Consider the following 57,557-nt stretch of genomic DNA (forward strand, 5'->3'; position numbering starts at 1 on the left):
AGCTGATAGACAGAGATCGTATGTTGATCTTAAGAGGACAGAGATTGAGTTTCAAGTTGGAGATAAAGTATTCTTAAAAGTGTCTCATTGGAAGAAAGTGTTGAGGTTTGGGCGAAAAGAAAAGGTTAGTCCTCGGTTTATTGGGCCCTATGAGATCGTTAAGAGAGTAGGACCAGTGGCATACCAGTTAGCTTTGCCACCGGAAATGGAAAAGATTCATGATGTTTTCCATGTTTCCATGCTTTGAAGATATAGGTCCGATCCCTCCCATATTGTTACACCAGAAGAGATAGAAGTTCAGTCTGACTTGACCTACGAAGAAGAACCGGTACAAATATTGGCATATGAGGTGAAATAATTAAGGAATAAGGTTATACCACTAATCAAGGTTTTATGGAGGAATCACAAAGTAGAGGAAGCAACGTGTGAGCGTGAAGAGGATATGCGGAATCAGTAGCCCCATCTCTTTGTACAATGAAAATTTGAGGATAAATTTTCTTAAGGGGGAGAACTGTAACATCCCAAACACCGGTTAGTGACCAAATAATAAAATTTTAGAGTTTAGTGACTAAAGTAGATAAATTAAAAAAGTTAAGGACTTATATGAAAATTTTGGAGTAGGACTAAATATCAAAGAATGATGAATTGAAAGGTAAAATAGTCATTTAACCAGTAAATGAATTAAAAATTGGTATGGGTTATGATATATACACGTGGAGTTTGAGGAAAAGGGGAAAAGAAAATATCCAGAATTATCTTCATCTTTCTTCCTCCTTCAGCCGTGAACCCCAAATTTTCAAGGTGAGTTTCTTGCTAGTTGATTATTTATTGAATTTAAGCTTGGTTTATATTCTTTAGATAATACATAAGCTTAAGGAAAGCTTAAGCTGTCTTAAAACCAAAAGATGAAGGAGTTATGAAGGATTAAAGATAAGAGGTCTCTAAGTGAAATCTTGGGAGAGCGTTAGTAAGTAAAGTTTGAGACTAAATTTGGCTTGTCATCAGATAAATTAAGAAGTATGAAGTGTTAAATGAAATTAGAACATGTTCTAAATTTATTAAGATTCTTGGTTGAAAGGTATATGATGAGATATTGAAGATAATGATGTTTTATATTGATATAAAATGATTTGAGTAAGTGAAGTTAAGTTTAGTGGCAAGAAGGGATTTCAAAATAGAAGATTTAGGTGAGTGTTGGTAAATTTTCGGGGTTTAAAGAGTAACTTTTGGGCTAGGAGTATCGGTATTGATTCATCCAGTACCGATACTTCAAAGGTAAACAAGTGATATTTGGAGTAGGGGTATCGATACTGGTTGAACAATATCAATACCATAAGCTAAAATTTGATAAGTCATTCAAGTAGTATCGATACCTAAAGGGTAGTATCGATACCAAGGGTACTGATAGCATAAGTCAAGTATCGATACCATTTTGAAATAAGGATTCCAAGAACCGGGAAAGAGTATCAATACCAGGGAGCAGTATCAATACCACAGTGAAGGAAGTATCGGTACCATACCTTGTGTACCGATACTACTCAAAGTGGAAATTTATATTAAGCATTTCTTTTAGCTTGGATTATTAAGGATCGAATTATAATACTTAGAATTCTGATATGCATATCAAATGTACAATTATGTAGATATCGAGCATAAGCAATTTTCGGAATGATCGAAGAGTTAGGAACGATCAAGAGAGAGATAAAGTCATACGAGTTGATTTGGATTAAGTGAGGCTAAGGTGAGTGCATATCATAGTATAGATGTTGTTTTATGGAAATAAAACTTGTGATACGTCTATTTCCTATATTTGATTTCATGGTCCCATAATTATGAACATGCATATGTTATGATCATGATGAGTACATGCATAATTGACATATATTTTATATGTTATCATATATGCTATGTGATCCATGTGAACATAAGAGAACAAAACATAAGCTATATGATATGAGATAAGTGATTATATGTTCATATGAGATGAGAGGGGACATATGCGACTATATGATAAATGATAGGAGATATATGAAAACATGTATATATGATGAATAAGTTGACCATATGAACATATAAAACATATAAATTTTCAAGCACATGTTATGTGATATGTGAGTTGTAGGTATAATTGGCATGCCAATAGTCGAGGGTTCTATATGGTCCTCCGGGACATATATGTAATCCTTTGGAACATATATGCGGTTCTTCGGGACACATTATTTGGTCCTTTGGAATATATAAGTGGTCATTAAGGAGAATTATATGTGGTCCTTCGGGATATATATGTGGTCCTTCAGGACATATATGAGGTCCTTAGAGACAATTTTTATACCCCTCATAGGGAATTTATACGAGCTGTGGTGACAACATATGTTCACAATCTCAATGTACTCGCATACCTTAAGTTCTCAATAATGTACATGGGCATATAAAAGATATAAAAAGAATTAAATACCTTATAAGATGACATGTTATTACTTGTGCAATGCATGTTTATATATGTTATGGTTGAGTAGATATATGATGAGTGTGATTATATATTGGAATTATAGGATTACATGTTTTATGAGTTCGTATTGCATTTTTATATTATGTCTCACTAAGTTTGTGACTTAGTGTTTGAGTGTTTCACACGTAGGTATCAAAAAGCAGGAAGACTAGAATTAGGATTTGCAGAGACAACATACTACCACCAGAAGATCAGATCATAAGTAATTTACACTGTAGGTATTTTGTTGTAATAAGTATGTTGGCATGTAGACAAAGTTGTGAATACATATGCTCTGATTGATTTTGTAATACTTTGGTTATACTAATGTAAATTAAGTAACTTTATCTTAATGAAAGTTTTTAAATTTTCATGATTTGCGTAAGAGTCAAGGTTTTAAAAGTTAAAGTGACACCTCGGATTCGTATTCGAGTCGGATACGAGTTGGGGGTGCTACATTATTGGTTCCATTTGTTTGGTATTCTCATGTGGAGATTCTAGAAGTAGAGGAACAATTTTGTTTTTCAAAGGCAAATTTGGTCAACTCCTGATATGATTAAATCAGCCTGGGTTTGGGCCAAATCAATTAAACATGGCAAAAATAGTGGAACTTGTCTAAGCCGCTATCAATCCCTAAGGCAAAGATGGCAAGCATCGAAGAATAATTTTACTAAGTTGAACGTTGATGGTTCGGTTAATTAGGCAACAATGGAAGCAGCTAGTGGGGGCATTTTACGCGTTGGCAATGGAAGCTGGGTTGCTGGTCAGTGTCGTAAAATCAATCGTTGTTCCGTTTTTCAGGCTGAATTATGGACTGTACTTGATGGTTTGAATGTCGCGTGGAGCCATAGTCTCATAAAGATTATCGTTGAGCTTGATAATAGTGAAGTTGTGAGGAGATTAAACTTACCTGGATAGCCTAATGGCGATGCTATAACACGGCGAATCCGCAGCCTGCTTGAGCGGAGGTGGTGCATCAAAGTCATCCATATAAAACGAGAAGCAAATGAGATAGCTAATGCTTTAGCCAAGATTAGAAAAAATGACCCTCCTGGTCTCTTGTGTTTTCAGAAGCCTCCAAGTGAGATACAAACCTTGCTCAGGAGGGATAAAGTGTATCTGGACAATGGCATAACCCACTGATTTCTTAATGGTTTTATTTGTAACAAAAAAAATGAATCTCTTACCGTAATAATCCGTTAATCAATACTTATAATAAACACACACAATATTAAAGAATAATAAATTATTATTATTATTTATTGATCGTTTAATTTGAATCCAGTATTATAATAATTTATTATGGAAACCGATTCTGTCAACTCAAGTTCTATGTTTACAATGTCAAATTTGAATTAGTTGATTATTGAAAAAACAATTATTCTTTAATACCACTAATTTGGAACTTTTAAAATCATTGTTACGTGGCATTCCACTGTTTGTATCAATAATTATGGTCGATATTGTGCTCAGCCAGCTACCAACTAATCCATTATTGTTCATCACATGCTTTCGATATTTTATATCTTTTTGTTGAGTAATTAAAAATAAATTTTTATATATAAATCGTATAAAAGTATTTTATATAATTACTTTATTTTAATATAATTTATTTTATTTAAAATTATTGATTTAAGATTTAAGATTTTATTATTAGATGAAAATAAACATATTTAATTAATAATATAAATGATATTGCCCCTTTATAGTTTCTTTAGTTGCTCCTCTTTATTTTATGCATCATTATCCTTTGGTTAATGATATATATGTCCTATTTCAAAAAGAAAAATTAATAATATAAATGAAAAAATTTGTTAGCAAATAGGAAATAGGCTAATTTATTAATATTTTTATTAATAATTTATATGACATGGAATTTGAATAAAACGAGATAGAGATGAGAAAAATTCGATTCAACTAAAAAATTGTTTTTTTACTCGATTCATCTTGAAAAAATTTGACTTAGTTGTAATTTTGACAATGAAGATTTATGCCACTGACATACGCAATGTTTGAATCCAAGACATTAAGAGATAACTTAATACATAAATTATCAATTGAAACATCAAAATCTGCATAGTATTGACATACCATTGAGATCACGTGCTTCGTACTAATTTTTTAATATAAATATCAATTTAAATATCAAAATCTGCATAGTATTGACATAATAACTTGAATAATAATATATGCATACTTTATGTTTTCTAGATTTTTATAAAATCTTTATAAATTAAATTAAATTAAATTATTAACATAATACATAAAATAATTCTTTTGATATTAGTATCAATATTCGATTTATTAATCAAATAATTAAAATTAAATATTATAAATTTTGGTATATTACAGACCCTTTAAAATTAAATTACTTCATTCATATAAGTCAAAATTTGAATCTCATAACATAAATAATTATAAAAAATAATAAATAAATTGTTACAGCTTACAGGGAAAATAATAGACAGCAAAATTAGCGGGGAATGAATGGAATTATAGAAATAAGGAAATAGAGAGGTTCAACAAAAATGTAGAAAAAGATATTGTAAAACTAGGCGGCTGATAAGAATTATATTTATTGGCAGACAGTGGCTGAACAATATAACCTGATTAAAACCCAGAAATTTATCATCCACTTCCCAGAACTCAATACAAAACCTAACTCTCTCTCTTCAAATCCCCAGGTTTTACCTTTCTCTGAATTCTGCTGTTAAGGTTTGTTCCTACTTCATTTCTTTTATCTGGGGTCTTGATTCTCGCTCTTAAAAATAGTTTACTTTGATTGGTTGTTCCATCTGATCCCCATTTTGAATGAGGTTTTTGTTTTTGTTGTTGTTTTCTTCATGTACGGTTTGATTCTTTCAGGGATCCATGCAGTAAAATTTGAATTTTTGTATGTTTCAGCTGCATGTTCTGGTTTTGATAAAATCTATAAAAGATAAAGAATCTTAATTTCACGTCCTTATTAGTTGAGTAAAAATGTCATTTTCAGTGAAGCTTTATTATTTCTTTAATTTTGGTTAATCTAATCGTTTCTTTCAATCGCTTAGAGTTGAGGCCAAGCTAAAAACTGACTACCTGTAGTTACTTTAAGTTATGGAAACTCAAACCAGTATCTTTTTTCCTCACAACTTACATATTTTTTTAATACAGATCAGATCACTGAAGGATCAAAGCTTACAAGATGGGATCAGGTGAATGGTGCCTTCAAAAAAGAGACGATCTTAGGACTGATTCGTTTCCAGGCAATGAGAATGTGTCTGAAACTGGGAGCCTCTCAATAATTGTTCTTGGTGCCTCTGGTGATCTTGCCAAGAAAAAGACTTTCCCTGCACTCTTTCATCTTTATCTTCAGGTTAGGTGTTATACACATTGGTTTTCTTTATTAGAACTGACATGAAATTCGGTAAATGTCTCATTTCGGAGATTTTGGTGGGCTCTGCTGAAATGCTGAACATGCTGCAATGGGGTTCTAAGTTCTAACCTTAGATGGGGATGCTTTGTTTGCAGGGATTTTTACCGCCAGATGAAGTGCACATATTTGGCTATGCAAGGACTAAGATTTCAGATGATGAATTGAGGAACCGTATTCGTGGGTGAGACATCTACCGAAAATTCTGTCATTTGCTCCACTTTTATCGTTGTTAACACTTTGGCTGAAAGAATGTTGCTCAGTGTTTGTTTCTCTTTACTGGAAATGGCAGATATCTTGTCAATGATAAAAGTGCTTCACACTTGGAAGATGTATCGAAGTTCTTACAGCTGGTCAGTACATCCCTAGCTATATGTTTACGAAACTAAAATCATTTTTGTTGCTTGTAAGTTTTAATGAGCAATTGCTATTATTTGTAGATTAAATATGTAAGTGGATCATATGATGCCGCTGAGGGATTTCAGTTGTTAGACAAGGAAATTGAAAAGCATGAAATCTCAAAAAGTAGCCAAGAAGGGTCATCTCGAAGACTCTTTTATTTTGCACTTCCACCATCAGTATATCCATCTGTTTGCAGGATGATCAGGAAATATTGCATGAATAAATGTAGGTATTCTGTCCCAAGAATAACCATGTTGGAATATATAATTTAGATGATTTGTAGGCCCTTTGTGAAGGAATAATTTCATGCTATCTGTATTTTAATCGTATTTGTTTCATACTACACCAAAGCTAAATGACATTGACAATCTATTTTCTCTTGGGCTCATCTTACATGATATTTGCATAGATGTAACAACTAGTTTTATGATTTCTTTTCCAGCTGATCTTGGTGGATGGACTCGGATTGTTGTTGAGAAACCATTTGGCAAAGATTTGGACTCTGCAGAGCAACTAAGTTCCCAGATCGGAGAGTTGTTTGATGAACCACAATTTACCGAATTGATCACTATTTGGGAAAGGAATTGGTCCAGAACCTGGTAATGAATGTGTAAAGCGGTTGCTTTTTATTACTTGTTTTCTTTTGTAGATTTGCTGATATTTGGCTTTATGTCATTTGCAGTTGGTTCTTCGTTTTGCTAATCGCTTCTTCCTGCCCCTTTGGAATCGCGACAACATTGATAATGTACAGGTGAGGATCCATCTACTGTGGATGTTCTGCAAACTGTTTTGTTGAGGGTATTGCACTGTTGATTAGTTTAGGCTATGCCTTGTATAGGCTTGCTGGATGGCTATGCCTGTCATATTATTGCCTCAAGTTACATCGAAATATGCTGATAAAGAAAAATGTCATAGCTATTTTTGGTCTGATAGAGCTTTGTTAATTGACAAGTAATACTATTCTTCTGATATTAATCTAGATTTTACTCTGTTTCTTCTGGCAGATAGTGTTCAGAGAGGATTTTGGAACTGAAGGTCGTGGTGGATATTTTGACGAATACGGGTATGCTTTGTAGCACTTATTTCAGATCCCCGTTGTATGGGAAAATTTATGAAGCATCATGTGCTTTCCCCTTATATGTGATTTGAATATTTCTCCTAAAAAGGTGGAGCATCTTGTACACTAAAACGACTTTTTCTGGTTTCTTACAATACCGATCCATAATTCCATCTAACATTGGAGAAGAATACATGTTATCTATCTGCCTTCTCAGTTCTTTTTCCTTCTGTTCTCTTTGTGCAGAATCATCCGTGATATTATCCAAAACCACCTATTGCAGGTATGGCCATTGCCAACCTCAACTAGATATCACATCATTAAGAACGGAACATTATTTGCAATGTGTATAACTGGAGTTTTCAAAGTTAGAATTTTCATTTCCTATGCTTTGTGTAGTTGTCTGCACTTCCGTTGTTTTATTAAGTTATACTCTGCTACTTGTGGCAAAAAGAAGTTCCTTAGAATCATTTGCTCGTTTTGATTTCGAAAGCCTTTATGTTTCTGGATTCCTTTTTCCAAAAAGAAAGAACATGTTATGTACTGGTCCATTAGCCTCGTGCCCTTGTTTATTGAGTTCATACCAATTGCAGGTTCTTTGCCTCGTTGCTATGGAGAAGCCTGTCTCTCTCAAACCCGAGCACATTCGTGATGAGAAAGTGAAGGTGTGCGTCTTTATCTCCATGCTTTACCATACCGATAACAGATTGACTAAGTTTCAATTCATCTATTGGAGTATATTGGTTAATGCAATACTCCCTTATAATTTCTCGTTTTCCTTCTAGTTTACTTGCTTTAAGTTGCTTTCTTTGCTATATTTTTATATTTATATTTATATGACTCCAGGTTCTTCAATCAGTACTTCCGATCAAAGATGAAGAGGTTGTACTCGGACAATATGAAGGTTACAGAGATGACCCAACAGTTCCCTACCACTCAAACACTCCGACATTTGCAACTGTTATTCTCCGTATACATAATGAAAGATGGGAAGGTAGTATGGTTGCCTCATTTGCAGCTGTTTATGTGGTGAAATATGTTATTTTATATTTCCATGCTCGAGTCTGTCAATGATCACCATTGATTGGTTTATGTAATTTTTTATTTGGATTGACCAAAAAATTTGTTCAATTTGAATTTCTGATTAGATTTTCTAATTTCACTAATCGGTTTGTTTCCAGGTGTTCCCTTCATTCTAAAGGCGGGGAAAGCATTGAATTCAAGAAAAGCAGAGATACGTGTTCAATTTAAGGATGTTCCTGGTGACATATTCAAATGTATGACTATGAACCTTTAAGATTCTTTATAACTTTGCTTACATGATTATTTGGTCCCATTTTTTAATAATGCATCGGATTTCCGAGGTTTACTTTGAAAACTAAGATAATGATCTTTTTATATGTAGTGGTGTCTTTAGTGGTTCTCTCTGTATGATATATGGAATAAATGTCATTTATTGATCTGAAAAGACAATGGTGATTGTCTGTAAATCAAAGATAATCCGCCTGAAAGGTTCTTTCCGAAGATCTTAGTTGTACTTATGATTATGGTGTTACACGGCTAGCATAGCTAAAGCACATTTACTGTATTCACTAAAACTCTTTTCGATATTAACACAAAGTATTTTAACCTTTTAATCATCCTTTTCCTTGAATTTTACCGCCTTTATTTAGGTCAAAAGCAAGGGAGAAATGAGTTTGTCATTCGCCTACAACCTTCTGAAGCCATGTACATGAAGCTAATGGTGAGTTTGCTAATCCTATTACATCTAAAAGCTATTAGAACATTATTTCTATGAGTAAGGATCTTCCTGCTTATGGTTTCAGATGATTCGTTTATTCTTCTTGATATACCAAATAGTTATGCTATTTTCAGTCTAAAAACCACCCCATGTATGTTTGTTTGCTAAATTTTGTATACAAGGCATCTTCAAAAGCGACAGTTATTGTTTCACATTATCATTGTGGTGACGACATGTGAGGCTGCTCGTTGTAGTGACTTTTGTGCACTGTTGAGCAGCAATCTTGAATGTTTGATGCCCCTTCTTTGTGTTATTAGATTTTATGGAAATCGATAACCGTACTCTACAAAAGTTACTCATGTAGCCTATAACAAGTGACAAGATCTATATTTTTTAGTTTAAGCTTTGAAAAACTGCTATTGGAATTCACTGCAAGATCTTTGTGCTTGCATACCAACTTACATCTGTGTCTGCTGTCAGGTGAAGCAGCCCGGTCTTGAGATGTCTACTGTCCAAAGCGAACTAGACTTGTCGTACAGGCAGCGCTATCAAGGTGTTACGATCCCGGAGGCTTATGAACGTCTAATCCTCGACACGTATAATCCTTGCCCTTGCTGATCCTTGAAATATTATTGTCCACAGTGCATTCATTTACTGTCAAGTTTTTCCCGTTACACAGGATAAGAGGTGATCAGCAGCATTTTGTTCGCAGAGACGAGTTAAAGGTAAGAATCCATGTGTACATCGGAAAGAAGATAACTTATACGGAAAATATATAAACTAACATTCATATTGCTTAAAATAATCAGGCTGCATGGGAGATTTTCACGCCTCTTCTGCACAGAATTGACAAAGATGAAATGAAGCCAATTCCATACCAGACGGGTAGCCGTGGTCCTGCCGAAGCCGATGAGCTTTTGGCTAAAGCCGGTTATGTTCAAACACATGGTTATATTTGGATTCCTCCCACCTTGTAGAAGAAACTAAAAGAAACTTGAGATATAGATATATATTTGGTTAAGGCCTGTTTGTAGCAAATGCAATAAAAGACATGCTAAAAGCCGAAGAGCTTTTTTAGCCTTTGCTTGGTTTGAAGTATGTAATGTGATTCGATACCCTCTTTAAATCATATTTTGGAACACTTTCTAAAGGCTCTTCCCTTGAAATTTTATATATCCAATATAAAATTAAACAGATCTATTATTTTTAAAATATATACAATTGAATCAAAATTAAAGTTTTATATATACAATTAAATTAAAATTTCATATATATAATTCCACCAAACCAAAATATATACTACATCAGACATAATTTTAATATTTATTTATTTTATCAAATTTAAATTTAATTTCGAATTTAATATTCCAAAATTAAATATTATTATTGGTCATGATATTTTTTATTATAAAACAATCATTTTAATATTAATTAATTATTATTATTGATCACAATGTGTTTTTTTTTGCTTAATACAAAAATAAGTGCTTAAATTTTGCTTCGAAAAATATTTTAGTGCCCAAAGAAATTTTCGTTAAAAATAGGTACCTAACGTTTTCATCGAAGAATTTTAGGTATATAGACCGTGACGACCGTTAAATTTGACCGTTAAGTAACACATGTCACGTTATGATAATTTAAAAAAAAATTATTTAAGAAAAAAAAACAACCCATAGCCCCGCGTCACCCCCTCCCCTTCTCTTTTCCATGGTCGCCGACTGGCCATTGCAACCGTCACAGCCACCTTCATCGGCACCAACGTCAACCCCCGACCAAATCTCTGTTGGCCTTTCCTCGTAAAGTGCCACTGTTTACAGTGAGAAACGTTCAAAGGTTCGTCGGATTTTAGTCACTGTCACTGTTTTTTGTCGATTATGGTTGATCCCGACGTCCATAAGTCACATCGTCACCACCATTCGAATCACTCTGCAATTCCGATCAAAACCCAAGTGTTCGACGATGATGGTGGCCAGAAATGACCGGCGACCGTTATTAACATAGGTTGAAATGAGATATTTTAGTTTTTTAGATTTTTTTAATAATTTTATAAAAAGTTTGGATTTTTTTTATAAAAAAATTAAGTTTTTTTAAATGATATTTTTATTATTAAAAAGTCTTAAAAATTAAAAAATATAACGTTAATCACCTAAAAGTATACATGAAAAAATGTTACGTACTTATTTTTAATAAAAAAAATTTAGACACCAAAATATTTTTCAATTCTGTTACTTATTTTTTTAATTAAATTTTCTTTTAAATTTTTTAAAATATCAAAAAAAAAAAAAAAACTCGGGCTAGTTCCACAATTGGTGAGGAACTTTGTTTCTTCTCCCTTGTTTCTCTCCTCTTTCCCCTCTGTTTTAAGCAAAACTCTGTTTCCCTTCAACTTTTGTTCCTTTCTTTCTATCTGCATTGCTCTTTGCATTAAAAAGCTTGGTCAAAGGCTTTTGATTCTTTATCTTCCCTCAATCAGATTCTCTCATAATAATAATAATAATAATAATCATACAAAAAGACTGTTTCTTTTTCTTTCCTTTTCCTCTTCTCAGATCCCTTGTTTTTCTCTCCAGTTGCCTTTATCTTTCTTTCTCATTGGACCCATTCTTTTCAAGTTCCAGCCTTTACCTTCAATTTCACCTATTTTTAAATAACTTTGTTTTAGTTTAACTTGGCCCTTTTTCATTAGGTTTTTGCAAGAAACCAAAAATCTCTACAGAAATTCAGGTACCTTTGTGTTTATATATATATATATTTTGTCACCTGAAATAATGGGTTATCTTGCATTTTGATTATGCTTCTATTTTGGTTGTTGAATCAGGTCTGAGCTTAGGGTTCTTGATAGAGGGTTGTCTTTTTTCTTGGTTTAGTTGGTGATTGCAGAATAGAAAAAAAAATAATGGCTTTGAATTGGGATGGTTTTGGGAATTCCTGGAGTTGCAATTGGGATACTGAAATCTTATGTGGAATAACTGAATCAAAAGGGTTTTATGAGGCTGTTAATGATGATATCGCTGATAGATTGCCTGAAGATCCATTTGGGATGGAAATTAGGTCTACTTTTGCTGCAGCAGTTACTGGTTTGTTTCAGGATTTCGAGAATGATTTGTGGTCTGATTTCTGTATGTTTGGTATGAAAAATGATGAAGAGAAAAAAATTTCTGATCAGCAACATATGTTTAAGGATTTAAATTGGCTTTGGAATGGCACCATGAGTTTTCAACCTGAAGAAGGTGTCTCTAGTTATGGATTTAGTTCAGAAGAAGTTGACAAAACTATTGGCGATCAATCATCTCACTTTCAAGGTGTGAATTGGGTTTGGAATAACTTAGAAATCAACAAAATATCAGACTCAGATGATGATTTTAATGGAGTCGGGATCGATTTTGGACTTGCCATTGGAGGTTCTTCGACCAATGATGAAGGTAAAGGATTGGAAGATTGCAAAGGAGTTTTTTGTGATACTCTTGATGGAGGTGATCCAAGTGATTCTTTGTTTTTAGCTCTTGGTTATCTTGGTGTTAAGGACCTCCTTGCCGTCGAAAGGGTTTGTAGGTCTTTGAGGGATGCTGTTAGAAGTGATATTCTTCTATGGAGGAGCATCCATATTGAACATTCATTGAGTAGAAGGATTACTAATGATGCTCTTTTGAAATTAACTAATAGAGCACAGGGCACTCTGGAATGCTTGAGTTTGGTCGGGTGCATAAATATTACCGATGATGGCTTGAAGCATGTACTTGAAAGTAATCCCAAGCTTACTAAGGTTAGTCCTTGTAGTGCAAGTAACTATTTTCGAGTTAATATATTTTATTTTTCATACAACAATTGGTTCATTATCTATTTCATAGATAACAAAGTTGTGTTTCAGTCAATTGTTTTGCAGTGTTATTCGAGTGTCGTATTAATGCTTAATTAGCTACTTAGTTATGAATTTATCAAACTGTATCTATTGTTTCTTTTTTATGTATAATTATAACCTTGAAGTTTGGTTAGTCAAATTATAGTTTATTTTTTTAATATCTTAAGTCGTACAAGTTAATTAATTTTTATATATATTATTTTTTCCATGCAGTTAAGTTTACCAGAATGTACAGGGCTTAGTTTTGAGGGTATTTTGTTGAATTTAAAAGCCTTCAAGTCCATTGGGTCTCCAGGAATAAAACACTTAAGAATAGGTGGATGTTTCTGTGTAACCGAGGATCAATTCAAGGAGTTAAAGTTTTTACTCGGTGCGGATAACTCAATACAATCGAGAGAGCAAAAACCGCAATTTTTTCGTCAAGGTCAATTGCATTTCATGTGTGATGATGATAGGGTGATTGATATTGAGATCTGTCCTAGATGCGAGAAACTGAGGTTGGTTTATGATTGCCCGTCAGAGAGTTGTAGAAAAACACATAACACTGCTCAGTTGTGCAGGGCTTGCTTTCTCTGCATTGCTCGCTGTTTCCATTGTGGCAGCTGTTTTAAGCATTGCGACTACGAGGAAACATTTACGTTAGACTTGCTTTGTTTTAATTGTTTGAAGCATATCTTAGGGAGTGAAGAGAATCCGGAAGTAATCGGTACTTCCTATCAGTTTTACTTGTATGGCTAATTTAGAAGTTCGAATTCCCTTGTGCTATTGATTGCAGACAACTTTTTTTCGCACAACTCGAACTTAGCAGGTGGTTATTGAATATGTCCATGGATGCACAGAGGTGAAGGTTAACATAATCCACACGGGCAGTTCTTGGTCATTGAATATGCATGCATGCTGTTCTTTTGTTATCAACCGTGGACGCATGCATTTCCTTGTACTTTTTGGTTCGTTGAATGAAGAACTGAGGTCGGTGTTGGATTATATCGAATAAGCATTTCATAAAGTGGATGGTTTCTTGTTCGGATGTGATAAAAGCCAAGCATTTTTCGGATGCTCCCTCGTTACCATTCGATCCTTGTGCATGAGGAGAATCGATATGGTAAGTAGAAGAGGGGAGACTGGTCTGGTATTTGGTTGGTATGTTTGTTTCGTTTGTTATGATTTGGGAACTTTATATATTTGCTGGACAAAAATTATGCTGAACTGATGTCTTCTTCCCTTTGATAAAGGATCTTTTATGGATCTAAATTGTGATGGTCCATGAATTAATATGAATTAGTTGCATGTTATTGGTACTGAAATTTTTTAGGGATTGTTTTTTTTAAAAAGAAGGATCTATATGTTGGCGGAATAATCATCAACCAATCAACTTGATTGATCCCCGGACTACACAACTCTGATTTTGTATTGTTTACTGGCAGACTATAGAGATGCTATAGCAGAAATCCAAGACATCCTTTATGGCCTTTACTGATGCAATAGTTCACTTGGGCTGAAACCACTATGAGTTATATTTGGGCTGAAAGTCGAAAATACTTTATGACCACCTGTCAAGTTTAGAAGCCTTGTGACAACCTTCATCCCAATGATGAAAAATTAAGGGGACAGTAGTGGCCCCTTGTCTTTACATCTTTTTGCAAGGGTCTAAAATACTACTTATTAATATAAGGTTTAAAAATAGTAAAAATCGTTTGGAATAAAAAAATTTATTGAGAGTATAATTCTTTAGATTAAAATTGAAAATTTTATTTTCTTTGTAACCTTTCCAGTTATAACAAAAATTATTGCAAGTTGTACGATCATTTTTATTTTAAACCCTAAGCCCATCACAATATGTATTTTCAATTATAACAAAAAATATTATAAATTATATAATTTTTTAATTAAAAATAATAATATTTTAAGTTAAAAATCATTATCGAATAACTTTAAGTAAATTATCGTACAACAAAACTATACCCATCATTTATAGCCACCAAAAATTTAGAATTAGGTATACATGCCGTTATCCATTCACAAAACTATTTAGGGAATTTAATCTAAAACTATTTTTTAAATTATAATTGCTTTTAAAAGTATTTTTATAATTTAAGAATAAATTTTAAATTTTCATATACTTTATAAAAATATTTTTAAAAAATTAATTATTATTTTAAAATATTAAAATAAAATTATAATTATAATTAAAAGGTCAAATGAGATATCACCTAATAACTAAATGTAATATCATCTTAAAAAAAAGCTAACATAGAATAGAATGACACGAAGATAATGTTCATTCTATAATAAATTAAAATTTTAATATTTATTTTTATAATTTTTAAAAAATTAATGATTAAAAGAATTATTGTTTTATAATTTAATGATAATTTATATAAATTATAATTTTTTGTAAAGAAACTCATCATTCGATTAATTAAAATTTTAATAATAAAATTAATATATTTATTTTATTTTAATTATAAATTTTTTAAATTTTTATAACATAATCAAATAAACTATTCGGACCCATCTAAACCCATTCCAAATGAAATTGAGCAAAAAGTTGTTCAATTTTTTTGGAAATAAGGAGTGGATTCATGAATGATGGAACCCATGAACTGATTTAATTCCAAATAAAACAAAATTTTGATATCCACAAATCAGCCCATTACCTGAAAAAGGAATAAAAAATCTCGTGAGCAACCCTCGGTTTTCCCACCGCATGTTTGGTGGTCCTACTTCCTTCCTGAACTTTCCGCCATTTCTGCCTCTCCCACTCGTTTTTAATTATAAACCCCTTTTCTCTTTATTTGCTCACCGCAATCATCACTCTCGTTTTTATTTTCCTAACTGTTCTTTTAATTCTTCCTTCGTCACCTTTGTTTTTCCGTGATGGCAAAGATTAAGATCGGAATCAACGGTGAACATATACTTTTTAATCTTTTGTTGTTAATTTTTAATTGTGGATCTGATTTTTTGTTTTCGTGTTTGGCGAAGGATTTGGAAGGATCGGTCGTTTGGTTGCGAGAGTTGCTCTCCAAAGAGACGATGTTGAACTCGTTGCTGTTAACGATCCTTTCATCACCACTGAATACATGGTTCGTAATCGTATTTTGTTTTATTTTCATTCGTATTTTTCTCTTTTTATTTTCTATTGCATTTTCTTTCTTTCTTTCATGTTTTTACTAGAGCTTTGATTTGAATAAATTCGTGTGTTGAAGGTTGTTTTAATAGAAACGAAGCTGATCTTAAAGGAATCATGAACTAGTGATTTGAATTTATTTATCCGGATCTGATTTTTGCACTTGATTACTTGCCTAACGGATGTGTTTGAAGTATTAAATAATTTAATAATATTTCAACTGACTCTGATCTATTAAGATATTGATCTATCAGAGATTTAGGATAAAGTAACTGAATAACTGATACTGCTTGCTTTTCGGTGAGCTGATCTTGTTTTTACGTCGACAGTAGAGAATCTAATTGTTTATTTTGTTTGTTTTATTTAATAATTTGTTTATGGATGTGATATTGACAATTGTATTTGTACAGACCTACATGTTCAAGTACGACAGTGTTCATGGTCAATGGAAACACCATGAGCTTAAGGTGAAGGACTCAAAGACCCTTCTCTTTGGTGAAAAGCCTGTCACTGTTTTTGGCATCAGGTATGATTTTCTTTTCCTTTGAATGAGTGTGTTGAGTTTTTTATTGTTCGAAACATTTTATTTAAGTGCTTTTCTGATTAATGGTAGAAACCCTGAGGAAATTCCATGGGCTGAGGCTGGAGCTGAATATGTTGTTGAGTCTACTGGTGTTTTCACTGACAAGGATAAAGCTGCTGCTCACTTGAAGGTATGTGACATTAGTTTTTTCCCTAAGTTTAACATGCCACTTTGAGTCTGAAGATGGAATATTGTTGTGTGTGTCGGGAACTTAATCGTGTTTGACATCTGTGTCCAATACATATCGGGACTTGTTTATAGGGTATACTTCTCAATATATATGGAAAAATGTCTAACACATCCCATATCCAGCACTCACTGTCAGGGACTTGCAACATAGCTTTTCCATTTCTGGTTTTCTTATCCTTTTTTTCTTTTTCCTCTCTCAGGGTGGTGCAAAGAAGGTGATCATTTCTGCTCCCAGTAAGGATGCCCCCATGTTTGTTGTCGGTGTAAATGAGAAGGAATACAAGCCTGACCTTGATATTGTCTCCAATGCTAGCTGCACCACCAACTGCCTTGCTCCATTGGCTAAGGTAATAATTATTCCTCTATTAGCAACTTAGCATTTTAAAGCATTTGCTAATAGTTTCATCCTCAAAGTAATAATGGACTTGTATGCATGATGGCAGGTTATTCATGACAAATTCGGTATTGTTGAGGGTCTTATGACCACTGTCCACTCGATCACCGGTAAGTACTTTGTGTTTTATTGTGTGCTTTTAATCAAGTTAGTGTATTATTGACTGACTTTGCTTTTTTTTTTTCATTCAGCTACCCAGAAGACTGTTGATGGTCCATCAATGAAGGACTGGAGAGGTGGTAGAGCTGCTTCCTTCAATATCATTCCCAGCAGCACCGGAGCTGCCAAGGTATGTATCCATTTTTGCACTTTCTGGTTAAGTTGTATGATATTTTTGTTTTAATTTTTTTGGCAGGACTTGTTATTTTACTATAATTTATAAATTTTATTTTTTTTATTAAAAATGTAATTCTTTCCAAGAAAATCCAACCTCACGGCCCAATTAACATGTGATTAGTTTCAGATGTTAGAACCTGTATTTTGCATCTTAGCTAATTATGACTAGCATGCTATATGTTGTTGTTAAATGATCGTTAGAAATAAAGTTTAATGGTTGATTATCATCTTTGTAATGACATAGGCTGTTGGCAAAGTGTTGCCAGCATTGAATGGTAAGCTGACAGGAATGGCTTTCCGTGTTCCCACTGTCGATGTCTCAGTGGTTGACCTCACTGTGAGGCTTGAGAAGAAGGCTTCTTACGAGGATATCAAGGCTGCTATCAAGTAAAGATTAAGAATATTGATCTCATAGTGATGTATTTAATACAAAGATGCATGCCTTATTTATGTATCAACACCGTGGATCTTTTTGTGTAGGGAGGCATCCGAGACCACAATGAAGGGAATTCTTGGTTATGTAGATGAAGATTTGGTCTCAACCGACTTTGTTGGAGACAGCAGGTGCGATGCTGCGTTCTTCCAATAATATTTTATTTAATGTTGATTTTGATGGCTTGTGGCTCAGTTTTGTATAGGCTAACTATTTAGATAGGAAATTGTAGCCTTTGGTGATGCGATGTTGTGATTTATTTAACAGGTCAAGCATCTTTGATGCCAAGGCTGGAATTGCTTTGAATGACAACTTCGCTAAGCTTGTTGCCTGGTATGACAATGAGTGGGGTTACAGGTAAATCATATATATCCATCACTTACGTCTGATAATACGTTGTAGTAAACAAAGTTTGTCGGTGGTGGATTTTTGTCTAATGTTGACATTCTTTCGTTGCTGCAGTTCTCGAGTGGTCGACTTGATTCGACACATGGCTTCATGCTAAGTGGGCGACGCTTTAGCCTCTTGCTTCAGCTTTGGCAAGCAATTTAGAATTAGAAGAGAGATGCCTGTTGGCTGCTGGGCATGCGAATAATGGATTTGTACGGAACAAAAATATTTTGTTTTGGTGTGAACCCTTATTTTGCAGGGATTTTTTTTTGGGGGGATGTTCTGTTTGACACCCTTTATCCAATTTATGACATAAAAATAAAAAATAAGTGCAAGATCAATTAAAAAAAATATATTGTCATAAATTGCTATAAATATGACAGGAAATTATACTTTTACAATTATATAGTAAGCATAAAAAAAATTCATCGAGCTGTATAAAACAGTTGAATGAAGAATTATACTGCACTTATTCTGCCATATTGCAATTGTATGTAATCTCGATGATACTGTAATGTCTGATGTCGGACCGATAGTATGATAGATGAATGAAATAAGATAGAAAATTCCAAGTTCTGTCAATTTGTTCTGTATTAATTTTTGAGGTTTCTTCGATATAATTACTGTTATTTTTTTAATCTGTTCTCTTACGTATGATAGCGTGATAAGTTGTGCATTTTGTTTCTATCAACTATTAGTTGTTGATTTTTCGACGTTCACATGGAAAACACAGAAAAATAAATCTAAAGTTTCACGTCTTTCTAACAACAAATTGATTCTTTACGATTTGAATTTTCAAACTAAATTCTCTGTTTATATTATAACAAAATTTGTTTCTATAAACAATATTTAACTAAATTTTATATTTTTATAACTAAATTTAAAATATAATAAAACGTGGATAGGTGTATTCGTAGTGCAACCACCGGAAAAGTCCAAGTTGGACTACAGTAATTTATTACAAGCCCAACAACAAAAGACGTGACGTCCATGAATCATATGATATTCTTCATTAAATCAGACGTGAGGACTGGAAATTGAAGTTTAACTGTTGAATTGAATATTTGTTTCTGTTATATTTTTTCTCAGCAATAATTCACTTTTCATTGTTTATTATTTAGGAGAAAGAGGAGTGTGGTTTCGCCCTTGAATCATGGGTCAATTAATTCAATGAGATGTTAGGATAATGTTAATCAATTTAACCAGATGTTAATTAGGAACTCAGTTAAAAAAATGGTAGAACTCAATTTAGCCATTTAACAGGTGTTAATATCTCATTGAAAATGATGACATACTATTTATTTATTTTGCCAAGCTTGAGGTTTGACCAAAAATTGGATCACTCACCCACGTCTCTAAAAAAATGATTTCAATATCTAAAAGTCCAAGGAAAAACCGGAAAAAGGGTTCCCATAGATCGAATTATGAATACAAAGATGGAATTTCAATTAAATTAAAATATATTGACAAATTTTAATTATTATTAATTCATCATACGAGGACAATATCTGTCGTTATATTGAAGATCAGCTGTTAGCTTAAAGGGAATCTTCTCATACGTCACAGGGTTATAACTATTATATAATAATATTAAGAGTTAATACTTAATAGCACATGAGGTTTCCAAACTATTTTTTTTTTAAATTTATCCCCTAAATTACAAAACATTTTATATCAATTTTCAAACTATTATTATTATTTTATTTTGATCTTTCATTGACATGTTAGCTCTACTAATTTTTTTTAACGTCTTAGTATTAGATATGTAATTAACTGTTAAATAGTTGTTATAGTTACTTGGATTTGTTGAATTGTTGGTTAAATTGTTAGGCCTCATGTTAAGTGCAATGAGCTAGTTGATCCTGGCTTTATAAGTCAAACATTGTACTTCTTCTATACAGTAGAGGTAATGATATATTAACGAAAAGATCAAAATAAAATAATATTAATAGTTTGATGATTGATATAAAACATTTTAATATTGGTGGGCTAATTTAAAATGAGGTTATAGTTTGAGGACTTAAATAAAAATATTTTAAAATTTAGACTAATTTAGAATTAGGGTTATAATTCGAAGACATATTATACAATTATCTTTAATATTAAATTATTTTGGTAATAAACACGAGATCATGTGAAGAATCATGCCAAAAATAAAGAGTTAATTGTGTATAACTTACAAATGATTGTTTCCGATTATATACCTTTTATTGAGTTAAGATTGTAATTTTTTTAAATGCAACTCGGGATAAGAAATTATAATTACCTTTAGCGGTAACTTCATAGTCCCGTATGGAAATGAAATTTCTTTATTTTTCACAAATGAATTTAATTTAACATTAAATGTCTTTAATTAATAATTAAATAAACAACAATTCTAAGTTTTTAACAGCTTGAAAAGTTGGGGAAAAATTACCCCACTAATGTCCCAAAATAATAATTCTATTAATATATTCCCAATGTGTTAGCCATTTTGTGATTCCATTGTTCCCGCATTCAAACGTTACATATATCAATTAAATATAGAATTAATTTGATTTTTACATATTCTAATTAAAACCGGGAAAGTTTTAGCATTTTCTTTATTCGTGTAGCTATTCATATGAAGTCTTGATACCTACGATTATAGTGCAATTATTTCTATAATTAACTAATTTTCTATCTTTTGCAAACCTATATCGTCTATATTTTTGACATATTCTTATGTTCATATTATATTCTATTTTTTTACTCTTAAATTATTTTATGCCATATTTTATTTTATTTTATTTACATAATTTGATGTGATGTGAAATTTAAGATCTGAAAAGTTTTAAACTTTCAGAAGGGAAGAAAGCTAGTTTTGATGTAAGGAATAAAAATAATTTTTTACTATATTATATTTAATTAACTTGTGACTAATTAGACTTTTTTTATTACACCTTTTTCATAACTTGCCTCTAATAAAACATGAATAATGAAGAAATAAACAAGGTAAATGTCTCAATCTTGGAAAAAAGGAAGTATCAAAAATTATAAACTAAACACGTAGAGTCCAGTTTAATCCATAACAGCATTTTCCTAAACTAAAGGTATTAAAATAAAGAAATAAAACTCTTTATTTAAAAAATAAAAACTAGACAACATATTTCTAATTAAAAAGGGTAAACATATGGTAGTCCTTAAACTTTTAGGGAACTTTCACTTTGGTCATCGAACCTTTTAAAACTTACATTACAATCATTAAACTTTTAATTTGCTTTCATTATGGTTATTGTTGTTACGTTAAGGTAATTTGTTACATTAAAGTATTATTCTCAAAAAAATCCTAATCTAAATAGGGAGTCGTCGCAAAGACTGAGTTTCCAATGAATGGAGTAATTACCATTCAATTCCAACAATGAAAAGGTTCTATTTGGACATAAGATTAACATAGTTCGGTCTCAAGCTGATTCGAAGGTTGATAGTGGCAGATTGAAAAGTTTTAGCTTTTAGTTTCAATTAGATTTGAGGAGATTGTAAGCTTTTTCGATGAATTTGATTCAAAAAAAGAAGAAGAAAGTGATGAATAATTTGTATTTTTTTATTGAATAAACCACTTAACGAAGACAAAAAACGAAGGCAAAAGGAGGTGCAATGAATATAAACTAAAAGCTAAAACTTTTCGATCTCCTGCTGCTAATCGTCAGATCAACTTGAAACTAAACTATGTTAACCTTTTGGTCAAACAGACCATTTCTATCATTGGGATTAACCATCGACCCCTCTATTCATCCAAAAATCGACCTTTGTGATAATTGTTAGCTTGAAAAATTAAGATTTTTTTAGGAAAGAAGACCTTAACATATCACATTAGCTTTTCTTAATAACGGTTAACGTCAATGACCATAATGAAAGTAAATTAAAAGTTTAGTGATTGTAATGTAAGTTTTAATAGTATGGTGACTAAATTGAGAGTTCCCTAATAGTTTAGAGACTACCAAATGTAATTTACCCTAAAAATGAAACTCTTTTGACTAACAATTTTATGATCTCTTTATATTACTTCAAAAAATGAATTATTTTATTTTTATGCTCAACAGGTAATAACTAATTTATTTCAACCCTGAAAAAAATGATAATTAATCATTTTTTAATGTCGACTATCCATAAAAAAGTCTTGATTTCACGATACAAAAAAATATTAATGAAATAAGTACTGATTGGTTCGTCGACTTAGTCCCCTTTTTTTTGTCATCAGAAATGGTTTAATAACATAAAGTCAAACAAAAAAAACATGAAACCCGTCAGCATCAGCAACGGGTGAGCCCTTTTCTTTTTCTCGTTTCCTTTAATGTAGGATCCCTTTAGCCTTTATAAGTACCAACCCAACACAGTTTTGATTTGTCTTCAAACTCTTCAACTTCCATTTTCTAACTTTTCATCATAACCTTTACTTCCTCTCTGCTCTTTTTCATCAGTTTCAGACATCATGGGAACTCATCAACCTCCTCCTTCTGCCAATGGTGATTATGCCCCCAAGAACACTGTAAGTTCCTTTACACTTGTCCATCTCCTTTTCCCATGCAAAAGTGCATCTTTGTCTTGTTCCCGTACGATGTATTTGTCCGTTCTTTAGCTCTTTTGTAAGATTGTCTGGTTTAACTTCGATCCGAAAATTGTTCTTGAAGACCATTTGGGTTTTTAAAACGGAAATGATTTTTTAACAAAAGGTTCAGCTTTTTTGTCTTGTATCTGTATGATTTAATTTTCTGTATATAGCTTTACAAATCCTTAACTTTGATCAAAGCATAGTTTTTGAATGGAAAAAACAGCGATGGGAGAGTTCTAGCCCGGTTTAAAATTCAACCCGGCTCAACTCCGGGCCATGTAAGTCGTAGACAGAAAAGATATTAGCATTTTCTTCAAATGATAACTCAAAAATGGAAATAGAATCATGTGCTCCTGGTTCAATGGGCTCTTCTTCCTTCTTGTATTTTTAGGCAATATACGTGTCTTGATGTGTATGGCTAATGTTCATGAGAAAAGTCAATACTGTATAGCTCACTTCATACGTTCGACTGATTAAACTCCAAACCTTGTTTTCAACAATGACTATTGAAAAGTACACCGTTTTTGTAGACTTATTGAAACTATTGTTTTATATGGAAACTGCAGATATTATTTTATAGTAACGCTTTTTTCATTGGCTGTTGCTGTAAGTCAATAAGTCAATTACGTTTGTTTTTTTATTATTGTCTAAATCAAAAGCTTTGTCGAACCAATTGTTATCAACCAACTTGTTAGAAATAATGTTCATTAAAGTCAAGCCTGACTGTTTATTATTATATTGCTATATATGTTATATTGGACTGTTCACATTTCAGCACATGGTCAGTTTTGTAATCTTTCAGACCATACAAAAGTTTTGTCTATTTGGGACTGTTCAGGGAGTTTTGTAATCTTTGACCATACGTTGTCTTACTCTGGAGTATGTATGTATGTATGTATGTATGTATGTATGTATGTATGTATGTATGTATGTATGTATGTATGTATGTATGTATGTATGTATGTATGTATGTATGTATGTATGTACGTATGTACGTACGTATGTATGTATGTATGTATGTATGTATATATGAATTTGTTGCCTTAAGGATAATTGTGTACGTTTGTGAATCTCAGTTGCAAGAAAAATCAGACAAGCAGAAAGCAATTGATGATTGGCTACCTATTAACTCATCAAGAAGTAGAAAATGGTGGTTTTCTGCTTTCCACAATGTCACTGCTATGGTTGGAGCTGGTGTGCTCAGTCTTCCCTATGCCATGGCCGAGCTCGGATGGTATGTTACGAAACTTACTGCAAAAGTAATACGGAAATTGAATTTGATAGACTTATCTCTCGTTTTCGTTCTGTTTTCAGGGGTCCTGGGGTGTTTATCATGGTTTTCTCGTGGATCATTACCTTGTATACTCTATGGCAAATGGTCGAGATGCATGAGCTTGTTCCCGGGAAACGTTTCGATCGATACCATGAACTTGGACAATACGCCTTTGGCGAAAAACTCGGTCTCTACATTGTGGTGCCACAGCAACTTGTTGTTGAAGTTAGTCTCTGCATTGTTTACATGGTTACCGGCGGCCAATCATTGAAGAAGTTCCACGACACTGTCTGCCCTAGCTGCAAACAGATAAAGCTGACTTATTTCATCATGATTTTTGCCTCTGTTGAATTCGTGCTGTCTCACCTTCCCAATTTCGACTCGATTTCCGGTGTCTCTTTGGCTGCTGCTGTCATGTCCTTGAGGTATATAACAAATTGACAATTCACATCCTCTGTTGTGCCTTATTGAGAAATGTTAACTCAAGATTTGGTGATTGTTTTTGTCACACAGTTACTCGACCATCGCTTGGGCAGCTTCACTATCCAAGGGTGTTCAGGATGATGTGCAGTATGGCTACAAAGCGTCGACTACGCCCGGAACTGTGTTTGGCTTCCTCAGTGGCTTGGGAGATATAGCTTTTGCTTACTCTGGCCACAATGTGGTGTTGGAGATCCAAGCTACAATCCAATCTACTCCCGAGAAGCCATCGAAGGGACCAATGTGGAAAGGTGTCGTTGTCGCATACATAGTCATTGCCTTGTGCTACTTCCCGGTTGCCTTAATCGGGTACTGGATGTTTGGCAATTCTGTCCGAGACAACATCCTCCTCTCGTTGGAGAAACCAGCATGGCTCATTGCAATGGCTAACATGTTTGTTGTTGTTCATGTTATCGGAAGCTACCAGGTTCGTATCAGGTGGTGTTTCTTATTATCTTCTTGTTTCAGATTTAACCAATTAGTTTTCGGTTTATGTTTCGTCTCTATAGGTCTATGCAATGCCGGTATTCGACATGGTCGAAACTCTGCTAGTAAAGAAACTAGACTTTGCGCCTTCCCGAATGCTTCGATTCATTGTTCGCAATTCTTATGTTGGTAAGTAAAAGCAAAACTCTTCATTTCTTTCAACCTCTTTGAATGCAAGTTTATGCATCACATATTTTCATTGCAGCATAACCATGTTCTTCGGGATTACTTTCCCGTTCTTCGGTGGTCTTCTCGGATTCTTTGGAGGACTCGCATTTGCACCAACAACATACTTCGTAAGCCACATCATCATTACAAAAAACTAACTATTCTCTTTGAAGAATTTTCACATCAATAACTCATTTCTTTCGTGTTATTCAGCTCCCCTGCGTCATGTGGCTTGTCATCTATAAACCGAGAAAATTCGGCTTATCATGGTGGACTAACTGGGTAGGAAAACTTGATTCAAAGCCTTATTAACCTTATTTTTCGTTGTTTAATTGATCTTATTTGGTTTTCCTTTTCCTTTTTCCCCTCAGATCTGCATCGTAATTGGTGTTTTATTGATGGTCCTATCACCTATTGGAGGATTGAGGCAAATCATCATTCAAGCCAAAGACTACAAGTTTTACTCTTGAATCATTGTCTTCACACAATGAAGAAAGTTATAGGCATATAGTCCTATTATCAATCAATTCATAGGGGTTTACAGTAAAAGTTTGCAGAAGATAAACCAATTATTAGGGTCTCATTAAGATTAATTATCTGCTTTAAGAAGCCTACAGCAGAATAGTTTTATTCCATAAACTCTGCATTTGAGAAATGATTCAGTTTTTTAAGTACTTATCTGAAAGCATTATGTGTACAAATTATATCAACATCAATAAAACGGAAATTGCAAGGTTTATGCTGTTTTAAGGCCAGCCTCGAATGCGAGTGTTGAATGAGTATGCTCGATTTATGTATTCGTAGGATCTTATTTGTATACGCAAATGACAAAATGTATGGGGGGCTATTTTGTGCCTAGCCTGCAACAATACAAAGAGAATCAACCATCTTTCCCTTTCATAGTAAATGAGATAATATATTCATCAAATCGAAGAAGGAAACTACAGGACTAAAATGTTATTATCTATGGACCTACTTGATTTACCAAGTTGTATTATTCTAATTAATGCAAATACTCTATTCGGAAATAATTTCTTATACCATTCAAATCATTCAACAGTAGCTGGAAAAATCTGTCTGATGACGCATATTAATTTGTAAGGTTATAATATTCTAAACATATGAAAAGATATTTAACATACATTGGAATTTTTTACATTTCAGAACAATGACATTTGGAAATGGATTAAAACATTATAATGAAAACAAAACATCAGAATCAAACGTTGTCTCTCGTAATTTTTTTACGAATTTGTCTTGGCGGAGTTTGCTTTACATTTGTTGTCGCTTGCATGATTCACCTTCTTTGAAACTATCAATCAAATATATATTTCTTTGTTGAATGCTTCATAATCATTTCTTGGACATCTTCTTCTTCCTACATAGTTTCTGGCACTGTGTAAGCTCTTGGTTCAACAATGGGAACTGAATCTCCTCCTCATCAAAAGCTCGAAACCGATCCTACCAGCAAGGTAAGTTCCATTTTGAACATCGAACAACAACGGAAGGGACCATGTTTTGCAGAATTCAATTTGAGAGAGAAAGGTCAATGGTTTTTTGTTATGAAATTTCAGGTGGATGATGATAAACTAAAGAAGCAGAAGGAGATTGATGATTGGCTTCCAATCACTTCTTCAAGAAACGCAAAATGGTGGTATGCTGCATTCCACAATGTCACTGCTATGGTTGGTGCAGGCGTCCTCAGTCTTCCTTATGCCATGTCACATCTCGGATGGTATGTCTCGATTTACTTACTCTATTTCTTTCGCGGAAAAGGATTGACGAAAACTAACTTAAGGAATCGATCCTTTTTGCGGGATCGACCTCTATAGACATGTATCCATAGTTTGAAACTAATAGGTTTTCATGCATATGCTATGAAGAACTAATATTTGACTACATATGTATGTATGTATATATGAAGGGGTCCTGGTGTTGTGATTCTGATCCTGTCATGGGTCGTCACACTATACACTCTGTGGCAAATGGTTGAGATGCATGAGATGGTTCCTGGGAAAAGGTTCGATCGGTACCATGAACTCGGCCAGCATGCCTTTGGTGAAAAGCTTGGCCTTTACATAGTGGTGCCTCAACAACTGATCGTTGAAGTTGGTGTCGACATAGTTTACATGGTTACCGGAGGCAAATCTTTGGAGAAAATATATCATTTGGTCTGCGACAAACCCACATGCAAGCACATCAAAACAACATATTTCATCATGATTTTCGCCTCAGTCCATTTCGTACTTGCCCACCTCCCGAATTTCAACTCCATTTCTGGGGTCTCTTTGGCTGCTGCAGTCATGTCTCTCACGTATGTTTCCATCAGCTTTAGAGTATAAACACTCTAACAAAATCCGCATACTTGATTGATGTTTTAATTTGTTTTATGCAGTTACTCTACCATAGCCTGGACTGCTTCAGTCCACAAGGGCGTCCAACCTGATGTGCAATACGGCTACAAAGCCCCCACCCCGAGTGGAACCGTCTTAAATTTCTTTACGGCATTAGGAGATGTGGCGTTTGCATATGCCGGACACAATGTGGTGTTGGAGATTCAAGCAACAATCCCTTCTACACCAGAGAAGCCTTCAAAAGGTCCAATGTGGAGAGGTGTACTCATTGCATACATTGTTGTGGCATTGTGTTATTTCCCCGTTGCACTAGTTGGATACTACATGTTTGGCAACAAAGTCGACGACAACATCCTCATTACGTTGGAGAAACCGAAGTGGCTTATCATTGCCGCTAACATGTTTGTCGTAATCCATGTCATCGGAAGCTATCAGGTTTCGAAACATGTTTGATCTGCTTCAGCTTAATGTTCTGTTGGCTCAACAAGTACACGGTTTTAAAACTGGTGTTTTTCTTTGTTTGGAAAATGCAGCTATATGCCATGCCTGTTTTCGACATGATTGAAACCGTGTTGGTAAAGAAATGGCACTTTAGACCGACTCAAACGCTTCGATTCTTGGTCCGCAACATCTATGTTGGTAAGTAAAGTAATTTCCCTGTCCAAAGTTTATGACTTGAGAATCCGAGTTTAAAGTCCCAAAATCTGCGATCTTTGCTCTTGAATGGTCTCCTTTGTGCCCCCGAAAGGAATGAAATGCTTTATGTTCATTGTTTCAGCTGCAACAATGTATGTTGCGATTACATTTCCGTTCTTTGGGGGTCTTCTTGGATTCTTTGGAGGATTTGCTTTTGCACCAACAACCTATTTTGTAAGTGCCCGAACCCTTTTTGATTTTTCAAATCTTCATTCAATGGACTGGCTAATTCTGACAAATGTGTCATATATATATATATATATATATATATATTGCTGTAATTTCAGCTTCCTTGCATTATGTGGCTTGCTATATATAAACCAAAGAAGTTCAGTTTATCTTGGTGTACAAACTGGGTATGTTTTTAACTTAAAACATCCTCAAGTTTTACTCGAACTCTTCATTTTACTCGGAGTATCCTTATCCGAGTATTGAAGTCTGAGTAACATAGATGAAGTTTCTTCCTCGTATTATTATCTGTTTTCTTGACAATAAATCTGATATTTGGTTTCTTTTTAAAAAATATTCAGATATGTATCGTACTGGGCCTTCTGCTAATGATTCTATCACCCATTGGAGGTTTAAGGAGTATCATTATTAATGCCAAAGATTATCAGTTCTACAATTAAATCGTTTCTGGGAATGTCATATAATAAGATTTGTATGGTTGTAGTCATTGGTTGGCAATGGGGAAGGTTCAAAACTGTTGCTTCAGCTTTCTTTGTGTTGATTATCTGTGTCAATAGCAGTCTGCCATTTGTGTGTTTTTGGATGCTTGTTTCTGTACGCAGAAGTATTATTTGACAGAGATCATGCAATTCCCTTTTTTAAGGTTATCTTTTCATGTCTGGCAATGGCGTTTAGCTTTTTTTCACGTCAGTAATGCCTGATTCACCACTGTTGCATCTGTAAAAATGGAACTGTTTTCAACTCAACCGAATCTTTTGATAAATATGTAGTAGGAATTTCAGTAGGTTTAAAGGATTGCATGCGACTTTTATTGAATACAGAAATTTATGGGATCAGAGTACATAAATTTGCTCACTCAATATATGTTCTCTACTTTCTTCTTTTCTCCTCGCCTAGTCTCAAACAAGATGCATTTCAGTCTATTTCTCCATCCTCCGGATCAGTTACGGCATTTGGAACGATAGGCGGCTCACCACCTTCTTCATCTTCATCCTTCTTCATGTACAAACCAAGTTGTTCCAATGGGTTGCTCCCGAGCTTGAAACTACTCAAGCCATCCTGAGAATGTTCCGGGCTTGTTTCATCGACTGAGCTTGGCAAATACTCAGCAGGGGCAGCTCGAAGCATTTCTAAGGTAGCCTTTGGTTTGCAGGAATCCTTGGAATTAGGGGGAATTGGAATCCAATTCCACCACTTTCTCATGTTTAATTCAAGTTTTTAATGGGAATTGGAATCCCTCGTGACTTCAACTTTAGGGAAAGTGAATTCCATACATTCTATGATGAATTCAATTCCCTTGTTGGAGTGAATTAAAATTTGACCATACTACCCTCATCAATCTTTTGGTAACTTATTTATATATTGAATAAAAATATTTTTTTATTATTTCGGGTCGGGTTTCTAATTCATATATTCGGGTCGGGTCGAGTTCGGGTTTAGGGTGAAAAATACCCGACCCGACCCGAATATATATAATTTTACCTTATATATTTAGGAATAATTATAATAATATCCCTCTATATATAATTTTTTCAATTAAGTCACTATTTTTATTGAATAAAAATAATTTTTTTATTATTTCGGTCGGGTGAAACTATATTTTTGTCGGGTCGAGTTCGGGTTTAGGGTGAAAAATACCCGACCCGACCCAAAAAATATATAATTTTACCTTATATATTTAGGAATAATTACAATAATACCTCTCTATATATAATTTTTTTTTCAATTAAGTCATTATTTTTATTGAATAAAAATAATTTTTTTATTATTTCGGGTCGGGTCGGGTTTCTAATTCATATATTCGGGTCGGGTCGGGTGAAACTTTATTTTGGTCGGATCGGGTCTCGGATGGAGGTTCCCTTGTTCTCGGGTCTGGTGGACCAAAAACCCGAGCCAACCCGACCTATGACAATCCTTAATTAGGATGATTTTAACTTATGATGTTTATTAACATGATTTTTATAATTTATTGAAATGAATAATCAATCAATAAAATTAAAATTTAATAATTTTTTAAATTTTTATAATATATTACTACATGTAATTTATAAAACAAACTAAAATTAAGCAAAAAAAAAAGGCAATTCTATCATTTTAATTACTGAAATCAAATTCATCTGACATGTCTGCGAACCAAACAGAATATGGAATTGGATTCCAATTCAATTTCCTGCCAACCAAACAGAATATGGAATTGAATTCCAATTCCTGATAGATTCTAATTCATTCCAATTCCATCATAAACATTCTAACGAACTAAACGCCACCTAACTCGAAACCTGGAATTCTCATTGATTTCAACGGTCTTTTCGATCTACAAAAAAATGTGGAATATTAAGTCCGTAATAAAATAAGGCAGCCAAATTATGAAATCGTTTAATATGATGCATTCCTCTACCTTCAGTAATGCCTGTCGTGTGGCATCCCTCTCAAGCTCCCTTTTCCGTCTGGCCTCAGCTGCAGCTTCGGCTTCGGCTCGTCTTTGAGCATCTTCAGCAGCCTTGGCTTCTGCTAGCAACCGTGCCTCTTCTGGCCGACATTAGCATATTTGCCACTTAAAACTAGATATAAATACACAACCTTGTCCTCGAAGACAAGCACATATATATATATAGTAACTTGAGCAAAATTGCATTTCGAAAAGCCAGAAACACTAGATTGGAGTTCAAACCTTTCTTACTTAGATGTTCAAGTTCTTCTCTCTCACGGCGCAGTTGTTCAGGGTCAACATTCTCACCCTGATACAGAGTAAAAAACGCTTGAAAAAGGAATAGGTATACAGTAGTTTGACGAAACCAAGTTAGAAATAACCTGTGCAGTAAGCGTCTTTTCTCGAGCTTTCAGAATGGTATCAGCAAATCGATTCTTCAATATAGCAGCCCTGTAGAGTTTCTCAGGAGACACCTGTCTCTCAGCTGGAGCACTCTCCCCTATAGTTTTTAATTGGATAAACAGTGAGATACAGCTTTAAAGAAATAAATAAACCTTCGATGATCTTTAGTGATCTTACCATCTTGGTGACAATCTGACTCGACAGAACTTGACTTTGCCTGAGAAGTCTGCTCAAGCTGATCGAAACAAACATATTCTACAAGAGATTATGGGTTAACAATGCTTAAATGTAAAAAAGCATTTATAATTTCATGGCTTTGCCATTCAAGTAAAGAACTAAGAACAGAAGTACAACATTTCTTTCTTGAGACTAATAAAGGGTACAAATATTATAAATTTAGACACTCACTATTCCTATCAAGAGGATTATTGACACTCGTCTTCTCATCAAATTGAGTTCCAGAATCTACAGCTTCCAGTACCTGAAGAATAATGCAGAGTAAGATGCTAGTTAGAAGGTAGTCTGGCCCTTTGAACCCCTGGGGATAAGATAAAACTGTAAAGTGGATCAAACACACCAACATGAGGTCAAAGAACTTAGTATTATTATTTAAAACCATGTGTAACCAGCCCAAAACCTTATGAGAACCCACCGGACTTGAAGCTTTAGCAGCAACAGCTTCACCGTCAACACTTCCAGAGTCTGAATCTACAAAGAATACAAAAGAAACCAGTCATGTAAATGGTATCTGGCCACATAAGAAAACTTGCACTGAACATAATTTGGGGAAAATTTACTAAACAACATGAAAAACTAAAGAAATTAACTTGAATAATATTAGCAACATCCAAACTGATAAAGAAAAGAATTTAATACACAGAGGATTGTAGTTTACGATATGGGGGTCAAGAAATTGTTATTATCCTAAAATTGTTTGAATTCAAGAACCCATTTTTTGTCGTACAGTTTCTAAAAGTCTAATTTTAGTTGAAATGAAAAAAAGAAGCATGCCTATCATATGTGGGCTGTCGGAACCGTCTTTCGTTGGGTCTAGAATTAGGCTTCGACTTAGGAAAATGGATTGGAGTCGCCACTGATCTTTTATTTTAAAATAAATAGGTAGATCGGATACCTTATTTCTTACCTGATCTGCGTCTTACCAAAGATGTGTCGGATTCGAGAGTCGGTTACAGTCAAGGAAGTGTTAGCACCCTTGAACCGTCCTTTCGGTACTACGTAATTCCCAGTTGTCATAATTAAGAAAGTTGTAAATTTAAATTAAAAGATAAAATAACGATCCCAAAACTTACCATTGATTGGTTGAAAATGTACTCTTTCAAAAGTCAAAAGACAAGTTTGAGAAAAAATGAAAATAAATAAAATAAAGAATGATAAAGGAAATATAAAAATCAACATGAATATAACAAGACAAATAAAATAAAAAGGAATACAAAACACAAATAAAAATAGAAATAAAAATAAAAATAAAAATAAAATTAAAATTAAAAACATAAAATAATAAATAAAGTAGCAATAATCTATATACAACTGAAATAAATAAGATGAACATCAAGAATATAAAAAATGAAATAAAAAATAAAGTAAAAAATAAAAGAGAAAGAGAAAAAAAAAGCATATATACAATATAACAAAAAATTAATTATCAAATAAGAAATAATTAAAAAATATATATATAGTAATGAACGGATAAAAACATGAATAGTATATATTTACATAAAATATAATAGAGATAGGTACATAAATATATATAGATTAAAATAATGAAAATAATAATAATAATAATAAGTAAACAAGAATGAATATATATATATATAATAATAAACGTAATAGATAAAAAAATGATAAAAAGGATTAAAATTAATAATCATAAAATTAAAATACGAAGCAGGGGTTAAATTGAAAAGAAAAACAAATTGGGTGGCTAAATTAGAATGAAATCGGGGTTTAAATGCAATTTTGGGACCAAAATAGAAGGTTTAAAAACCAGAAGGACCAAAAGCACGGTTTATCCCATTTATAACGAAAACACGCGGATCTTGCGTGGACTGGGTCGGGTCATGGTCAAAACGGGTCAACTATACATGCCATTTTCCTGAAAACACTCCTTCATTCTTCCCTTTGATCCAAAATGAATCAAAATGCTCCTCATCGATTCTCTTAAATGTTCAAAGGTGTTCTTCATTATAAAGAACACCGCCGCAGCAAACCCAAAAAATCGGTGGCGCCACCTCGTCGGCCGCCTTTGATTGGCGCCGGCCGCCGGTCGTTGGCGGCAAAATATATATTTTTTTTTGCTTTTCCGAGAGCTTGTCTCCTTCACCTTTCAAAAAATCGAAGAAATTTTTAAAAACAACGGGCCTCGGGGGTAGATCTATAAAAGTTTCAAAAGCGAACCCCCTCTGGTCATCGGCCAAAAATCAGTATTTTGGCGTTTCTTTTGAATCAAAATGCAGCAAAGGCACAAAAACAACATGCAAAGGTACGATTTTTACCTTTCTTTTTTCGAAATATAAGTGCTTCAGAATGGCTACGATTTGCTTGTAATTTCTGCTTTTTATTTCGTACCAACTGTGTAGTGTTACAAATAGTTGATTACATGCCTATTCATAATCTAGGATTTCCTTATTTTTAGATTACATTTTTGAGTCCTATATAGACTAAAACACTGCCTTGTTTGTTGGTGATGGAATCCTACTAACACACGTTCGTTGTACTTGTTGATTTTGCGAGAAACGACCATGAAAAACGAACGTTTGATCGAGGAACTCGGCTGAGCAGCGTGAGGAGGCTTGTGGCGCCGTGGAGACTTGGAACGCTAGGGTTCTGGAAACCCTAGCTTGCTTGGGGAATGCGTTTTGGGTCTTGTGTGGGCCAGTAGTTTGGTACTTGGTCTGGGCCACTTGTTTAGGCCTGAAACATGTAATAAGAAAAAGAATAAATAATTAATATAATATGTGTCTAATGTAATATATGAATGAATGTAAGATGGGACGAAATAACGTGTCTACAGCTGCCCCTCTTTGTCCTTTTTCGTGAACTGAAAAATAGGGCAAAGATTAAAAGACACAAATTTCGTCACTATCGAATGTCCTCTGTCGTAGAGTGGAAATCCGATGTTAAGACTGGCTTGTCAGTTTGGATTGATCCACAAAATGACTCCCTCGTCGTGAGGTTGAGTTAAACTGGAAAATCCTAAGTACGATATCCTTCATTGTGAAGTTGAAACCGAACTCAAAACTTTGGCAAGTAGCTCCTGAATTGTCTTCAAGATGCTGTAAATTTGATATGCCTTTGAGCTAAATGTAGTCGAACTCAAAAGTCTATGATGAAGAGTTATGGTCGTCTAATAGGAAGGTTGATAACACGGTTCAGATGATGCTCTAAGAGAAGTTGTCTCAAAAGAGACAAAATTCATTTCAAGGGAAACAATCTCAAAGATATTTGTTGTTTCATGAGAAACGGTCTCAAGGGAAACAAAGTTTTATTTTAAGGGAAATAAATTCAAAGATTTTGTTTCAAGAAAAACTGTTTCAAAGGTTTTTTTTTGTGTTTCAAGAGAAACAATTTCAAAGATTGGTGCTTCAAGAGAAACTGTCTCAAGAGAGACAAAATTTATTTAAAGGAAAACATATTAAAAGATTTTGTTTCAAGGGAAACTGTCTCAAGAGAGACAAAACTTGTTTCAAGGGAAATAGATTCAAAAATTTTGTTTCAAGGGAAACCGTCTGTAATATCCTAAATCAGGGTCAGTGACTAAATTGCAAATTTTAAAAACTATGTGCTCGATTTTGAAATAAATTAAAAGTTCATGGATTTAATTGAGGAAAGTTGATGTTGGATTTAATGGTAAAGTTTGGAAATAACAAGGGTATTATGGTCTTTTCTAAGAGAAGATTTTTTATTCTCTTTTTAAGGGATATAAAAACGTGGGAAAGAGATAATTTCTCCAGAGTATTCTTCAGTCTTCTTCTTCCTCCTCTCCACCGTGAAGCCTTGTATAAGGTAAGTGGTCTTCAGTTGGTTAATTCTTTCGTTTTAAAGCTTGTTTTGATTTTTGGGATGCTAAGAAAGATTAAGGAAAGCTTCAGGTGGCTTTAAACTCAAAGATTAGCAGGTTATGAAAAATTAAGAAAAATGAGTTTTTAAGTGAATTTTTGAAATATAAGGGGTTAATAGATTTTGAAGTTTAATTTGACTTGTCAAGGGTTAAATTAAGAGATATGAAATGATAGAATGGGTTTTAGAACATGTTGGAAATTTAGTGTGATTCTTGAATGTCATGTAAATGATAGAATTTTGAGTTTAAAGAAGTGATTATGGAGTAGAAATGAGTTTAAGTATGTGTATGAAAGTTAGGAATATTAAAGGGAGTGAAGTATGAAGTGTTGAGCTGAAAATGAAGTGATTTTCGAGCTAAAAATATGATTTCTGGGCAAGGGGAATCGGTACCCATTCAAGGGGAACCGATACCCCTTCAAACGAACAAAAATTTCCAAATGTCGTGAGGGAATCGATACCCCCATAGTAGGGAACCGATTCCCCCTAAAGGAAAATTGTGAATATTGGTTTAATAAGTTCGTTTAAGTTGCTAGTATCAAATTACAAGGTGTATGTATCTAATAATTCTCTTAAAATATATAATTATGTAGATTTAGAGCCTAATCAAGTTCTAGAATCATTGACAAGTAAGATCGATCAAGGGGAAAGATAAGAGATTGGAATTGACTAGTGAGGCCAGGTGAGTGCATACAAGTTAGTTTATAATGTTTAATGAAAATAAGACTTGCGACAAGTCTATTTCCTATATTAGAAGGCCTTAATGTATGATCATAGGCATATGTTTGATTTGGGTATATGTGATATATATATTATAGTATGTATTAAATGATTTGTGTGAATGCATGCAGTGTGATAAGTTATAGGAATTAGTATGAATGATCTATATGATTACATGAGAATGTGAAATAGGTTATATGATAGGTGACCATAATGTTACATAGTAAATGTGATCAATTATAAGAATCAATATAATAGATTTATATGACTACAGGAGAAGGGTGATGAGTTAAATAAGATTAGACTATAGAGTAATATGAGAATAATATATTAGTGAAGAGAATTGAGTATAAAGGATGATGCCAAACTATAAGATAAGTGTTATAGAGAAGAATTATATTTAAAGAGAATTATGGTATAGGATTTAAGTAAAATTTAACTAAATAAATAGATTAAACTGGTATAAATGGAAAATGAGATAAGTTAGGTAGCATTTACCTAGGAGATAACATAAGATTATATGAATAAGTAGCATAAATGACATAAGGAAAACTTATGTGTTATATGATTTAAGCATTGAAATGAACAAAAGATATATTCAGGTGAAGTTATTCGGTGATATGAGTATATGCCATTATTATACGGTTTAGATGAAATACAATACATGAATAAATGTGATTGTGTGAGAAATGATAGAAACTATATGAGAACATGTATATGTCAAAGTAATCTATGTGATTATATGTTATATGAATACAAGAACCTGAGATATGTAACATGTGAATTATATGGAAATGATCTACGTGTAAGTGAACTATGTGACTATGTGATAATGAGCTATGTTCAAAAACTATGAGACTACGTGCCCAGGTAATATGAATATGTGAACATGTGAAATGACATAAATGATAATGCCCATGTTATGTGTCATGAGAGCTAGGGTATAGTTGGCATGCCAAGAGTCGAGGGTCTACGCGGTCCTTCGGGATATATATATATATATTCTTTGGAACATGTGTGAAGTCTTGTGAGACACATACTTGATCCCTAGTATATGTATATGATTCTTAAGGAATGATATGTGGTCCTTATGGACATTATTATATGGCACTTCGGTGCATTTCTACGCGGCACTACAGTGCAATTCTACGTGGCACTTCGGTGCATTTATACGAGCTGTGGTGACAACATTAGTGCACAACCTCTATAAACTCACATATCTATAGTTCTCACATGTGTTCATGGGATAATAAAAATAATAAGATAAATAAACTTGGTATGATTATATGTTTATTTCGTTGTGAACTGATATATGTGCTATGATGTGATAATTAAGGATATTATGGATAAGAGTATAAAATTATAAGGATTAATGTACAAATTGATAATAACAGAAATGATTGTACATAAATATGTATGTTTTGATATAATGATATGTGTGTTTCTCGTGACATGGTACAAGTGCATATATATGTTGATGTATATGTAAATGAGCTATATGATTTGATAGCATAAAACAATCATGCATGATTATGGGTATGAATTTCATTATATGTGATTTTTTATGCCTCACTAAGTCATCGATTTAGCGTGTGATTGTTTCACACGTAGGTTATAGAAGCGAGAAGAGAAGAGAAGAAGAGTAAGATATGTCAGTAACTCCCTTATAAAATTTTAGATCAGAAAATAGAGGATTTAAATGTTTTTGGTTATTTTGAGTATAATTGGCATGTACTAATTGGTTGAATTAGTTATGCTCTGATTGATTTTGGGTATTGTGGTCAATTTATGTCACTAAACCGCTTTTACTTTAATGAAAGATTTAAATTTTCTTTGAATTTTGTCAAGATTCAAAGTTTGAAAAGTCAATGTGACACCTCAGACTCGTATCCGGGTCGGGTACGGGTTGGTGGTGTTACACCGTCTCAAGAGAGATAAAATTTTTAAGAGAAAATGTCTCAAGAGAGACAAAATTTGTTTTAGAAGAAACTGTCTCAAGTGAGACGAAATTTGTTTCAAGGAAAACAATTCAAAGATTTTGTTTCAAGGGAAACTGTCTCAAGAGAGACAAAATTTGTTTTAAGAGAAAATGTCTCAAGAGAGACAAAAATGTTTTAAAAGAAACTGTCTCAAGGGAGACAAAATTTGTTTCAAGGAAAACAGATTCAAAGATTTTGTTTCAAGGGAAGCCGTCTCAAGAGAGACAAAATTTGTTTTAAGAGAAAATGTCTCAAGAGAGACAAAATTTGTTTCTAAAAGAAACTGTCTCAAGAGAGACAAAACTTTGTTTCAAGGAAAACAAATTCAAAGTTTTTTGTTTCAAGGGAAACCGTCTCAAGAGAGACAAAACTTTGTTTTGAGTAAATTAGACTTGAGCGAGACGACCCATTTGTTTCAAGAGAAACAATCTCAATGGTGGTCGATAATCTGCTTGTTTATGCATATTAAAGGAATCCTTTTAGAAGCTTTAATCATTGACTTAAGGAAGTCAAATCCGTGGATGACCTATTTGTTGTGACACTAAATAACTTCATCGGGCACGATATCCTTCCTCATGAAGTTGAAATCGTGGATGGCTCATTCGTTGTGAAATTGAGCTTTTAATTGGATGTTCTTCGTTGTGAAGTTCAGATCTACACTTGTAAATTGCACTTTTTTTTGAGTTCAATATCTTTCGCTGAGAAGTTGAAATTGAATCTAGCATGAATCTGCAAAATTATGCACATATGCGATGCTATGGATGCGATGCTCTTATGTATGCCTAAAATGTATATGTAAAATATGTTATTTTAGGGTTTGGATAAAAATCTCAATACCTGGTTCTCATGCTTGAATCTGATGTTCAGAATATTGATCCATGAAGAGAATAATTGCGTGAGCAGTCTTCATTCTCTTAGTTTGTCTTCATTTCCACCGGGGTGTACTCTCGTAAACCTCAACCTAAGACAATTATCAAATTTTGCCCCAAAAATTGCTTCATTTGCCCCAGCTTCAATCTTGAGCTTCAGAGGGTTATTTGTTGAATTCCAAGACATGCTTCCAGAGAACTTATCTTGTTTGAAAATGCTTTTCTTCCTTTGACTTTTCAAAATTTAAAAAATATGAAAAGGAGTTTTGAAAAATATTACCTCCTTCTAAGTTTCACAATTGAAGCAACTCATAAAACCGGAGTTCATTGGATATCAAAAGAATCAAATGCTCTTTTAATCTTTGATAGCTGCAAACCTTTGACAAATATCAAGATCGAAAAGTTGGTTTAGAGATGGGTTACTAAGGTTTGTTCCATCGATTCGGTCATCGTGAAATCATGGCATACCATTTTTCTTGATTTAACATTTTGATCAGAGGCGAACAAAATGACACAACTAGCATAATCAATGGCTAGACCTTTCAGAATACTTCTGTTTCAGTTCTATGAAATCTTCTATTTGTTCAAGTTTTGTAAGCTTCTCTAACAAAGGTAGTGCAGAAATATTGGTCTAAAAATGAGATTCTTGAGTGCTCGTATGTATTTGACTATAACAGGTGTTCTTTAACTCCTTAGTCCATTTTTACCGAAACTCCTTATTTAGATTTGCCATTAAATGGCTAGCTAGATCCATAAAGCCAGGGCGTTTTACCAATTGCTCTAGAGGGGCAACTCAATATGTAAAGACCTTTATCAGGTTAGCTGAATCTTATCCATAAAGCCGGGGCGTTTAACAAATTGCCTTAGAGGGACAGCTCAAGACTTATTGTATATATAATCACCTTTATCAGGTTAGTTGAATATTATCCATAAAGCCAATGTGTTTAACCAATTACTCTAGAGGGACAACTCTAGCTTTATTGTATATAAATATTATAATGTGGGTATACGGGTCCAATTTCTTAAGTTTGTTAAGAAGAACCTGTTATAGTCTATGTGTTTTTGAAGGTCAGAAAATCTCATCATTGGAGTTCAATTCCTAAGCAACTGACCTAAACTAGATTCACCTACTTGACCATTCCATCTGAGAAGATCATGATCATCACTGAACGTCTTAAACAAAAGTATAAACCAATTAGTTTTGTAATCTCATATGCTAGTTGCCCCATTCTGTTTGCTCTTAATACGTGTCTGAATGCCAAAACTTGAATGGACTCTTCATGAGAAGAGAAAACTTAGATCGGTAAGAGAAAAACATGTAGTCTGATGTATCTTTTAAATTAGTACCAAGAGGTCTTTGTTTTGCAGGGTTCAATCTTGTCATTTGTCAAAGATTTACAACCTCAATTATTAAACAACTTTTAATTAAGGTGATATTCAAGGAATTCAAGATTAAAATTTACTCATTTCCTAAGAAGGAAGTATTTTATTTAAAATGTTTAAACGTCAAATGACTTAAAAACGTTCACGCATAAGAAGTACAAAAGAAAAATAAGTTCAAACAAGATGATATGCTTGATAATGCAACATAATTCCAGATGGATACCCCATTTGACTCTCGATCATAATGCCCCATTACACATTGAAAGTCCATGCCCCTGAATCGATCAAATCTTGGACCTTACGTCTCAATGCCCCACAATTCTCAGTGGTGTGCCCTGAGCTCCTAATATGATAGCTACATACGTCGTTAACATCATGAACTTCAGGATATAGGGATTCTCTAGGTTTGGACTGAACCAGAGTCATAAGATTCTTCTCAACTAGCATTGGGAGCAACTCCTCATATTCATTGGGATTGGACTGATGCGAGTCTTTTTATGGAAGACATTATGAGGTCTAATCCCCAAATTAGTCAGGTAAGATTCCCTTTGTTCCTTGGTTCTCTTTGAGTTCGTTTAGAAGTATCGGATGATACAGCTGCAGTGGTTGAGATCGTAACACCTTTGTTAACATTGTAGGTGTTGACATTGTTGATCTCTTGCTCTTTGTTCTTCATGGGAGGCTTTCATTGGAGTCTCTTCCCTTAATTTTTCCTTGTTTTATAGCTAGCTCGATCATCTCACCAGCCATAACTATATCTGAGAAACTTCCCGATGTGATTGCCACCAGGTGCCCGAAGTAAGGTGTCTTCAGTGTTTGTACAAACAGTTTCCTGGTTTTCTTTTCATCCAAAGGTGGATGAACTTGCACAACCAAATCCCTCATCGCTGTGCGTATTGTCGAAAACTTTCATTGTGCTTTTTCTCTAGGCTTTGTAGCATAACTCAGTCTGGTCTCATATCGTTAATATATTTGTATTGCTCCAAGAAAGACTTGGCTAAGTCTTTCCATGTCTTAATATGAGTTCAGCTAAGCTGATTGTACCACCGAATAGTTGAACCGGACAGGCTCTCCTGGAAACAGTGGATCAGGAGTTGGTCATTTCCCCTATATCCCGTCATCTTCCGATAGAACATAGTGATGTGGGCTGAGGGACAGTTGTTCCCATCGAACTTCTCAAACTCCGGTACCTTAAACTTTGGTGGATGCACCAAATCTAGAACTAGGCTCAGCTCCGCGGCATCGACTCCAATGTAGTCATCGTCTCTTTTAACTACCTTCATTTGGTCCTCCAATTGCTTGATTTCTCTTTGATCTTCTTTGATTTGTCTTCTTCATCTGAATCTGGTATATGGTAATAAATCAGATTGTTCTCAGGGTTAAATATAGAGGACGAGGGCTTCGCTTTTGCAGTAGATGAGTCCCCTCGAAGTTCCAGCAAGATTTTAGGTGAGACAACCACTTGTGGGGTAAGTGGTATAGTTACCCCTTCGGTGAACCTGCCCCAGGCGCACTAGTATGTCGTAGGCCAACTAACTTGGCAACGATCTGGTCAACCAAGGACTCTTGGTTCTTTATGATTGTATTCAGAGTACTCATACTACTCTGTTTATTTTATCTTCTAGCTCTTTTTGTAATTTAACATATTCTCTTCGATCAGAGAAATTCTGGCTTCCATTTTATTCTTTTTCAAACGAGTGTTATGCGGATGGGGTGTGTCCAACGCTTGAGGTGGTGTATCCAGTATTTATTCCTTTTATTAAAGCATTCTTCCGTTAGTTAATGTGAATGCAAAGAAAATAACAAAATGCAAAATATGTCTAAATGCATGATGCATGAAATATCCGAGGCATTGATCAAAAAAATGTGTCTGTTATTATGAATAATCTTTATTTGGGACAAAAGTATTTTATCTTTTAAGAGACAAAAATATCTGACAGCTTCTGACATATTGACTAGTCTTTTGCCTTCGTATGTCATCGGTTGAACAACATGTCGAACCGCTTCGGCCTCTCTGGATGAACCGTGCAAATGTTGAGTTACTTTTTGTACTGGCCCAAGAAGTCTCGAATGACTGCATCTCCGACATTTATCTTTTGTTGAACTTGTTCCCAACGAATACGTCATTGGACCCCTCAATTGATAGAAACTAGGTGAAGTTCATTTGTCCGTTTCTTGAATTCGTCAGCAATGGTCTCCAATTTCAGCTATCGTTTTGCCATTGTTGTCTTTGAAGGGACTCCCAAGATCAGTAACCTTCATCTTTCCCCTGCAACCTATACCAGTCAGTTCTTCCAAGATAGACCTTCATTGTGCTTGATGTAGACCCGATCATTCTGAGTCCTTTATAACGCAACAGAGTGATATACTCTTCAATTGTGTGCGTCACGTCATCTGGATTGAATGTGACACATAGTCGCCTTGTAGATTGTCTTCTGCATTTTCATCTCTTGTATTACAACCCCTTTGTCCATTAATGTAAATTATTCATGTTTAACGAACACGTTTTTGGCCGATCAATACCTCTTTTGAATGATGCAAAAATAAAATAAACACGAAAGTAAAAAGTTAGTAAAATAAGGGGGAAAATGCAAACAACATGGTTAGAGTAAAAAAAATCCTAGGTTTTGGAATGGGTTTCGGGGTAGGCTCTAATTCTCCATGGTCTGTAGCTTTAGGTTCTAAAAATGGTACCCAAGTTATCCTTGCCGGTGCCCCCTTGGGCATGCCAGACCCTTAGTCTTAAACCCATCACATGCTTGTATGGACTAAGTTAAACTCGAGATGACACATTCCCTTATGTCTATGCGGAGAATAAATTCACACAAATACATAAGGTATATGAATCCGAAGGCTACTTGCTAGGTCTATGCGGTGAATAAATTCACACGAAGGTGTCGCTTTCACCCCTACTTAAAAATGGGGTTTGAAGCTCGGGCATAGAGCCTTGGATGAAAAAGACTTTAAAGGCTGAAATCATTGAGAAAACCGTCAGTACAACTATTTATTTGGGGAAAAATAATCAAAAGTAAGTAATAAGATCAAAAATTACCTTAAAATTTAAACTTACCATTTCCATTAAAAAGACAATTGGAAATTACCTTAGTCTGACTCACTTACCTGTCCCCAGTGGAGTCGCCAAGCTGTCGGAACCGTCTTTCGGTTGGGCCCAGAATTGGGCTTCGACTTAGGAAAATGGATTGGAGTCACAACCGATCTTTTATTTTAAAACAAATAGGTAGATCGGATACCTTATTTCTTACCTGATCTACATCTTACCAAAGATGTGTCGGATTCGGGAGTCGTTACAGTCAAGGAAGGGTTAGCACCCTTGAACTGCCCTTTTGGTACTAAATAATTCTCAGTTGTCTTAATTAAGAAAGTTGTAAATTTAAATTAAAAATAAAATAACGATCCCAAAACTTAGCATTGATTGGTTGAAAATGTACCCTTTCAAAAGTCAAAAGACGAGTTAGAGAAAAAATGAAAATAAATAAAATAGAGAATGATAAAGGAAATAGGGAAATCAACATGAATATAACAAGACAAAGAAAATAAAAAGGAACAAAAAACACAAATAAAAATAGAAATAAAATTAAAATTAAAAACATAAAATAATAAATAAAGTAGTAATAATCTATATACAATTGAAATAAATAAATAAATAAGATCAACATCAATAATATAAAAAATGAAATAATATATATTTACATAAAGTATAATAGAGATATGTACATAAATATATATAGATTAAAATAATGAAAAAAGTAATAATAATAAGTAAACAAGAATGAAAATATATATAATAATAATAAATGTAATAGATAAAAAAAGATTAAAAGGATTAAAATTAATAATCATAAAATTAAAATACAAAGCCAAATTAAAATGAAATCGGGGTTTAAATGCAATTTTGGGACCAAAATAGAAGGTTTAAAACCCATAAGGACCAAATGCGCGGTTTATCCCATTTATAACGAAACCACACGGATCTTGTGCGTGGAGTGGGTCGGGTCATGGTCAAAACGGGTAAGGTATACATGTCATTTTCTTGAAAACACTCCTTCATTCTTCCCTCTGATCCAAAATGGATCAAAATGCCCTCATTTGATTCTCTTAAATGTTCAAAGATGTTCAATGAAGAACACCGCCGCAGCAAACCCAGAAAACCGGTGGCGCTACCTCGCGGCCGCCTTTGATCGGCGCCGGCGGCGAAATATATATTTTTTTGCTTTTCGAGAGCTTGTCTCCCCCACCTTCCAAAAAATCGAAGAAATTTTTAAAAACAACAGGCCTTAGGGGTAGATCTAGAAAAGTTTCAAAAGCGAACCCCCTCCAGTCATCAGCCAAAATCAATATTTTGGTGTTTCTTTTGAATCAAAACGCAGCAAAGGCACAAAAACAACATGCAAAGCTATGCTTTTTACCTTTCTTTTTTCGAAATATAAGTGCTTCGGAATGGCTACGATTTGCTTGTAATTTTTGCTTTTTATTTCGTACCAACTGTGTAGTGTTAGAAATGGTCGATTACATGCCTATTTATAATCTAGGATTTCCTTATTTTTAGATTACATTTTTTAGTCCTATAGACTAAAACACTACCTTGTTTGTTGGTGATGGAATCCTACTAACACATGTTCGTTGTACTTGTTGATTTTGCGAGAAACGGCCATTAAAACGGATGTTTGACCGAGGAACTCGGCTGAGCAGCGTGAGGGAGGCTTGCAGCACGTGGAGACTTGGAACGCTAGGGTTCAGGAAACCCTAACTTGCTTGTGGGAATGCGTTTTGGTGTGGGCCAGCAGTTTGGTACTTGGTCTGGCCACTTGTTTAGGCCTGAAACATGTAATAAGAAAAAGAATAAATAATTAATATAATACGTGTCTAATGTAATATATGAATGAATGTGAGATGAGACGAAATAACGTGTCTACAGCTAGGTAACTGACATCACAAATAAAATGGATCCAAAAGAATGTGGCAGACTCAGGATTCATCATTTGACAAGATGAGGGCCAAAAATAAACAGAAAATACGATTACCTCTAGAGCTTCCAGAATTGGCAGACTTGATGCTTTTAAGGCATGTCTCCTCTGTCTCCTTAGGTGGATAGCTTGACACAGGAGGCTCATTTCCCCTAGAATCAACAAGCTCTTTACCCTGGTCATCCCCTGCAAATGCAGAAGATAAACAGAGAAAGTCGGAAGTCTTAGAACATAGCTCAGGAGGTGGGATATCAAGCACAAGGGTTTGAAAGATTACCTCTACCTTGTTGCATGGGTGAACTGCACAGTCCAGATTTGTTCATTAGCTGTATCAGAAAATCATTTCCCAGAAAGCAAACAAAAATAAGTAAGAGTTTAGATAGGTACCAGTTCACAAATATATATTACTTTAAGCATCAATAGCAAGCAATTATACTGAATTTTCTGCCTTTATATGGCTTTGTACCTGAATTTTACAAGGTTCAGCTCTTGATTTGCAATTTTGTTTCTCTTGCAAATGGCCATCTAAAAGCTTCCGCAATGTGAGGAAGGTATCATCACTGAGGTCATCAATATCAATCTCAATTTCTTCCTCTTCCGATTCCCTTCCATTTGAACTATGCTCCCTCAAGAAATCAATGATATGCATTGGCTTTTCTGGGAGTAAAGATTCCAACTCTACACCTAGCTTGTGTTTTTCCTCATCCGTATAACTTGTTCGATGATGGAGGTCATCTTCCACTTTTTAGTGGGAAGTATTATCTTAGAAGTTTCTACATCCTCAGCAAAAGCTTTACTTTGAATCAACTGGGTACCAACAGCAGGTAACTTCTTCTCAATATTTTTCCACCTCACTTCAAAAAATTTGTTAAGGGTATCAGCCATAACATGGACATCATTTTCAGGGGGATTATAGGTCATTGCATAGCTGAAAGTAAGCCTCACATCATCATAAAACTCCCAAGGGCTTGCATATCCGCCTGAATCTATCTTCTTTTTAATTGTTCCTAGATCCATCGAGTTCTTTATAACATTGAAGTAATCTAGAATATTAACTTCACTACATCTACAGGTTCATTTAAAACCCACCCATATTGATGTCCCATCAACCGTTTTAGCAAATCCTCACATTGCTTCATTAAGAAAATATTTGTTGTGTTTGCTTCTGAATCCTGCTTTGCAGGCTTCACTTTTCCTGAAGAACCCCGATTCTTCTTCCCAGGCTCAAAGCCATCATGGGCAATTTCTGAATATCCTTTACAAAAGGTCAGCATTTCCCATTGCTACAACTAAGAATATCACTGGATGATGACACAGTAACCCCATTTGTCCTTATCAACTCAACTTTCTTCTGAAGCATCTGTATCTGCTCCAGTTCAAGCCTCAAACAATGTACCAAATCCTTTCTTTTAGAATGTGACATGTTTGAAAGGGTAAGCACTTGTATAGGAACACCAAAAGTGTCATGTTTATCAGAGTCAAATCGATACATTTCCTTGTTGGGGCACTTGAATCTTCTGAAGCAGTAACCGATGTATCAACTTCGTCCTGAGCTACCTTGGATTCACCGGGAGGACCATATGGCCTAAATATTACCTCATGCAAACCTATCACTCCTTGCCAAAATCTTAGCCAAATTTACTTTCCTTTGTTTAATTGTTACTGGTTTAATCACAAAACGTAAAGCAACATCATTTTCGCAAACTTTTTCACTTATATGAGTTCCTCGGACGGAGAGACGGGTTGGTGAGATCAGATCAATCGTCAATGATTCATACTGTCTTTGTCAACAATGTAAGCAAGATGATACATCCGACTACCCTTAAGGAAGCTTTCATGGAGTATGGTGCAGTGGTGGATGTGTTTATTGCATTTAGAAGTAGAAAGAGACTATTTGATGGATCCAATTTGCGTTTGTGAGGTTCATAAGCAAGCATTAAGCCAGTGTAGCGGTTCGGAGGGCAGATGGGAGGTTGATGGACAGTTATAGAATTAAAGTTTTTCACGATAAATCATCGGGACCAATAAGCAACAGATATGAGTCTGGAAATTTGGTGAAGAGGGTGTGGAAGCTGGCCCTAAGAGATTCCATGTCCTATAAGGATGTGTTGGGCTGCCGGATTGATGAAGTCGGTCTGTCACAAGATAAGGTATTAGCGAATCAACAATTTAGAACAGTTGATCCGGGTGCAGTCATCCATGTTAGTATTTCGAAAGATCACTCTCTTAGCTTTAGTCGGAATAGTCTTGCAGCTCGTTCGAATATAATGGTTCCTAAGAATGAGTTGAGGTGGAGAGAGTGTTTTTGGTTGGCAAAATCAAAAGGATGATAATGAGGATATTATTTACACAGTCTTTCTAGCAGAAGGGTTTGATGTAAGGGTCAGCATTTGGCCTTAAATGCTGGTGGTTATCCAGTTTAATGGGGCAAGGGAGCGTAAGGCGTGCTGGGATAGTAGAGATGAGTGGATTCGAATCTGGTTTGATATTAAAAGATGTCCCATTGTTAGTGTGGAGCAATAAATTTTTCAATGATCTAGGGAACCTGTGGGGTTCAGTTGTAGTTATTCATGAAGATACTAGCAATAGAATTTGTAATACCCCAAAAATTTAGATAATGACCAAAATGCAAATTTTAAACGTTTGATGGTCAAAGTAGAAAATTGGGAAAAGTTTGAGGAATTAAGTGATCATTTCCTAAAAAAATTGTTCCATTAAAAGATAGTTTACTCTTGAGAGTGTGGTTTTATAGAAATCATATTTTTGGATTTGAAATTTTAGTAAAGAATAATTTGAAAGGGTTAAAGCCGATAAGGAATCAGTAATTTAGATTGAATTGGAATTTTAGAAAAATTTGAAGGTTGTTATAAAATGGTTGGAAATATTATTTTAATATTTTATATCAAAGAAATTTGGTTTGGAAATGTGCAATTTTTCATATTTAATCGAAACAGTGGAATTTAGTGACTAAAACGCAAGTTTTGAAAATTTCAAGGGAAATTTCTGAAATAAAAGTCAAAATAATTCAGCTTTGACTTTGAAATATGATAATGATGAGTTGTCATGGTTTTATGGTAAATAAGAAGATTCATTAAGGGTGATTTGGTGTTATCTCAACTAAATGAATATTATATTCATTTAAAGTGGAATGAAATGTAAATTAAGATGACATGTTTCCCACATTTCATCCAAATTTGTTCATCTTCTTCTCCAACTAGACGTGGGCTTCTTAAAAGGTAAAGAAAACTTTAATTCAATTTTCAAGCAATTTCCTTAGGATTTTGAGTATGCTGAAAATAGAAAATTGTGATTGCGAAAAACGCTATCATTTAGTACCAATATTGCATGATAATAGTGTTAGTGTTCAAGTTCATCTTGAGTTCATGAAAGGGGATGTTGATTCTTGTGTTTTATGGGTTTTGAAGAGTTAAGTGATTTTAAGGAATTGGTTGTAAGAATTGATGAAGAAACTAGGGATGAGGTTAAAGAAAACAGTTTATATTTTGAATTTTGCAGTTGGTTTGGAAATTTACCAGAAATTATATAAAAATAATTTGGAGGTTATTTTTATGTATTATGTTCATATATTGATCTAGTTCTGTTTAAAACAAATGGGGATCAATTTCAAGGTGTATACAAAGAGATATGAATTTTTAACCAAGGAAAGGTCAGAAAAAAATCGGACAGCAGATTCTGCAAAACAGATTCTGTTGGTCAACTTTGAAAATTCACCATAAATTGTACATAATGAATTAGAAGGAGTTATTTATATGGATAGATTCTTATTCGATTCTAGTTTTCAACGGAAGAAACAGAATTGAATTCTAGTGTGTATATAAATACAAAATATGATTCTTTAAAGGTATGTGAATTGTCTGAATATGGAAATTTAAGAATATAAGTGGTTGAATGGTGAAGGATCATTTTGTGTAAATTGTAAAAGTTGGTTCCAATGTTAAAAGGAATTATTAAGAGTTAAGTATTTTGATAGATAATGAGTTTCAAATATATTATGGAGTTATTTTGGGATACGTTTATGTTAGTACAATACTAATATATGTATTATTATGAATTTGTGATTTATACAGATCATGATTGATTTGCGATTGAAGCAAGTAAAGTATAAAAAGGGTTTATTATGGAACATAATGAGACTCATATTTTTTAAAGATATAAAGTGTCAAGGTGAGTGCAATACATGCATGAAATTATACATGGATGTTTTATACATCAGGAAGACTTGCGATAAGTCGACCTTGTTTATATCAGCATGATATTATGTCATATTTTTATAAATTGACATGACATTGATATGTCATAGTATGAAATTATAATGCATTGATTTTGGAAAATGTGATATTTTACCATGAATGTTATTTTGGGTGTGAACTGCCCCATTGTTAAATATTGATAATATACTTTGCCATGGATGGATCAAATAAAATAGACTGTATGCCCAAGTAAGTCATTGAGGGACAGGGTATAGTTGGCATGCCATAGAGTCCAGCAGCAGGTTGCATACATGATACACTAAAGGATACCTAGTGTATGTGGTGGGTAGGACCTTATGTGCCATACGGACTGTACTTAAGGATACCTAGTACAGATGGTGGACACGACCTTATGTGTCATACGAATTATGGTGGACACGACCTTATGTGTCATACGGATTAGCACTACGGTGCTTATATTTGACTCGTGTACCTGGGATCTTAGGGTTGTATATTGGGCTATTGTCTATGGTATATGGTTATGGAATAATGACAAGTGTATTGGTTAAATAAGCTTACGAGCTTATGGATAAATGGTAAGCATATTGGTAAAATAAGCTTATAAAAAAATGGTAAAAAATTTTATATTATTTTGATCATGGTAAAATATTGGATATGAAAATAAAATGATTTTATGGCATTTTGAATTTGTCATTGAAATTCATGCATGAATTGTATTGCACTGTATATTGTTTTAATTGCCTCACTAAGTTTATACTTAGCGTATGATGATTTTCACGCGTAGGTAAAAAGTCAGTAATGGAATAAAGAGTTCAACGCGACATCAAGCATCGAGGAGTATATTTCAATATCAGTAAGACATCCTATAATGGAATTTGACTTAGATAGTGGCATGTAATTTGATAATGTTTAATTTTTTTGTTGAATTAATTTGGAAACAAATTGATAAATTGATAGTGTTGAAAGGTTAATTTTTATGAGTTTTATATGTAGTTTTTGGAAGTTACTGTAGTAGTGAACAGTAACCACGTTTTAAGCAAAATTTCAGAATGCATTTAGGGAACCAATTCTTTGCTACAGGGGAACCGATACCCCACTGTTCACGGGTACTGTTCACTATTCATAAAAAATATTTTGAATTAAATTTGTTATAAAGAAACATAATTCATATGATATGATATTTTATAATATCATTTACCATTTTAAGAAAATAAATTTTAAATCGCTTTCGAATTGGAAAATGGTTTTAGAAATTCGGGTGAGACCTATAATCTGTATAGGTATAATTATACGGGTTATGGGTGTTACATTTATTGGCATCAGAGCTACAGGTTTAGCCGATTCTAGGACTAAACCGAGTTTTTTTTAGTTAAAAAATGTATACATGCCACTAGGATGTCAAAAATTACTGATAGTTGTATATACCGTGATGATGCTTATTGGGAGTAAAGTTATTCTTTATTAATGTATGATGATTCTGACTATGTTCAGATGTTGGAATTAATGACAAGGTAAGAAAGTCGAAATTGTTGAAAAGAAAGTCGAGATTGAAATCGACAAAAAGGGTCCCGACACGACTTATGTAAAACACTTTAGAAGGGTGGATGTTGTTAGGGATTTTCCTCCAGTTTGTGGAAGAATGCCCAGTTTTTAATGAAGATTCTGAATTGGAAGAATTGATTAAAATGTTTGAACGACTTACAAGAAAAGTCGAATCGGATGAGGATCCAGAGGAGATTTATGAATCTAGTGATGATTCTGAGGTTTCTCCAGGTAAGCTTAAATAAGTGAGAAATATTTCAGCTAAGAATTAAATTGTTTAAATCATTGTTGATTGAGTAAGAGAAAATGAATAAGCGGTAATAAGTTGTCCGCTAAAAGTTTACAGAAAGTTGAGTTATTTGTGAATCAAATGATTATGAGTTGGATTGAGAATAGATATCAAGTCCGTAAAATTGGATAGAGTTACCTTGTGAAGGTAAATATACGAAAATGGATTGTCTAACCTTCCATGCTGAAATGAATTATTGTTTAGATTGAGATGGATTCTCAAGAACTTGAAAAGTGTCAAGTTCGTAATGATAAGAAAAAGGAGTAAATTTGTTTATTAATGTGGTTTTAGCATTAACTACTATGAAGTTATTGCTACAAATTATCAAGTTTTCTTAATGAACGATGTGAACATTGAGACTTTCATTTGAGATGGAAAATGTTTCAACTGTTCGAGAATAATTTTTATGGATCTGGAAAAATTATACATATTTCCTTAAGAATGAAAGAAGGAATTTCAAAGTATAAATATTCAATTCTACTTGATATCGAGTGATATTATAGCGGAAGAACCATAGGTCACGGTCATGATACAAGTGTTAGTCGAACAAATAGTAAATGTTTGATAAAGATTCAGGAGCTTATGTTCCTGATGAATCCGATGGGATTATCATTAATGAGTTTAAGATCATTTTGATCATGAGTTGGTTGTCTCTGCATTAAGGTTGGGTTAATGGTTGCAATAAGCGATTAATTTAGAAAAATGCGGAGAAATTAAAATTTTAATGATGGATGAAAAAGTGAAATATCATTAATGTGATATCAGCAATGGTTGCAATTAAGATGATGTAAAAAGGATGCATAACTTTTGTAGCTAAAGTGATAGATACTTAAGTATCTGAAGCAAGATAATATGATATTTCCATAACTTGGGAATTTCCATATGTCTTTTTAGATTTATTAATTGGATTACCTCCAGATTGAGAGTGGAATTCAATATTAATGGTTATCAAGGCATTAATCCTGTATCTATGGGTTCGTATCGAATGGTTGTGATTGATTTAAGAGAATAAAGAACCAATTGCAAGAGATGTTAAATTGAGGATGCATTAGACCGAGTATTTCACCTTGGGGTGAATCAGTGTTGATTGTGAAAAAGAAAAAAGGATATATGTGATTATGCATAGATTATCGACAGCTAAACAGAGTAACTATCAAGAACAAATATCCTATTTTTAGGATTTATTATTTGCTTGATCAACTTAAGGGAATAAATGTTTTCTCTAAGATTGATCTTAGTTAGGATATCACCAGTTAAATATTAAAGAGGAAGATGTTCTAAATATAGTTTTCAGAATACGGTATGGACACTACGAGTTTTTAGTAATGTCGTTTGGGTTAAAAAATGCTCTAGCAACATTCATGGATTTTGATGAATCTAGTATTTCAACCTTACTTAAATCAGTTTAAGGTGGTTTGTATTGATGACATTCAGGTATACTCGAAGACAATGATAGAACATGATGCTCATCTTCGTATTGTGCTCGAAATAGTTAAGGATAAAAAATTATATGCCAAACTTTCAAAGTGTGAGTTTTGGCTATCAAAGTTTATTTTCTTGGTAATGTTGTCTCGGCAGAAGGTATAATTGATCCAAATAAAATTCAAGCAATATTGGAGTGGAAACCTCCAAAGAATGTTCAGAGGTCCGAAGTTTTTGGGACTTGTTGGTTATTATCGAAGGTTTGTGAAAAACTTTTCGATGGTTGCTTCTCCTTTGACCAAGATTTTGAGAAAGAATGTTTCATTTACTTAGAATAAGAAATATCAAGAGAGTTTTAAAACTTTAAAGAATATTTTAATGGAAGCACCAGTGTTGGTACAACCGGAATCGGACAAAGAGTATGTGGTGTATAGTGATACATCTCATAATGGTTTGGTTGTGTACTTATGCAAGAAGGTAAGGTGGTAGCATATGTTTTTCGAAATTAAAGATGCATGATAGGAATTATCCTACTCATGATCTTGAGTTAGCAGCGGTTGTTTTTGCTATAAAATTGGCGTCATTATTTGTATAGTGAGAGATGCCACATCTACATGGATTATAAGAGTTTAAAATATCTGTTGACTCAATTTGAGACAACGAATATGGATAGAACTTTTAAAGGACTATGATATGATTATTGATTATCATTCAGGTAAGACAAATGTTGTAGCAAATGTACTTAGTTGGAAAACTTTTGCAGCTTTGAGAGCTATGAATCTGCGACTATTGTTGAAAAAAATGACGCACTATTGGATGAATTAAAAGTAAAACTGATGTTTTTATATCGGATAATAGAGCTACAAAAGAAAGATGGCAGATGCTTGGAAAAGATTTCACTAGTGCAAAAAGGTGAGACTAAAGACTTTGAAGTCTAGTCAGATGGATGTTTGTATTATCGAGGAAGAATCTATATTCCACATGATGATGAGTTGAAGAAATATATTCTTTCTGAGGCACATTATAGTCCACTGACTATGCATACAAGTGGGAAAAAATGTATCAGGATGTAAAGAGTCATTTTGGGTGGCCAAGTATGAAAAGAAACATTCTGAGTTTGTTGCCACATGTTTGACATGTCAACAAGTAAAAGTTGAGCATAAACTGCTTTCGTAATTGTTGCAAGTGATTTATACTCCAGAGTGGAAGTGGTAAAGAGTCAGAAGATATTTCGATTACAGGAGTATCAGTATCCATTATATCAGACAGATATCCAAGGTTTACTTAAAGATTTTGGAAATATTTGCATAAAGTTTTGGGTACTTGATGAATTTCATTACGATCTTTCATCCACAGATGGATGGTAAGTTAGAAAGTACTATTCAGATATTAGAAGATATGTTGAGAGTATGTGTGATTGATTTCAAGGATATCATGGGAAAAGAAAAATATTTGATTTTAGTAGAATTTTCCAACAATAACAATTATTAATTGAGTAACAAGATGGCTCCGTATGAAGCTTTATATGGGAGAAAATATTGAACACCATTAAATTGGTTTGGGTTAAAAGATCGAAATCTTGTTGGCCAGATTTATTGAAAGAGGTTGAGGATAAAGTAAAGATAGTCTCAAGATGATATTTGATCAGAAAAAGTCTTATACAAACTTGAAGTGAAAAGAGATTGAAATTCATGAAGATGATAAAGTTTTTCTTAAGGTATCACCTTGAGAAAAGATTTTGCGCCCAAAACGCAAAGGAAAACTAAGTGTAAGATTCATTGAACCTTATGAGATATTAAAAAGAGTTAGATTGATGTCTTATGAGTTAACATTAACTCTGGGGGGTAATTGAGATCCAAAGTTGGAAAAAAAATACACAATGTTTTTCATGTATCGATGCTTAGAAAGTATTGATCAGAGCTTTCATATGTCATTTCATCAGAGAAAATTGAGATCTGACCAGATTGATTTATGAAGAAGAACTAATATGGATCTTAGCTTGAGAAATCAAAGAACTATGTAGCATAACGATTCCTCTATTCAAAGTGATTTAGTAAAATTATAATGTCGAGGACGTAAATTGGGAAAAGAGAAGAGGATATGAAAAAATAATATTCATAACATTTTCATATCAGGTTGAAGAATTGGATTAAACAGGTTCAAAATCTAATGATTAGCATGATTTTCACAAAATTCCTAAATGAAGGAGGAAAAATCGTAATTCAAGAAGTTGGCAAGACCAGAAGAGGTTTTCATAAGGCGATGGCACGTCTTACCAATTTGTACAACCCTAAATTAGGGTTACGAATTTACAATTGAAAGTGCAATCCTTATAAAAGGGGAGTTAGTGTTTTCATAGAAAGTTTTAAAATTCGAGGATGAATTTTCTTAAGAGGGGAGAATTGTAATACCCAAAAAATTTAGATAATGACCAAAATGCAAATTTTGAAAGTTTGATGGTCAAAGTAGAAAATTGAGAAAAGTTTGAGGAATTAAGTGATCATTTACTAAAAAAATTTGTTCCATTAAAAGATAGTTTACTCTTAAGAGTGGGGTTTTATAGAAATCATATTTTTGGATTTGAAATTTTAGTAAAGAATAATTAAAAAGGGTTAAAGCCGATAAGGAATCGGTAATTCATATCGAATTGGAATTTTACAAAAATTTGAAGGATGTTATAAAATGGTTGGAAATATTATTTTAATATTTTATATCAGATAAATTTGGTTTGGAAATGTGCAATTTTTTCAGATTTAACCGAAACAGTGTAATTTAGTAACTAAAACGTAAGTTTTGAAATTTCAAGGGAAATTTCGGAAATAAAAGTCAAAATAATTCAGCTTTGACTTTGAAATATGATAAGGATGAGTTGTCATGGTTTTATGGTAAATAAGAAGATTCATTAGGGTGATTTGGTGTTATCTCAACTAAATGAATATTATATTCATTTAAAGTGGAATGAAATGTAAATTAAGATGATATGTTTCCCACATTTCATCCAAATTTGTTTATCTTCTTCTCCAACCAGACGTGGGCTTCTTCAAAGGTAAGAGAAAACTTTAATTCAATTTTCAAGCAATTTCCTTAAGATTTTGAGTATGCTGAAAATAGAAATTGTTATTGTGAAAAAAGCTATCATTTGGTACCAATATTGCATGATAATAGTGTTAGTGTTCAAGTTCATCTTGAGTTGATAAAAGGGGATGTTGATTCTTGTGTTTTATGGGTTTTGAAGAGTTAAGTGATTTAAGGAAATTGATGAAGAAACTAGGGATGAGGTTAAAGAAAACAATTTATATTTTGAATTTTGCAGTGGGTTTGGAAATTTACCAGAAATTATATAAAAATAATTTGGAGGTTATTTTTATTATTATGTTCATATATTGATCTAGTTCTGTTTAAAACAAACGGGGATAAATTTCAAGGTGTATACAAAGAGATATGAATTTTTAACCAATGAAAGGTCAGGAAAAAATCGGACAGCAGATTCTACAAAACATATTCTGTTGGTCAACTTTGAAAATTCACCATAAATTGTACAGAATGAATTAGAAGGATTTCTTTATATGGATAGATTCATATTCGAGTCTAATTTTAACAGAAGAAATGCAATTGAATTCCAGTGTGTATATAAATACAGAATACTGATTCTTTAAGGGTATGTGAATTGTCTGAATATGGAAATTTAAGAATTTAAGTGGTTGAATGGTGAAGGATCATTTTGTGTAAATTGGAAAAGTTGGTTCCAATGTTAAAAGGAATTATTAAGAGTTAAGTATTTTGATAGATAATGAGTTTCAAATATATTATGGAGTTATTTTGGGATACGTTTATGTTAGTACAATATTAACATATGTATTATTATGAATTTGTGATTTATACAGATCATGATTGATTTGTGATTAGAGCAAGTCAAGTATAAAAAGGGTTTATTATGGAATATTGTGAGGCTCATATTTTTGAAAGATATAAAGTGTCAAGGTGAGTGCAATATATGCATGAAATTATACATGGATGTTTTATACATCATCAGGAAGACTTGCGATAAGTCGACCTTGTTTATATCAGCATGATATTATGTCATATTTTTATAAATTGACATGACATTGATATTTCATAGTATGAAATTATAATGCATTGATTTTGAAAATGTGATATTTTACCATGAATATTATTTTGGGTATGAACTACCCCATTGTTAAATATTGATAATATACTTTGATGGATGGATCAAATAAAATAGACTGTATGCCCAAGTAAGTCATTGAGGGACAGGGTATAGTTGGCATGCCATAGAGTCCAGCAGCAGGCTGCATACGGGATACACTAAAGGATACCTAGTGTATGTGGTGGGTACGACCTTATGTGCAATATGAGACTGTACTTAAGGATACCTAGTACAGATGGTGGACATGACCTTATGTGTCATATGGATTATGGTGGACACGACCTTATGTGTCATACGGATTAGCACTACGGTGCTTATATTTGACTCGTGTACCCAGGGTCCTCAGGGTTGTATATTGGGCTATTGTCTATGGTATATGGTTATGGAATAATGGCAAGTGTATTGGTTAAATAAGCTTACAAGCTTATGGA

At 33.6% G+C, this 57,557-nt stretch overlaps 4 protein-coding genes and 2 pseudogenes across 5 annotated transcripts; 5 read left to right on the forward strand and 1 right to left on the reverse strand.

Annotated features, from left to right (window-relative positions):
• Positions 1-5,131: 5,131 nt before the first annotated feature.
• On the forward strand, positions 5,132-10,082 carry LOC120147703 (annotated as a pseudogene).
• A 1,315-nt stretch (positions 10,083-11,397) lies between these two features.
• On the forward strand, positions 11,398-13,865 carry LOC120147723 (F-box protein SKIP14-like). Its single transcript, XM_039161032.1, has 3 exons — positions 11,398-11,824; positions 11,919-12,863; positions 13,173-13,865. The coding sequence occupies exons 2-3, from the start codon at positions 11,997-11,999 to the stop codon at positions 13,695-13,697; spliced, it is 1,392 nt and encodes a 463-aa protein (XP_039016963.1). The 5' UTR covers positions 11,398-11,824; positions 11,919-11,996; the 3' UTR covers positions 13,698-13,865.
• Positions 13,866-15,749: 1,884 nt separating this feature from the next.
• Positions 15,750-18,656, forward strand: LOC120147688 (glyceraldehyde-3-phosphate dehydrogenase 2, cytosolic-like). Its single transcript, XM_039160997.1, has 11 exons — positions 15,750-15,864; positions 15,942-16,042; positions 16,497-16,612; positions 16,700-16,799; positions 17,059-17,205; positions 17,302-17,362; positions 17,444-17,541; positions 17,833-17,975; positions 18,069-18,152; positions 18,289-18,378; positions 18,484-18,656. Exons 1-11 carry the CDS (start codon positions 15,837-15,839, stop codon positions 18,524-18,526), a joined length of 1,011 nt encoding a protein of 336 aa, XP_039016928.1. The 5' UTR covers positions 15,750-15,836; the 3' UTR covers positions 18,527-18,656.
• A 4,112-nt stretch (positions 18,657-22,768) lies between these two features.
• LOC120147686 lies at positions 22,769-26,084 on the forward strand (annotated as a pseudogene).
• Positions 26,085-26,740: 656 nt separating this feature from the next.
• Positions 26,741-29,246, forward strand: LOC120147687 (lysine histidine transporter 1-like). Its single transcript, XM_039160996.1, has 8 exons — positions 26,741-26,860; positions 26,963-27,123; positions 27,313-27,702; positions 27,784-28,177; positions 28,276-28,381; positions 28,521-28,612; positions 28,726-28,794; positions 28,969-29,246. Exons 1-8 carry the CDS (start codon positions 26,807-26,809, stop codon positions 29,065-29,067), a joined length of 1,365 nt encoding a protein of 454 aa, XP_039016927.1. The 5' UTR covers positions 26,741-26,806; the 3' UTR covers positions 29,068-29,246.
• A 1,619-nt stretch (positions 29,247-30,865) lies between these two features.
• On the reverse strand, positions 30,866-46,176 carry LOC120147406 (transcription factor GTE9-like). 2 transcript variants are annotated; one of them, XM_039160781.1, is made up of 10 exons: positions 45,932-46,176; positions 45,751-45,790; positions 45,531-45,659; positions 32,098-32,162; positions 31,869-31,941; positions 31,638-31,715; positions 31,439-31,557; positions 31,299-31,365; positions 31,026-31,153; positions 30,866-30,941 (listed from the first exon to the last, which is right to left on the reverse strand). In XM_039160781.1, the coding sequence occupies exons 2-10, from the start codon at positions 45,764-45,766 to the stop codon at positions 30,876-30,878; spliced, it is 741 nt and encodes a 246-aa protein (XP_039016712.1). In that variant the 5' UTR covers positions 45,767-45,790; positions 45,932-46,176; the 3' UTR covers positions 30,866-30,875. The 2 variants fall into 2 exon arrangements, with proteins under 2 accessions (XP_039016712.1, XP_039016711.1); XM_039160780.1 differs by having other exon boundaries at positions 31,026-31,156.
• Positions 46,177-57,557: the final 11,381 nt, after the last annotated feature.

This window comes from Hibiscus syriacus, unplaced genomic scaffold (genome assembly GCF_006381635.1).
Source record: "Hibiscus syriacus cultivar Baekdansim isolate YM2019G1 unplaced genomic scaffold, ASM638163v2 tig00110940_pilon, whole genome shotgun sequence".
In the NCBI taxonomy this organism is placed as follows: Eukaryota; Viridiplantae; Streptophyta; class Magnoliopsida; order Malvales; family Malvaceae; genus Hibiscus; species Hibiscus syriacus.

Bases quoted from the DNA above. Each gene is read 5' to 3' on its own strand.
- LOC120147723 (XM_039161032.1), top strand. From the start codon at position 11,997: ATGGCTTTGAATTGGGATGGTTTTGGGAATTCCTGGAGTTGCAATTGG. The intron at 12,864-13,172 runs GTTAGTCCTTGT...TTTTCCATGCAG, and splicing joins GTAATCCCAAGCTTACTAAG to TTAAGTTTACCAGAATGTAC.
- LOC120147688 (XM_039160997.1), top strand. From the start codon at position 15,837: ATGGCAAAGATTAAGATCGGAATCAACG. The intron at 16,043-16,496 runs GTTCGTAATCGT...GTATTTGTACAG, and splicing joins TCATCACCACTGAATACATG to ACCTACATGTTCAAGTACGA. The intron at 17,363-17,443 runs GTAAGTACTTTG...TTTTTCATTCAG, and splicing joins CACTGTCCACTCGATCACCG to CTACCCAGAAGACTGTTGAT.
- LOC120147687 (XM_039160996.1), top strand. From the start codon at position 26,807: ATGGGAACTGAATCTCCTCCTCATCAAAAGCTCGAAACCGATCCTACC. The intron at 27,703-27,783 runs GTATGTTTCCAT...TGTTTTATGCAG, and splicing joins GCTGCAGTCATGTCTCTCAC to TTACTCTACCATAGCCTGGA. The intron at 28,382-28,520 runs GTAAGTAAAGTA...TCATTGTTTCAG, and splicing joins GGTCCGCAACATCTATGTTG to CTGCAACAATGTATGTTGCG.
- LOC120147406 (XM_039160780.1), bottom strand. The intron at 32,163-45,530 runs GTAATCGTATTT...TTGTAGATTCAG, and splicing joins CAATTCTGGAAGCTCTAGAG to ACTCTGGAAGTGTTGACGGT. The intron at 31,157-31,298 runs GTTTGAACTCCA...AATGTCGGCCAG, and splicing joins TGAACATCTAAGTAAGAAAG to AAGAGGCACGGTTGCTAGCA.